Genomic DNA, 59,616 nt, shown 5'->3' with positions numbered 1-59,616 from the left:
TGAACCCCCCACCTCAAATCCTGTATTCAGTTTTGGGTCCCTCACTACAGGAAAGACATTGAGGTACTGGAGAGAGTTCAGAGAAGGGCAACAAAGCTGGTGAGGTGCCTGGAGCACAAGTCTGATGAGGAGCGGCTGAGGGAACTGGGGCTGTTCAGCCTGGAGAAAAGGAGGCTGAGGGGAGACCTGATCGCTCTCTGCAACTACCTGACAGGAGGCTGTAGCATGGAGGGGGTTGGTCTCTTCTACCATGTAGCAAGTGATGAGACAAAAGGAAATGGCCTCTAAGTTATGCCAGGGGAGGTTGAGATTGGATATTAGGAAAAATTTATTGACAGAAAAGGTTGTCAGGCATTGGAACAGGCTGCCCAGGGAAGCGGTAGAGTCACCATCCCTGGAGGTGTCTAAAAGGCGTGTGGATGAGGTTCTTGGGAACATGGTTTAGTGCTAGAGTTAGGTTATGATTGGACTCAATAATTCTGAGGGTGTCTTCCAACCAAAATGATTCTATGACTTGTGGTGAAGGGATGGTTCAGACTGCCTGACTCTTGAAACCTCTGCTGGCTGGGTATGGGCTGGCCACAGACTCCCCACGTGGATTCACAGCACCCTAACACTGCTGTGAAGTGCATTCTGTCATCTCTTCCTTCTCCCTGGCATGGGGAGAGAAGCCTACACTCATTATTTAGGCACAGTAAGAACACCAAGAAAATAATGTGATCCCCTCTTTATGAGTTTTCTCAGGTCGTCCCCTCCCCCAAATTGTAGTAATTTATTTTAGAATATGAAGAATAGCACTCTATTAGTCCTGGAAATTATTATCAAAAATAATTTTTATGCAAAAGGTAAAGCAGCTTAAGAATAAGAAGGCAGCTAGTTTACCAGGAGCGATATTGTCGAAAGTCAGATGAGGTAGGCTCCCTCTTATCTTTAAATTTCTTTGTGATAATTTTTGTTGTTCCTTCTTAAAGAAAATTCCTGTACTTCTCTATCACAGTCTCTTTACATAACCGATAGAACTAGTTATAGCAGGAACAAGTATTTTTCAGACTACTAAGGATATTTAACCATCGCATAACACAATTGCGTGATGCATCTCAGCGAGTTGTTTGTAAAATCAGCAGACAGCCCTTCTTGTTCATTGGCACATGGGATTGTCAGGAGCCATTTGAGGTGAAATAAGAAGATCTCAGGTTTGTGCATTTTCTTTTTAAAGCTTTATTGTAATTTTTCTGCTGTATTTCACAGGCAGCAGCTGATGTTTGCAAGGTAATGGGGTATCAGAAATGCAATGAACAAATGGTACAAGATGAGCTTTAGTACTCAAACCACAAGATAACAGACAATAACAATATTTTATTATGGATTTGGTTATGAAAATTCCATCTTTAGCTATGAAGAATTGTATCCCAAACATACTTAAGTGACTGATGAATGAAGAATGCTAATGGGCCTCTTTCTCCATTGCATTATGATTTGCACAGTCACTTATCCACTTCCTAACTTGAAAAAAAAAAAGAAAAAAAAAAGGGGCAGGGGGAGTTGAACAAAGTTCCATATTTAATAATACTGTTTTATTTGGAGTGAAACTTACCTTGTTCTTTTGCTTTTCATACTTAATGTGGGTCATTTTTCAATTTGTGTCAGAGGTGCTAGTTTGGCAGCTATGAGGTCCGAAGTCGCTTTCAGGCAATAAACAGAATGTTAAGGACAGATGCCATTGCACAGCTCTTTGTGCTTTCCCACTGACCTGCCTTTAACTGCAGAAGGGGCATTACTACATTCACATCTGGGGTAAACCAGTACTTGAATTGCAGTGTGTGCTCTCTCATCAGCTGTGTCACATTATGACAGCATCCAAAATCTAGTCAGTGCTTACCAAATAAAGATCCAATATTCTAAGATAGGAGACATGTAGAAAAAACCCCAAACATAATGCAAAAAAACTTCAGTGTAATCCAACTACATAGAGTTTCACTTCTGGTGTTACTGCAGTTAAACACCCAACTGTTCCTTCCATAATTAAAATTCTTGACTTCTCACTGTAACCATCAGTAGCTCTAGTTCCACATTTTTCAATCACTCTCTTCCAAGTAATGACAAATATTCTTCTGTTCACAAGTTGTTGATCCTTCCAATAGAGATGTCAGCTAATGTGTGGCGTGGCCATCATCTTCTAAAGCTCAGACATATGCTATTAATAGCAGTGAGAAAACAAACACCCCTTTGATGCTCTTAAGTGCCCATCACAACAAAGTCCAACTCCTTTCAAAATTCAAATGCATCTTGGATTTCAGTCAAACTGAATACATTTTGGAAATTAATTGAAGTTAAAAGGTTAAAGGTATTGTATCTGTTGCCAGTCTGTTTAGGTATTTAGCACATCAAATCTTTTTACCTTAAAAATTATTTTCACAGCAATCCTTAGTCTCCTAGCAAGATGATGTATCTTTACCTCCTTTGCCTATAAATGTGTTGACATTGGTATCTTCATACATATATATATATATATGTAAAAAAAATAGATATATAGATATAATATAGTGTCTTATTTACTGGAATCACAGTTTCTCGGTCTACCAAATAATTTCCAATTAAAGGCACACATTCCTTCTTTTACTGTGCTGCCTTTTTAATAATTAACAGTGACATGCTGAGCTCACTTTGTTACTTATAACTGACTTTTAAGATTACCATTTTTGAAGGGGTTTAATTTCTATTTCACTTTCTACCAGGGCATGTGATGCAGCTCTCCCGTGAATGAGAAGAACGTATTATATGCTTACTATATATACACGTACCACTACATGATTATTACAGCCTATTACTGAAAGTGTTTTAGTGTCTTCCTTCTTGTTGTTAAAAAATAGCATGTCAATGTTTCTAGTAGTACCCACACACACTTGTAAGAGTGAGAGGAATTACAGTGAGGTCCATGGGATGTAACCACTCACACAGAGACCAGCTAGAGAATGCAGCACATACCACTACCAGCTGTGCAACATCCTGCCTTACGCAAGTCATTGAAAAATAGGCAAAGATTTGTGTAGTTGAGTAGTGAAGCCTATACTTAGGTCCTTACTCAACTCTTGGCTTAAGCTCTGACTTGCTTCACCATTAAGTCCCTGGGCCAGGGCTTGAAGCCTTACAGGGTTCTAGGGACCAAAAGTGCAGCAGACCCTTCTGCTCTGTTGTGCAGCTTGAACAAGAAGTGAGACAGAGCCAAGCAGCACATGAAGAATCATCCAGATTTTTTCTTCACTGACACTCCCACTGTCATTCGATGTAATAGAACAGCATAAGGGGAAACCTTTATTACTCTGTTTCTAGAAGGCAGAAATTTGGCTTCATGGCTTTATTTGTTCAGGCTAGGGTAACACCCTTTTTGAGAGGAAAAGCTCGTATTTGGCTTTTAAATAGTTTTTTCTTTTCTAGATCTTCATTTCCATACAATTAATCAATCACCTCTTCCTTTTACTCTTACTGTCCCACTACAGTGTCCATACAGCCAATATGTTGCTCTTCCCAAGCTCAACAGAAGCTAGAAAAAATGAAGAGGGCATTTTTTTATCCAGAGAGAATGAGAGGCACAGTGAAGAGGCAAATGAGAGGCAAAACTAGAAGCAAGATGCCTTTTTCAGGACATAATCCTGTGTTGCTGTGGAAAGTACTCATTAGTCAGGAGACACTACTGCAGTTCCTTGCTCTTTGGTACCACAGCATTTGTTCAGGCTGGTTTTGCACATTTCCATTCCTTTGCTTCACATTCATCAAAAACCATCACGTCTGGTACCTTCAACTGCTGCTTCCATTCCGAGAGTACTTTTCAAAAGAGTAACACCCAACCTTATACACATTTAATCCTGAAATGCATTTAGGAAACCCTAAGACATGTTTCAGGGTTCTTTCACAATCACTAATTAAAATTGACATCTAGATAGCTTCCCCCAGTGATCACTGGCACATTTATATCTTTACCATATGTTATCACCTGCTACTTCTTATAAGGTGAAGTCATTATGTTTTTGCCCTGTGGAGGTGGGCTACAGCTGGCACAGTTCCAGTTTCTATTGTAGGATGAAAGGAGCACAGGGTAGTGGTGCACTGAATGACACTGTCTGTACTTTTAACTGTTTATCTCTAATAGATCATTTGAAATTACCTCTTCAGTCTCACAAATCAGTACAATATGGTGCTGGTGCATGTGAAAACCAATGCTTTTGCTTGCTTTAACAGTTTTATGGATGAGAAAAACGTCGCATTCCTAAAGTGTGGTTGAATGGATTCTTACTCCTGTATGTGTGTAACACTGCATGGTATTATACAGGTAGAGAAATGGGATGTAACATCTCTGAACATCGAGGGATGGCAATTTCACTAACTGAAAAGCCTGAGAATCAGTCTATTGTTACAGAAGAATGGGAATATGAAGTAGCTAAATTGTATGCCTGGTCCCAGACATTGGCTTTGAAGGATACCAGACAATTTCCATCTCCAGCAGATGCATAAAACTTCAAAAGTTAAGGTACTGGAAAAATGCGAACCTTCCAGTCACTTTATTGTGTTCTGTCCTGCTTTGAATAAGTCTACAAATCCGAAAGCATGGCTTCCTACGCTGGTTTAACAAGTTTAGCAAAACATACATTCTTGTAATTATTTTTTACCATGGGGAAAAAAAAAATCTCTGCACTGCAAAGCTAGGACAAAACTAATATTGAGCAACTGTGATAATTTTGTAAGGTTCATAACTTCTGCGAAGTACAGCTTGTTGATTGCTTGGATGTTAACAATTTTGTACTGTGATTTCTTTGGCTGAAGTGTTTAGTTTATTTAACTTACACAGAGGTCAGCCTCACTCCCCTTGTTTTCAACAAATAGTACTGAGCCAAAACACAGCTCCTTCAGAAATCAGCAAAAATATTTCCAATAAGGTTGTTAGTTGGATCAGCTCACAACTTCAAGACCATGAAGAGTTATTAAAAGACACAGTTCAGTTAATTACCATTGCCTATTTTTTTTCTGACCATTTCAGTGTTTTGGGTAATCTGTCAGGAGAAACAGTGAAGGAAGAACTATTACCTGACAGTAACTCTTCCTGATTGCAATAAATGAACTGAGAAGGAGGAGAAGAAATACTTATATAAAAGGTTTGGCACTCTGAAATATCTTCTTCCAAAACTTTGAGATGTTTTGGCTTTCATTATAAGTTAAAATAGGTTATTGGTATCAAGTTGCCACCTGTGCTAGATTAAAAAAATCCTTCAGAACTACCTGTAAGAACCAGAGTAAGAAGTGAGAGCATGTGTGACACGAGACAAATCCCATGAAACCGACCAACGATACCCAAGCGACTTGGAAATAAATTAGCCAACAGGGATTTCCAAAAGTTGCAAGATGACAGCAGAGCAATTTCTTCCTTTCCAGGTGTGAAAACGAAGGCCATCACTACACCAGCAGAGGGGAAAGTGCTCAGGCCGTGCCTTGCACTGACACCAGTGTCACCACCACAATCACAATCCCACACGCTTTGTAGAGCTTTAGCAATCTGGGAAGGTAAACACAAGAGGAATACTCTGACCCCCTCAGAACTTCTCCCCAAGACTATGGAAGTTAAACATGGGGGTAAAACTTGGTTTCAGTTAGCACTATACAATTCTTCCAACAAAGCAGGGATGGTAAAGTGAGGAAGTCTTGTCAGTAATGTTCAAATACATATAAAAAGACCCAAAACATGCACAATTCACTACAGGAGATCAAGATTCTCATATAGAAGAAGAAATAAATGGTTGGTATAACTCAAACTCATGAGATGAACTACATGACAAAAAAACCCAAGCAAACTAATGCTTAGAACATGCCCAAGGAAATACTGAAATAGGTGTGGGAAAGGAGGCTGCCAGTTTTGGCCAAAGATGTATCTGTCTGATAAAAATAAATAGTGCAATAAAATTGTTAACCATTAAAGCCATCTATCTCACTAGAAAACAAATGGTTTTCGGCACTACTTATTGAGCAACATTTATCCATAATACAGAAGCGCTACCAAGGGCAGAATCACCAGGAGACACATTGAGAGACATCAGACACATGCCAAAAAGAACATTTTTCTAGTTTGTCAGGGACTATACAGCATCAGTCTAGAAAGCCTGTGACTTACCATGTGATGCTTAATGCTGGCATTTGTTCCAATGGAGAGGTGACTGAAGAGTCACTGGGTACTTAAACACAGATCATGATGAGGTTTATTTTTATCAGTAAACACCATGTAAAGCACCTGGCAGAGCAACTAAAGCATCAAATGTTAAAGTGGAAAGTGTTAATGAAAACAAGAAATGAAAGCTGTCTTTACACATATTCCCTACCCTCTCCCTTGAAAGAACAAAAATTTTTCCAATTAAAAGGTGACATTGAAACATCAGTAAGATTTGACAGGCTGAAGGCTGGGTGGGGGAAGTCACATGTCCATGAGCATGTTATGAACTCAAAAGGTAAAGAACTAATACAGAACCTGTCCAACTCCCAAAGCAACAGTTTTCCTGTCCATATTATGAAGCAAATGAAATTAGAAAAACACCAAGAAACAAACACACAACAACCACCACCAAACAAAACCACAAAAGAAGCAAAACAAAAAAAACCCAACAACAAACAACACAAAACCACAGAACCAAAACCTCAGTCTGTAACGAAGAGGGAACACCTGTTGAAATTAAGAATTTCAAGTCAACAATGACGGATAACGTAATACCAAAGAATCTGGAAGGAATTAACTGAAAAAAATCCTTTGCCAAACTAACATTAATTTCATATCATACAGGTGAACACAGGTAAAAAAAAGTGAAGAATATAAGCAACTATCAATCAGTTAAAATGCGAGAGCCATCCTTAGTGAAATAATGAAATAATTATTTAAGATTCCTAATCAACTACAGAGGTGCTAATAAGTAAGTCAGGCTGGCCAGCATAGCATCAAGGAGGAAAAGTATTTGCCAAAAACACAACCTGGCTCACAGAGAAGAGAAATTAAAAAGGTGAACAAAAATAATTGTAAATAACACATTTACAGTGTGGAAAGATTGCTGTCATCTTCTCTTCCACTGTATCAGTCTAGCACATTTGGTCTCCTTTTGAACCAAAAAATGGGGACACATCACAATAAAAAAGGCACCTCCTGCTGTGACACATTCCACTGGGACCAACACAAATTCATCTGCACTATTCTCTCTCATACTAAACAGTACTACTTAGTGTAGAATGAAGTCAAGTTACCAAACAGGGAAGGGGGGAAAAAAATGTTACTTTGTGCAAATTAAGTTTTAAGTAATTCTAAGCAATAAAATAAAAATGCTATTCTAGAACTCAAAAAAACCATGAGACTACAGTTATTTTCAAATATTCTTGATAGCAGATTTTTCAACCAGGGGCTTTGATCTGACAGCAAGAGAGCTGTTGAAAAACAGTGGCAAAGGAAAAATGTGGCAAGGGACTGACAAGGAAAGCTTTCAACAGACTGGTCAAGAAAGTAAGATCATAACCTTACCCACTCCCTCCCCTCTTGGTATTGAATGTTGTTCTAATCTGACACATTAATCCTGAAATGAAGTTTCCCCTTCCTGCTATACAGTAGCGTGACTTGGACTCCTGACAAACATGTGATGAATGCACATGGTCTCAGAGCCCCCAGTTCCATGTGTATGACAGCAGGGAACAGTTGCCTTTCCTCCGGGCATCTACCATCACAGGTTTGCTCAGTTTTCAGTCTTAGAGGTTAAATTTATGCCTTGAGTTACTGCTGTAGCAATGACATTGACTCAGAACATGATTTCAAGTTGAAATGCAGAGCAGACACGTGAATGTACTGCAGCAATTAAAACTGGCAAGATTATAAAATACAGCTAGAGATACAAGCTTGATGCTATATAAGGACAACTCGTCAGGATAAATTTAGCTATCATTAATGTAACATATGAATTATAGCAACACTTAATATTTTTTAAGATTTACTTAACTGAGTAAACCCTGAAGTCCCATAGAAAGTAATCCAGGTCAACTACAATTCAAGTATTACAAAGTTTACACAAGAGTGTTTAAAGATTAAAAATATTTTTATTTACACTTCTCTTTATACACATTTTATATATTTTTTTAAGTTTAAAATCCGAACAGAGCGCATATGCAAGTCCGAGCACACTGTTTCCATAGCTAGGGAAAATTACCTTCTGCCAAAAAAGGACAAGAAAAAAAGACTATGAAACAGTTAAAACCAAGCCATTCTTAAATTATTCAGAGAAGTTTATAGCAGCCCTGGGGTAGTCATTAGACAGTTAATCCAAATGTACATATGAGGTCATATATATAGATAATTTTAATTTCATATAGGAAAAGATTTTCCAATTGCTAGTACTAAAACAGCACAGTTTGAAAATAACTTTCCCCATTAACTTATCAAATACTTACCAAATACATTCTTTTCAATACAAACAATCTGATATTGTACACTGGAATCAAGTGGGATACTACAGTGGAATTGCATTCTCCATCATATAATAATTTATTTTAAAAATATCTACAAAAATAACAATATATAGGGAAAAATATTTTAAATAAAAGCATAGCTCACTCTTCACTTCGCCTGTTCCCAGAACTGAAATAAATGTTAGGTGGGTCCCACTGAGGTAATGAAAGCTCCATAAGTACAGCTAACATTACAGTCTTACATAATTTGCCAGACTTACACCAAGGTTTTCTACCAGACCCATAAATAAAAACTAACGTCTGTAAATAAAAGTGGTTTTCCCCTAGCTACCATCTTAATATTAATCAAAAGATATTTTAACTTGATCTTTGAAAGTTATTTTCAAAAGACTACATAAACATCGACATTTGGCAACTGAAATAAAACCCCCACATATTAGTAGAGGGAAATCGGGGAAAGCAGTGCTCACGAGAAGCCAGTTTTTCTGCCCCCTGCCATATACAACCATGCTTTATGAAGTTTATCCACACAATTGGAAATGATAAAGTTATTCACCAGCTTTCAAAAATAGAATACAGATGCAAAAGTAGTCATTAATACTTGTTTTAAGCAGCTTCAGATTGTTTTACGATCATTAAAATCTCAAAATGTTTGCTATAGGACACCAGCAAGCTTTGTTTTAAATAGATTACACATCCTTTCCAGTTATTTTCTTTCCCACTCTCCTTCAGTGAGTGCTGCCACATGTGATGGACCACACTTATTCAAGTAACTTCACCAGGTACATTTTTATTAACAGAAGGAAAGCAGGATGGATGTTTTATTTGATGCCCCCAACCCTATAAACACTTAAGCACAGGTTTAATAACATCTGTGCTTTTCTGTTTTAAGTACCTTACTGTTTTCTTTATACTGGACTATTTATATACGTGAAGTACACACTTAAGTGTTAAAAGAATCAGAGGCCCAATTCACTTTTTTTTTTGGTAAGGGAAAATATATTAAAAAGGCATAGTACCTCTGCAAATGTAACTATTTCTAAAAGACTTTGTCATAGAAATGCTGACACAAATTCAAAATTTATTTAAAGAGCTTTAAGGTTCTCCCCATAATGCTTACCCTCCTTTTGCAAAAGAATTGACATAATGAGTTAAGCAACATTTTCATTTTTAAGCCAATTTGAATTTGTACACGCTGAGTTTTATCCTTTGGTTCCTGAGTGTCAAGTTTCACCCCTGATGCAAGCAGTTATCACATGATCAGCATGAAAAAATGCAGCACTCCAGTTTGCAAGGCAGGAGGACCTCAAGAAAAAACATCATTGCAACTCTCAGAAATCAGAGAAATATGAAAGTCACAAATCCTTAGAGCTAGTTCTAACAGGATCGCTATCACACTTCGGCAAGTGGGGCATCCACACTTTGCACAAAAGCAGGTTGCCAGGTAGCTCATGTGTTGCCACCAGTCACTGTTGCTAACAAGTGTTTTTGGAACAGCAGAGCCTTTGTAAAACCAAGTACTGCCTCCCTCCAGCTGAATCAATGGGGAACAAAACTTTCAAAAGCGTTTTTTTCTGCCACCTGATACTTCCCACTAAGAAACTAGTAGCAATGCTTCGTGGGGGAAAATGAGCTTTTAGAAATTTTTTTTCTTATGCAGTCTTAAAAAAAAAATAAATAAATCTGTCTCCTAAAAACAGATATAGCAGCACGCGGAAAGGGAACTGGCAGTGTCCAACCCCTTCACAGCACTTTGCCTTTTGTCCATCCTGGCTCATTTGAAAACAAAATTTTCTCCTGAAGCTAGCTGCTAAATTAAGACATGAAACTGACACACACACACACACACATATATATATATATATATATAAAAATGTGAAAAAAACCCTAGACTGTAAGTCACTATTCCCACCTTTTTAAGAAAAGGCAAGTAGATGCTGTTTAAAAGCAGGTCATGTTTAAATTTTAAATATGTGGGTGAGATCAGGTTTGTTGATATTCCATTATGGGTGGAGTGAGAAGGACATCCCACCCTCCCCCCCCCCCCCCCGCCCCCAACTTACTAATTACAGGTAATAACTTACCTTTTCTTAACAAATGAGAGGAATTCAAATGTTTTAAAACCTCTTATTAATCTGATCATAATGCTAAAAATTTGATAGTCATAGACAATTCTTATTAGCCAGTTTAATTTTGTATTTATTTAAACAATAAATTATCTGGAGATAATTGAAAGATTCTATGTTTACTTACAGTACTTAAAAAAAAAGTAAAAAAGGAAAATATCCCTTCAATTAAAAAAGTAACAAAAATAGTTCAAGAAGTTCAAAAAACTCAAAGGTTCCACTATAATGGAAAAAGAACGTAAGCTAATTTTGTATTTCATGTTTGAAGCAATAAAAGCATAGCAGAAATGTAAATTAACAAAGTATTCTTGCATAGCCCCACATGTTCTAAACTCAAGCAAATTCCAATCATTCCTAATACTCCAAGGGTTACAGCCAGCTTCCCAATGGAGACACAACTTCAGGGAAGCGGAAACCAACAGTTCAAATTAGAATTGGACAGAATAATTATTGTTACAAACCTGAACAAGATCTTTCAGAACTGGTTGCCTGAACATAAATATGAACTTGAAAGCAGAGCACCTAAAAATTATCTGGTTCTTTACATTTCGAGTCAGTACTCACCAATGACTTCAGTGACAGCTACGTAGCACACAGAGCTTCAGAAGGCTCAAATGCAGACTCAAAAACATAACCTGAGCACACCCATCCTTACCATTATTTTTAATGAAATCTTGGGAATGTCTCTTTACTACACATGAATCAGTGAAGACCAGATGCCCAGAACCACGGCCATTCCCCAGGCTGGCCCTAGATAGAACAGAAGTACCCCACGCTATACCTAAGATGCCCATGAAAGCCTTCTCAAGCAGGATTAGTTCTTGCTGTCCCATAAACTTACTGAGAAATGAGCTGCTGAAAAAAAGAATAAAACTTTTTTTTTTTAAATCCTTGGTTTTTTTCTTGTGCCCTGATATTCCATGAACTAGATACAGTAGAATCTTTTTACTTGCACACAGTCAGCATCTACTAGAGTCAGTTTATCTCTGCACTCATGCAGGGTAATGCACACGTAAGTCTCACAGTGAAACTGAGGTTTTAATGTAAGCCAAGCTGGTTTTACGTTACGCTATTAAGGAAGTAAATTAGATTTCTAATTCAGTAAACTGAATTTTGGTTAAAAAAAGAATGACATTTTACTGCAAACTAGTGTGCATCACAAAGCTGAATCAATATTTGGTCCAGTCACTAGTGGTGTAAGTAACTTACCACTACAGCTATGATACCATACATTCTCTCTTTCTGTTAAAACATACGGAAAGAAAATAGTCTATCAATAAATCATTTTAAATTAAAAAAAATCTGCTGACTTTCTACAAATCCTCACATTTCAATCCAGAACATAATTACTAGAAAAATATCAAAATACAAGTTTGAGGAGTTTTACATGTCGTTTTAGCTTCCATCAATTATTTCAAACTTATTTTAGGCAAGTACGTGTTATTTTTAACATACGAAATTTAAGGTGATTTTGGTCCCTTTGTAAGTGCATTCTTTTGAACTCCCTGAGTACTGTACATTCCTTTTCTACAGTGATTTCTGACTGGAAGATGCTGAATAAAGTAGTTTTGCATCGCTGCATATAAAGTCAAGTCTTGCTTAAAGTGAAACCCATCAACATTAAGATTTTACAAAATATTCAGGTGCACGTTTCAGCATTTTGCCCCTACACGTCTGAACTAAGTGTGAGCCTGCAACTTCTCCAAATCTCCCCTTTAGACTCTAGAAGTGACTGATTTCACACAGTTAAATATAATCAGAATATAATTACTGTTATTATTTATGTTTTGGCTGATAATTCTTACCAATCTACTGTCAGTAATATCTGCAAGTGAACACAATGGAGTTATTCAAAGCCCTCGTGAACCACATATCTCAATTCAGGCACTCTGAAGTCAGTAGCTGTAGTTGTGTAGGGGTTTTTTTGTAAAAGAAACATAAATGGGGTACTAACCATCCAACCACATAACTCCACGTTTTCAAAACACAGTAGTTCACAGCAGTCAATAATTCAAATAATAATCAAGATTATACCACTTCAATGAGTACAAACAAAATACTCATATTGAAGAAGCAATACAAGCAAAGTACTGAGAATAAACTGTAGTTTATCCAGTTCTGAAAATATCTGTGGGTCGAAGCAGTACTGAGCATTTGCTTATTTTCCATTTTCATAAAAAAGACGACTGGGTAGCACATTCAAACATAAAGGAAACTCAGATGTGTTTACTTCTTAAAAATAATTTATAAAATAACAAATTATCAACAGTTGATTTTGTAGCATTGATATAAAAAAGTTACTGAATCAATCAGTATATACTAAAGATACTTCGATACCAAATGAGGCCTCCAGTTACTTAATAACTTCAAATAATTTAGCTCATTAAAGGACAGTACTATACCTTAAATTCAACAGATATAGCTGAACCTGTGCACTAAGTAAAATATAATATCGTAACTGCACGTAAAAAGATGTATTTATAGATGGTTTCCATAGTGTATGCATGTGTGTATACATTTTTTACTCACCAGCAAACGCAATGCAGACAATAGAAGGCAGCATAGAAATAGTGTTTTGAATGTAAAAATGTTTCATTTTCAATGTAGTAGAAAACATGTGATTTGCGTTTTGGCAGACTTACTGGTACTACTGTACAAAACCAGGAAAAAGGTCATGCAAAGGGGTTAAGATTATTCTTCAACATATATAAGGGAAAACAAAAACACCTAGATTTGAGAATATCTTGCAATTAATGGGAGAAGTATCAAAAAGACAACATAAAATACCGAAATGGTTTTGTTTTGTTCTTTTAAACCTCCTGGTAACCTAGTACAAATGATGAGCTTTATTTTGATCCTCAATAAGAAAAATGAAAAGAAAGCCTTCCTTACACAAATCTTTTGTTAAACTCCACTGACTTCAGAAGCATAGTGGTATAATGGCCATTAAAAAAAAAAGTAACAACACTCAAAAATATATTTTTCTTTCCCCTACTTACAATCATGTTTGTTAAAAAAGAAAACAAACACAAAGCTTTTACAATATCAGACCAACTATTGGCTTTTCTAACGAACTTGGTAAGTACTCTCCCTGTATATCCTGTTTCTCTTAAGCATTTAGCAGTTGTTCTTATATCACAAGGTAGTCTCTCAAGGAATCCAGCTGGTTTGTATTTTTTGACAAATTATGTATAGCTTTTTGTACTTTATTAAGTTGTTCATTCTGGTTTAGCTGCAACGTCTAACATGCTCCAAAACATACTCAGGGAAGTGCAAGCTGCAGACTTGTAAGCCATCCAGCTTGCATGGCATTCTTGGATATTCATCTTCTTTCCATTTGTTTTCCTCTGGATCAAAGGTGAGAATTGAATCACTGTAATGACCATTGTAACAAAGGCCTCCAAGAACCATTATCTGTTTGTCCAGAACAGCTACACCATGACCACTCCTACCAATTGGCATAGAAGCCAATATAGTCCACTGATCTGTATCTGGGTCATAAACCTCTGTAGAAGGACATCCTTGAGATTCAAAGGAGGCCCGTAGGATCACACAGACACCACCAAAGACATAAAGCTTACCATTATAAGAAATCATTTTGTGAAAACATCTTGCATAATTCATTTTGCATTTGTTCTCCCAACAGTTAGTGACCACTTGAGTTCTCCTTGTGCGCTGCTCTACTGCCCCTTCTTTACTGGGATCAAACACACACACTTGCTTAGAAGTTGAAGAAGACGTAATTCCACCAGTGATATACAACTTGTTACCAAGCACAGTCCCTTCATGTCCGTATTTATTGACTGGATAGGGATCCACAAATTCCCATTTATCTTCAGTAATATCATATCGTTCAGTTGAGTAAAATGTTTCATCCCTGGTTCTCCCAGCCACTGCATAAACATACCTCCCAATAACTCCAACAGCAAACTCAGAACGTGGAACAGACATGTCTGCCATTCGTAACCAAGTGTTCTGTCTTGGGTCATATCTAAACACTTTGGACGAAGCATGAAACTCACCATCTGGCCCCAGTTCTTCCCCACCTAACAGGAACACAAAGTTATTCACAATGGCAAGGCAGTCTGGTCGTAAGGGTACTTGAGGACCCTCTAGTTCCCACCAGATCCTTGGTTTGTGCAAGAGAAGAATTTTACTGTTTACCATACTGTGTCCTATCATTCCTCTAAACACTGCAGTCTGAGGTTTGGCAGAACGAATTTTGTTCGATTTCATTTCCATCAAAGGCTGTTGGTGAACGCTATGAAAGTAATTCATGGCTTGATCAACCTCATGTCGCAGCTGCCGGGAGTATCGATAAAACTCTGATGTTTTTACCTATGAATACATTTAAAAGACATTAAAATTCTGACAAAGAGAAACAGAAAACCTAAATGACTATGTGTCATTACACTATTTTTCTTAGTTTCATTCAGGCAATCTTGACAGCAACTGCATTTGTGTATAGAGGGTTTAATAATGCACTGTTATCCAAAATCCCGAAGGCAATTTAGTGATTAACAGCAGTGACTAACATTTTCAGCAGAATACTCATATGCAGAATTTAAGATGGAATTAGGCACCACTGAAATCTCCAAGTCTAAAAATCATTATTCCTTCTCCCCCAGAAAAGCCTCTGTTCATTTTCTGCTTAAAGTGTCTAAATTAAAAATGCACTACTTTCCTGGTATTGAAAAATATTCTACACACCCATTCTGTGTTTGCCAAGGCCTGGTCTAGCTTAATTTCTGCTAAATTCTCATAACCAAGCCCAAGCACGTATCCCCAAACGCTAGGCTCCGCTCGATGGGCTATTTAATTGGGGTGAGGTGGGAAGGGAAGGTACCCAAACCTTTCCTTCAGAACACATGATTGCACTAACCACTTGTCATGATGGTTACCTTATGGTTTCCCCTCTGTGAGTCTCCACATGTCAATGAACACCATTAACACAACATCTCATCCTATTTGGTTGCACATTTATTTGGTGAAATGTGGAGGCAGGTCTGAAAGTCCACTTCCCAGGTAAGAGTTCCAACCTTTGAATTACCACATAGTAGCAAGTGTTCCTTCTCAGTGCTGTCTCAATTTGAAAAGAGCTATCCCTGTTCAGTTTTATAGGTGTTGGTGGGAGGCAAAGATTGTGAAAATTCACCTTTCAAGGACCCTTTCTATTATCTAAGCCAATTTAAGTTCCTGAGACAACACCAAAACACATCATCATCTTGAACACTTTGATAAATCTGGCTCCAGGCAGCCCTCAGGTCACTGTGTGATTCTTGTCAAGGAGGCTTCACTCCTCTATCCTCTGGTCTAACACAGCATTCTGAATTACACTTCTAAAACAAACACCTGCTTGAGATTGCCAAATCCACAAATCCGCTATCACACTTGATCCTAAATCCCAGTTTCTTTCAGATAAAACTGGATTGCTTTCAAACACTCCAAATGCTTTTAGTTCCCACCAGCTCCAAAAAGAGAGGCAATACTTTGAAAAAAAGTCAAGCCACTTTGAAATTTCTAAGTGACCACAAGGTAACTATCTTTCAATATCTGTTCCCCTACCTCCTCCTGTTCCCTGTCCCAAGGGACAAAAGTCTGGACCACCACTTACCTAAGGGGTGGCAGTGGGAGTTTTCATGTGTATGAAAAGTAACTCAGAACTGAATGTTCTTTATACCTTGTGAATAAAGTAGTTGCTCATTCCATATACACACACTCATCAAATTTTGTTAGCTTTCTGTTAATAATTTCTCTTCCTTGTACAGTAATTAAGACATTCTGCTGTCAGATAAACATTTTTTAAAAAATCTTTTGAACTGTTATAATTGGATATGATTCACACAGATTTTGAGATTGTTTTTACACACCAGATTTCAAAAAAACCCATGAATACTAATCTACCATTGTAAAGTACTGCATAGCTCAAGAGTTACAGTGATTTTATGTTTTTATTTAAACTTTTTCTTTTCCCCACTTTATCTTGACAAATTCAACTTATCTTTGCTTAGAAAAAGATGGTCACATGCAGATTGCATATATTATTCTTGTGGCAATATCTAACTTCTTTCTACTGTTTTTACCAGGGGTGATGATGAAGCAAAGAGGTTTACCTAGGTATAGTGCTTATAAAACACCCACAGTAAAGCCCAACTCTCCTGGGTAGTAACAGATCTAATTTCTTATTGAGAATAAAGAATAAATCATACAAACATCGGAAATCTGCTCATATGGCATTTGCTAGAATAAACCACACCTTGCCTGACTGAAAAAATTGAACATAAATTCCAGAAAATATGCTGGGGAAGGAGTGGCAAAAAGAAAAATGGTAAAAACACAGAAAACGTTAAAGGTTAAAAAAAGAAAAAAAGAGGTAGTTAAAATAACAAAGAATCGTGGATCGATGACTTTATCCTAAAAGTAACTTTGAAATTCCATAACAGCACAACTACTTCACACATTCCCAATCTGGAGCCATTACTTTAGGAATTTAACAATTCCTGTTCCACCCATATGCATTTCAAATTTTCTTGGGTAATTAAGGAAGACAACAGGATCAAAATACTTAAAGTGTGAAGCATGCCAGTAAATCCTGGCAGAAACGGAAAATGTTTTTTCTTTCCCCCACAACATTTACGATTCTGTCTTTAGATCTAGAAATTGAAATGCCAGCCAGAAACTGGAATTAAAATAAGCCTCACATAACATATCCTCACTCTACTCCTTCACATAGTCTAAATCTCACCCCATGAGAGCATGCAAAAGGAAACAATAAGCATCTCTAATTCCAGAGACAGAATCAATCTATTAGTAGTTTACTACTACTTATCTTGACCAAGACACTAACAACAAAACAAAGCCCCAATCCTTAACCACATATCTTCTTCCTTAAACCATAAAGACAACAAGAAGCAAACACAACTACTAGTTATAAACAACTCTTTCAGACTAAAGTTTGTGGGGAAGCTATCTGCAAGCACTATCTTGAAGAGATGAGCATGAAAATATATAATCATTAAGAATTTTTAAAACATTCAGAAAAAAAAGCAGCTCTAGAACGAATGTGCACCTAATTACCAACATACTCAACCCGACAGAACCCACACAGGTTTCTACAAAACACACAAAACAGATGGAAATGTACACTAACCATAATGAAACTTGAAGTAAAACCAAAGGTGCGTTCTGAATTGATAAAAAAATACAAATGCTTCATAGCATTTTCAAACATTATAGAAAGACTATTCTGTTACCCTGATGAAGGGTCTCAAAGTTTAAGTTGTACTTCCTTACCAACCCCAGTCTTATTGTAAAAAAGGAATATAACTCAAGTGCTAAATCTTTGCTCATGTGATTTCTACATGCTTTCTCTTCAGTTTTCTGGACATAACCTTCTTAGAGAGGTTCTGCTGGGACATAGCTCTAATGTAAGAGCTCCCTGAAGAACTCTAATGATATCTCATTGCATCATCTACCAGTTCCAGTGGTTCACAGCTGGACTTTTAGCTATGCAGACAAGGAACAACATAAACACAATCAAATGCATTATTCTAAAGAAGATGAACAAAATAATTAAAAACACCCACTCCTCTATTCACCCTTTAGGTAGTCAATATCAAAACCACTAAGAGTTCACCAAAATCACCACCATCCCTCCAGCCATAGTAAATTTGAACTTGAATGTATTTTCTTCATTTTGAATCAGTCAAACACTCAGTAAAAACTGCTGGCTTTCCAAATGGATACAGCTATTAATCATAGCCTATTTTTCTGCTGTATTGCAATGCACGCTTTTCTAGTCGCAGCAACTACGCAAGTTTCAGAATTTTCCATCTACATTCTATGAAAAAGTAAAGCAAAAAATGCAAACCATTAGTTTCTAATTTGAAAAGTGATCCCTACAGAAGATCAGATGTACTCCATGTTACATTCATCATCTTACCTCCCCTAAAAACTATTAAGCAAATTAATAAGCTGCAGGAAGAGTAACAATATACAAGGTAAACATTCTGTAACGCAAGTTTGACTTTGGTATGTAGCTTTTTTTTCCCCATACACCTATTAACAGCTATTGCTCTATTTGCATTTTTGTTACTTGAGCTCTTAGGAAAAAGCTTTCAAAACCATAAAGAAAGGCTCCTTTTGAAGTGCCCAAACAAAACATCTATTATTTGTACACCTGGAAACTAAATCTTAACATGTTATTATATGCAGTAGATATTAGCTTGGTTCCTGCTGCAGAACAGGTAAAAAACACTGAAAAATCTGGAGGGCTCATAATGTAACTCTATTATCTCTAGTTATACAAGCAGAGAACTATTTCAGAGGTTATAAAATTGTGCTTAGTAAAGTTCTCTAAAACTGCCAATTCTGAATGTGTACATGATGCAACTCAAACTCAACTACGAGGAATACAGAAGCTGTGCTACACATCTTTCAAATTAATAATGATGGTGTCCGTGTCAGACTTGTAGAGAGTAAATTCTTTCTTTCACTTGAAAAAAAAATTACTAGACATTAAGTTGAATCAAAACTAAAGATCCATCAGCCCTACTAACAAGGATCCTTATCTCTGGCCATATTCTAAACACAACTGTAAGTCTATCAACAAACATTATCAAAATGTTAACACACTTAATCCAAATCAAAATTCAGTCACACTTATATCTCTAAAACAGCAGCAATCAAAATTACTTTGCAACCAAACACTGGTATACATAGCACTGGACAAGATGCTGTACTTCCCCTTTTTCTAGCATGGGTCATTACTTACATTCCATGGCCAGTACAAAAACTGGTCAGTACCAGTATAGGGCTTTCAAGGGCTACTCTGCAAGTGTTCCAAATCAGTTACTGTTTTTCAACACAACCGGATAAAGACAAAATGACATAGTCTCTCTGCAGCAAGGATGAAGCCCTCAAATTGAGTATTTTGCTGTTCCTTTTTAGAAACTAGTAAGATAAATTCTCAGAACCAAGCTGGAATCTAACTTAAGTCTCTCAAATCAGAGCAGAGCCAAGAATCTATACTCCAGAATGGAGATGTTCAGCACATTATAAACACTGCTAGCAAATCTGAGTCAGCGATAACCTTTAAACATAAAAATATCAAGTGTAGCACCTATTTAAGATAAGAGGGGCCCACTAGCCTCATTCACTAGACACTTCTTACTCTAAGCTTCAGCATTTCAAGTTGTAGGAGTAAATACATATGAATTACTAAACATGGAGGTAAATGAGAAAAAAAAAGTAATTCAACACATTTATCAAAGACAAAGTCACAACAACATAAAATTACACTGACATCTTCTAAAAATTTTCTATTTTCTAGGCACATACTCAAAGATAACATGCTATTCATTCTACCTCTAAAGCAGAAACACCCAGTAATTCGTAAGTTTCTGATTTAAGCTGTGAATTTATAAATCAGAGTATAAATCATGGGCTAGTCATAAGAAATCTACAGAATGGACACCAAAAAACACCCTTTCTATTTTAAGGACAGGGGTTTTGAAACAACACTTCAACTTAAGCAGTACACAGAAACTAAATGCAGCTTAAGCTCCATTTATGAAGGCAAGTCATGACATGGCGGTCTACAATAATACAGAGATTAAATCAACAGTCTAGGAGAAATGCCCTCTAACTTTTGTCTCCAATCTTCCTCAAGACTTACAGAGTCATGGATATGTTTCATATAAAGGAAAATGTAACACACATAGCGGAACTTGTGCTTCTCCCCATACATTCTGCCTTTATTTTCTAACTATTTGGCAAATCCTTACTTAATTTATCTTTCCATCTTCCCTCATACATCTATATTTATTTTAAGGGCTTCATACTTCAGAAGCAGAACAGTTTAGAGTAAGCAAACAGCCTCCACCTTCACTCCAAATGCACATCAGCCTCAAGGTATAAATCTGGAATCGCTCATCAATTTCTTTTTAAACAGACAAAAAATCCCACTCAGACTGTAAATCTCTTTAAAGAAACATGTAAGAAATAGAATGGCTTAAGCAGCCAAAGGCATCCTTACTGTGACTTACAAAGTTAAGTTATATAAGTTATTTATATACTACAGTGACAGGCATCTTAAAAATGCGTATTAGAAAGATTACATAAGAATACAGATGACAAGCCAGCCAGTGTATAGCAAATACAGAGTTCACTGAACTGTAAAAGTCAACCTCAGATTGTATTTGGTACATTCATACAGGCATTTAGTATGTGCTGGCTTCAGGCAAAGGGTGAATTCTGTTTGTGGATCTCCAAAAAAGGGCAGTTTTACCAATATTTTCCCCCTTCTACACACAGAGGAAAGTTCTCCTCAGGTTACCTCCAGAATAATTAATAGACATGCTCCTTTATTTAAAAAAAAAAAAAAAGTGTGATCTATATTGTGATGTTAGCTCCAACTGCATTGTCCTTTGTCACACTGGATTACTCAATGCTCCCTAGCCAGCGCAAAACACAAATACGTTCCTCGCTTCAGCAACAAATGACATACTTATTTAGCTGGGCTTCCCTCTGCCGACTTGTCCCACTTCAGAATCTGCACTGGCTTCTCTCTTCTCCCATTACAATTACTGGAAAGTGCACTCACAGATAAAGCTTTTTTTACATGTCAGTACCTAAACCAGGACACTAAAAACTACTTCTGTCCTTAAGATCTACCTATCTGGCTATTTAGTAGCTGTCAAGAGAAAATATGAGCAGCACTGTATGCAGGACTGATACCACTGATAGCAAAACCAGCCCCAGAAGTTATACCTAAATGTAATGCTGAAGACCAACATATACTTTTCACTTGCGGTTACAGAAATTTAACCAAAGACAGCTTGATGCGTGAACTTGTATCCCAAAAACTCAAAGACCTGAAGCAGGCTCTTTCATTTGAGTCTTACCCTATTAAACTGACCTCAGGAATACTCTCTGAATCCTATCAGTTTTCCAACTGAAGGGTTTAAATGATATAAGGTAAAAACGTTATTAAAAACAAGACACTACACAGTATCTTGCAGAGTTCAGCTCTTACTAGTTGCAAATATTTTAACCCAATAAATATCACATTACCCTTCTAAAACATGTTCAGGCATTTATTTTGTTTATGCCTATAAGCTAACAGAGGATCATAAATATATTTTATTTATTATTATGTCCTTCACTTAATTCACACATGAAAAAATCCAAAATATAAAAACTCACTAGTCTCTGAGGTAATTAATAGCTTTTATAATTAGAAATACAAATAAGTGTAAGTATTACTGTTTAAATGATCAAGTAGCTCTTAAAATCACCAAGAACAATACAACCGTACCTGTATATTCACTAGATACTGAAGTAAAAATATATGGAAAAACAATTTTTAAAAGCCTGACAAAAACACAGTTTTAAATCCTATTAATTCACTGAGAGGTGAAAAATACACAAGTTAAAGTTGTATCTTATCACACAAAATGAGCCTTGTTAAAACAAAACAGCACAGCTTAATTCCTAACCTGAATACTCTTACCATTACTAGCCTGCAAAAGAGCTGCTTACAAAGTTTTGTGATCCTCTATTGTTGACAAATACTCAACAGAACAGTAGAAAAAAGCAAGTTCTCTTTTAACCTAAAAACATAAAATGATCAGTTGAATTTTACATCACCTATTACAAAGATTCCTCCCATATTCAAAGTAAATCATCACATTTCACACTGTCAATAACTTTTGATTGTACTACGTGCCTTATGTAGAACCAAATGTCTGCAACTTTGCAGGATCAAGGCTTACTTCCAGCTGCTGTGTAACAGCACAAGCACTGAAGAAACAACAACAAAAACACTCTGCAGATTTAACAGCAGATGCTAGTTTTCATTTGTAAATAAAAACATCTGTACTTAAAACATATAAAATCTAAAGTAACTACATTTTGATTATATTGATAACAATTCTAATGACATATGCCCTACATACTGTATGCAGCTGTAAAACCTCTGGAGAGCAAGAAGCAACTTGTGGAAAACAGTAAGAACGACTGAAATAAAACAAGTGATCTTATTTTAAAATGTCCTTTCCAAATGAAGTCACTTAAAAACATGTTTTATAAACCTACCTGTTCTCCAGCCACTGTACATGCTATTGTCTAATAATCAGATGACAATACATTTAGATGTTTGTCTTCTATGGGTTTATTAGAAAAATAAATGCTATCTTTTTGTTCCTCCTGACAGGTTTGGGAATCTTACCTATTTAATGGCATGCTGCCCTAGCTAAATGATGAATCCTGTCTATTGGTTTTCAAATGCACCAACCTTCTCAAAAACATTGGATGGTGTCATCAAACAAAACCTGATGTTCTGAATGATGGTGTCCGTATGCCTCCAGCGTCTTCTATCATGGCGCAGCCAGGCCTGAACAGCTTCATACAGCTCTATCTCTGGAAACCTGCTCAGATGATCATTATCCAAGTAAGACATGAGCTTCTCAAAGCTCAGATATGAAAGGAAGTCAGGTCTGGACATCAGTGGCACAAAATTCTCTAGCAGAAAGGAGTCCAATTTTTCCCTGACTCCTTCGATGTTTACACCAAAATCATCCAGAAGTCTCATAATTTCTGCACAGTTTTCTAAGCAGATTTTAGCTAAGAGAAAAGAGCAGCAAAATTTCACCACCTCTATAAGCTGGACATACATTGCAGCCTGAAGGATTTCATGAACAGTGTTCATACTCAGTTCAATAGTTCCATAGTACATGAATTGGAGGACATGACTGAAGCCTGTAGCTGTCAGACCTTTCAAATGGATTTTGTCCTGATCTCGTTCTCGCATATCAGCTGTGAACATAATCCTGAAGTAATCACTCTGGGTGGCAAGCAGTGCTTTATGGGCCTGAAATTGGTGGTCTTCAATGACAAGCGTGACATCAAGAAGCAATCCCTCCTCATACAGTGCTCTGAATCCAGCAGAGACACTGGTGTCATGGACAGAGGAGCTAAACCCTTCCACGTCCCCTGCCATGAATCACCTGGGGGGAAGAAAAAAATAAATAAATAAAAATAAATTGTTATTTCTAATAACATATCACAAGCCCTTTCTGACCAGATAAATCCTAACTGAGACAACATTTATAAAGACCTTAAAGTCTTCACCATTCTTTTTTGGTTTCTCTTCAGCTGAAAAATCAACTTAAACAACTTAAAACATTAAAGAACAACTTAAACAACTTTAAATATTTCTCCCCCACAAATACACTAATTTTAAAGAAAAAGTAACAAACAAGAGTAACTATGCAGTACTGCCAAAGTGATTCCTCACTCCAAGCTACTTAGTGGTCAGATAAAGAATATGCAACACTAAAAATGTTGTCAGGGTTTTCTTCCTATCCCACCCTCAATCTTTCTAAAGAATTTATCTCAGGAGAGCAATGAGACACCCACTCTTGAATATCAAAGGTTTCAGAAAGGAAGCCAAATTTCCGTAACTTCAGAAACAAGGTCCAGTAGATTTGTACAATGTACAACCTAAAAAAAAAAATATTCTCTTTAAAAATATATGTCAATTTACTCAAGGTTATTTCTAAGAAACTGAACATTTTCAGACATACTAAAGTTTATGTGTCTCATTTCTGTAACAACACACTCCCTTCTCCCCACCCCCTTGTTTCTTACAATAAGAATTAATTAAGTGATGAGGTTTATAAAGTGCAATATACTAAGGAAATAGAAAACACAAGATTAGGTCACAATAAATAATATTCTGTATACTAGGTTTAGTGAAGCTTAATTGCTTATTAAGCATTTGAACATGCAGATGCATAGTGTTACTTATGTGCAAGCTACAGTCAAACTGTAAATAAACCAAAAAGAAATTAAAGACTAGCAGGATCCTACCATGTTGAAGTTAAGTAAAATAAATATTCAACAAAAATCTATATCAAAACCGATTCAAAACCCAGGAATTTCTCATAATCTTGCTCAACTTCCCTGGGTTTAGGTAGGGTGAAGTTGCACAAGGCAGCTTTAACCAATTTAACCATTTATCGCTAGTCAAAGGGCAATGGCGAGCTCCACTCTTCCTCTCTTTGTCATTCTGAGGTCTGAACTTGCTACCTACTTTGAGCCATTTCTGGGGCTCATGAGACTGCCCTAGAAAGCTAATTCAACTCATAAACCTACCAGAAAACTAAGCCAAGGCAGAGGCACAGGACACACACAGTAACACATGACACCACCACCCCCCAGCACACACAAAACCTCAAAAACAGTGAGCTTTCTGCTTATCAGTGAGCTGACTTCTGACTTGACGCTGCAGGGAGTATGGCACATGAACCACCTTGATGCAGAGGGCAGGACATCACAAACGAGAAGGAGTAGGGATGAAGACTAATATCTTCCCCTTTTGGCATTGATCAGCTACTAGAATTACTTCAACCACTTTTGTTTCACTTTATTCCATCTTAAATGATACTGCAATACTCAAGTTGTACATTTAAGTCCAAATTTCCTATAAAAACTACAGTTAATAATGTTTTGGTACTGGTAACCTACATGAAAAGCTAAGTAACACCAGCATCGACAGATTTAAGAAAATGCTAATTGTCAAGGTTATAGAACTTTCCAACAGTGTAATGGACCCAAAACTGACTCCAGATAGGCCCAAGTTTCACAATGTCAGAAAGCAGTTATGTTATTCCCAATTCCTCAAGCACCACCTCCTAACTGCTGCCATTTTAACTGAAATGTATTTGATTAGACTCCATCAACAGATAATCATCTCCTCTCCTTAGTTCATCAGCACACATCCTGGGAAACAAAACTGGAAATACACTTTACCTATGCAAAACTAAAAGGTGAGTGGGTGTTTGTAGCCACACCCCACGGAACCAGCAGCACTCCCACACTGTTGAAGCCTGCTGACAGGTTCTGAGCACAGTACAGTTAATTCTGGGAGTGTTCATGAAAATTAAGCTCTCACAACAAAATTCAAATTCCTGAAAGTAAGAGCAGTAGCAAAAGAACAAAGCTGACAATCCAATCACTCTCTTGCCCATATCCATGATAGCACACTCCTCTCAATGTCACTGAAGACAGAGAGAAAATGCAAACCGCTCTGGAGATCCATATTGTGAGTCCCTTATTCCTGAGCACAGCACAAGCCTACCAGAAAGAAAAATTACCATTAAATCTTTGTCTTAGTTGTTGATAATTCTTACAGAAAAGCAGACAAAGAAAAAATTACTAAATCTTACCACCTCAGAAAGAAACAACAAACTGACTAGAGCACTTGTAACTCCTCCCACCCCCAGCTTTCTGATGATAATAGTTCAGCGCATACTTTAATCCTGTTTAAGAGATTTACCAGTCACTTTCCTTTAAATGGGCCACCTGCTTTCATAAACTACACAGCAACTTGAAACAACTATCTCCCAATTTTGTTCGAAATTGGCCAAGAGGTTACAAGGTTACAGTTGGCCTCTGACAGGCCAACTGTTAAGTTACATTTCCTCAGTAGACCAACTAAGATGTGAGGCATCATTCCCCGGATGGCTGAAGCAACATTTATTAATCTGAAAATAATGGAATCTCCCATCACACAGGCTCATGCAGGCAGCAATGTCACAAAGGGATTTCTTCATTCAAAACAGTACATACACTACTGCGTATGTAAACAACATAGGAGAACCATACCAGTAAGCTCCAAACACATACTAAGGCCTTTCCCATAACTTAAGATAATTACATTACAGGTATTCTGCAAATAAGAGGAGACAAATTAACTTTTACCTAGCACAGCTTTAAAAGGCCTTTTTCACCACCCTCAAAGCAGCAAAAAGGAAAAGTTGGTAAGTGAAGATAACTGAGACACATAGTAGAGGGTAAATGCACCAAATCCAGAGGATTTACACAAAAACCAAAAACTAGTATCAGAGAGTCCTGGGCAACCAGCTCTAGATAGCCCTGCTGAGGAAGGGAGTTGAACTAGAGGTCCTGTCCAACCTCAGCTAGTCTGTGATTCTGTGATCCCATTGCTTTTACATAGAGGCCACACTGAACACATTTTTTGCAACCATACTCTTAATTCTGATTAAATAGCAATAAGACACAAGCTACTACCCTTCAAAATGTAAATCTACCAAAAACTAAAGTGTTAGGAATCACTGAAATACATAGAAAAATGCATTTAGGGAACATCTTCTAGGGGTCTAATTTTCACATCTCCCTAAAACTCGCTCCTCTGTAAAAAATATATTAACTCTACAATGATAATGAAGTCATCATGAATATGAAATTATTATTTCAAAATGTTTTTAAAATCTGGGAGTTTAGGAAACCTAATCCTTCTTTTCACATACCTGCTTATATTATTTTAAGTAAATATACATTTCTCAATCTCAAAATACTGTTCCTCCCAAACACCAGACAGCATTTAATGAAGCAGAGACAAAACCAGTAAGACTTCTCCATACCATCACCCAGGAATCTTCAGAATTCTGAGTGAAAAGCAAGACTACTTGTCTTTCTGCAAATACCCTTTTCTGGCATGAAGCCATATACATTATCAGCAGATATACAGTGTGTTTCAAAAAGATGGAGCCAATTCCAAAGCAGTGTATTTCAAAATAGCAACATGTTACAATTACACAAAAAGTGGCATCTAGCAGTAATCACTTGAAACTCTATGCCCTGCCCTTTCAAGTGGTAAGAGTTTCATTCATGGGCAGATCCTGGTTGCAGAGACGTAGTGATTTCAAACTGGGTCCATCTTTTTGAAACACACTGTGTCTCTGCAACCACTATTGTCTCAATTTTCTGTACAGCAGGTGTAAGGAACATAGAGCATTTATTAAAAGGTTACTAAGACTAGATAACTCATTAAACTGTAAATTTTCATGTAATTGTAACATGTTGCGATCATGAAATATACTGCTTTGAAATTGGCTCAATCTTTTTGAAACACCCTGTATCTTCCTTTACAACACAAAAATGTATTGGACAGTGCGAATACACGAGGGGGTTAAAACAGCATAGAGACTGAGAAAATAGATAGATACATGCATATTATGATAAACTGGTGAAAAATCTTCATTTCTATAGCTAATACCCTCAGTCAAAAGCAAATAGCAATGTGGTAGTTCAAATATTAAAAAAGCAATACAAAATACTTTCAAATGAAGTCATTTTTCTAAAGCATAGCTATGCCATTCCTCCCACACACAGACTTGCAATTTTAGATGTAATTCTAAGCACTATTCAAATGCTGCAGCTTATTTCCCAGAGGACAATAACTTTTTTTTTCATGTTTTCAATAAAAATGCAAAATCCAGAGTTAGACTTTCTTCACCCATGCAATCACAACAGCACACTTAATCATAAGGAAGTCACCTAGCCTATGGTGGTCTGTAAGAAAACTGGAACAAAAAAAAAAAATCCAACATATACACAATAAAGGAATAAAAAAAAAAGTTTAAAAAAGCCCCACACAAATAAACTGAAATTTAAAAAAAACCCAAAAAACAAAAACCACCAAAAACTTAAGTTGACATTCTGCATTGTTCTGTGCATTCTAGAGCTGCAGAGTATAATGCAGCACAGAAAGTAAAATTTTCTGCTGAAAAGCCAAGAGAGAAATACATTTAACCTTATTAGTTGTTCCTGATATTTCTTCCTCCTTTAGTCCATTATGTATTACTGATTCTACTCTGCTGTGACTGTAAAAGCACTTACTTGGAACACTGATTTCTCATCTTTATTTCGCAGCTGTAATAAGAGTCTGAAAACGCTGTTCCAGACTGCTTTTTCTTGCTAAACAAGAACAACCTTTTTTCCTCAGGGTGTCTGAGGCTCTTAGTCACAAGCAGAAGAAATGGAGTCTAAATGCAGAGGTTACTGAGAATGAAGTTATGGAATAGCCATTTCTGGCTCATGCCCTGCTTGATTTAAAAATCTATTCAAAAGCAGTACTTCCTGAAAAAGTGCCTGTATGTAATATGTAAACTTATATTCACTTTATAGGGATAGAAACACATCGTTCTAGGAAAGTATTGCAAATACCAACTCAGCACACCAGTTGAAAGGTAGATTTCTGCCTTCCTCTACTGCTGTTCCTTACTAACTCATCATTTGACATGCTGAGACAGAACTAGCAAGTCCCTGTGTTTGCAGATTATTAAGTACTTTTTCACTCTATCCACCTCATAGAAATTCTGAAAAAGCTCCTATGTGAACACAGCTGAGCAACAAATTATCACATAATGAAGCACTGTATCTACAAGTTACAGAGCTACACTTTGGTTACACAAAGTACTAAAATATTCTTAAAACCCAATAATCTGTTCCATATATCCCATTCTTTTCATGCATCAAATTTAAATGCATTTGCATTTAAATGCAAATTTTAAAGCCATGACATACGCTTCACTTAGTGAGGTACATAGCAAAGAACGCTTTGAGCAGAATTGACTCTAATTTTGTTAAAACACACACTTTTCTGCACAAATGTTTCTCCATAGTCAAATGTTATACACATATATGAAAACACAATACACACAGGCATTTGCACATACAAGCAAAACATTCACAACTGCACGTACTCATAATTAAAAACTGGGCCTTTGAATGCAGCGTACTGCAGTAAGTGAGAATGCAATGAGTGTATAAATATATGTTTATACACTATAATTTATCCCCCAAATTAAACCTTCATTTACATGGGTTGACACTAAAGCATTAAACGTTGTCTGAACCACCATTTTTTATTATAATCCCCCACTAACAGCAACAGAAGGAATGACGTAAAACTGAGACAGATCAATAATCAGTGGATATCAAAACCCTCCATTGCTGCAACAATTGCAAATGTAGGAAACAAAGAAACACATCAGGTTTCTATGTGTTTTATCTAAAATCCTTTATAAAAAATTGTTTCCCAAACAGCATATTAATTTTAAAACACAACAGTAGGTTCATGCTGAAGACTTCACCCAATCCATGCTGAGAATTCTGAAAACATTAGATTACTTGAGCTTACCAATAGCAGCCAGTCAGAGAAACCAGACTGCCAGAACTCTAGAAATTAAAACTCGGGTACTTCTGAAAACTGTCCATGACGCAGGAAGAATTTCTTCGGGGCATGCATCTGATCACGACAGCTCCTCTTACAATCTCTACCCATGTTGCTATCTCTGAGCGATCTGCATTAGTTCACAACAATGGGCAATATTTATAACACATCAGCTGTCTCTAAGGTCATTGTGGTTATGCTAGAAGCATTATCAGAACTAGTTATAACAAAACATACTAAAACTCAGAATGGATTGTGTCTCAGCTCAGTATGGTTTTACGTCATTCTGTAAGTATGCTAGAACCCTGCAGAGTAGTCTGTAGCTATCTTCACAGAGTACAATACTAGAAGAGAGTGTTTTGTTTCATTTTCTTTTTGAGAAACCTCTAACTCAAGCAGATGTGTTAGTGCTCTCATATGCATGTACTCACAATGGGTAGGTTTCTCAGCTCCTATTACTCTGTTCCTAAAAACTTAAGAGTATAACCCAATTCAGTCTTCCTGCACGGAAGGATCCAAAAACGTTACAAAAGCACACACAAAAAAAGACCAGAAGCATTTTGTTTTAAAATACTGTTGCAAAGTACAGTTTTCACATGTGCCGAATTCAGATTAACACTAATCAATTACACGTCAGAAACTTCCTATTTTATAACATAAGCCACCAGAGAATAAAATATGCTCCCCAGCTTAGCCCTTAAATCAAGCTTTAAGACGCTTATCAAAAGGTTTCTGATGAAAGTATAAGCTTGACAAACATTTAAGAGTGCCAGATATATGGATCAGCTGTAGTTACCAGACCAGTTCAACTTTACGTGACTGAATCTGAACTCAGCTTCTGCCTCATGAATTAACATAAATGAGATATACATTCATTTCTCATCATATTAGTCCATTATGCAGATGATGTAACTATACTTCACAGACATTAAGATAGTTTAAACCATTTGGCTAAAAGATCATTGCATCACTACACCTGTACAGAAAAACCTGCTCCCAAATGCAGAGCAAGCTCAGCTCAGCTTAATGCTCTTCCAACTACATTTACTGGTACCAGAACAGATGTTTAGTATAAAATGTTCTTAATATATCCATAAGAATAAGAATTGTCTTTAACTAGAAAATCTTGTATCACTAATATCTAACAGTTAAATGACAGTAGTGTTGAAAACTACAGATTTGCCACTGCTTTCAAAGTGAACAGGACTGCTTTATCCCGTGTGCCAACATTCCTTATATATGTATATATTTGTGGCTAACATAATGACTGATTTTTCCAAATGTAAGAATTATTTTCTCACTGTGAAGATATTTTTCAAGAAAATAATGGTGTATTTTATACAGGAAAGTAGCCAGTTAAGTATTTCTTAGCAGCAAAAATCTAACTCTACTTTTTTATAGGAAAGTGCTTGGACTCTCATCACAATTTTTTAGCATAATAAAAAGTCAATAAGCTACAAGTAGTATTTAAACTCCAACAGTAAAAATAATTTTAATCTAAATCAAGACAGTTGAACTGCCCCTTACCATTGTTTTTTGTTATTACCTGTATATTTTTTGCTAACTTAGTTAATATTTTAGCATCTTCTGAGAAAATGACATTAATGAGATCATGCCTTTTGTTCAAGACACAAGTTTTTGACCTCATTGCTAAATGTCAGCCTCACTTGTCAGGAAGACTGAAATCTCAAACATAATTAATTTATACAACTTTCCCCCAAGTTAACAGCTAGATACACAAAAAAGATCTGGTGTCTCCAGTGTGAGCTCAACAGTTATCTGTTCTGCTTTCCTTGCTGAAAGGCAAATCAACACATGTGTAGATCCAAACCAGCCACAGGGTATAATTAAGGAAAGTGAAAAGAGATGAGTGACAGTGGAAAAGTTTATAGGACATGTGGTAGAAATTAAACACGTTGGCTAGGTGTTGGAAGGAAAAAGACAAAGTATGTTGGCGCATGGTGGTATGATAAAGGCATCCGAGTGTGAACTGGGGCAACGGTGGTGAAAGAGCTGGGTTATTATTTTAGGAACAAGTAAGTATACAAAACAACTAAGTTAACAGGGAGCCTGACTTTCAGTAGTTCTGCCCTTTTATCCAGTAAAAGCTTCATGGTTCCCCTATTCTCCTTCCAAAGGAGAATATAAAAAAAAACAATTAAAAAATAATTAACCCACAACACTTCATTTTTTAAGCAATATTTAAGTATTTATCAAATAGGTCAAAGCTTCAGTACCAATCTTGAGCAGTAGATTTACTCGTTCTGCTCACACCTTTTTCTCTCCCAATATCGCTGACCGCGAAATAGTGATTTTCGGAGTAGGAATCCAGGTGACCTACTTCAGCCTGTCCGTTTGACATGTTTAGCACAACACGGCTGTGAGCGAAACCCTGGGGGTCGTGCTCCCCGACGAATGGGGCAGGTGGGCTCCATGTCAGAGACGCGCTGCCATAGTACCCATCGGGGCTGGGGCCGCGGCCGCCCCTCAGAGTCCGCCCTGCGATCCTCTGCCCCGCGGGGGCGCGAAGCTTTCACGGCTCCCGCCTGCCCGGTACGGCTGTGCCGCCGCCGCTGCCCCCACCCCCAGCGCCCACGGGCACCCGGCTCGCCACCCCCGCCCGCCTCGGCCGGCGGAGCCGGGAAAGTAGTGACCCTGAGGGCCAAGAGGCGGCTCGGGCCGCCCTCAGTGGGGCAGGCAGAGGCGGCGGGAGGGCCCGGGGGATCCCAGCGGCAGCTTCACCTACCTCTCGGCAGCGGCAGCGCTGAAAACGCGGCTCCTCCCGCTGGACCGGCGGAGAAGGGGGCCTCCGTGTAACATAAAGCCGAGGGTGGCGGCGGAGGGTGGTGCCGGGGGGCTGAAGAGAGGGGCAATGGCTGAGGCAAAGCCGGGAGGAAGAGGAGGCGGCGGAGGAGGAAGAGGGGGATCCTGAGCTCCCTCCTCCCCGCGGTCCGTGCTCAGAAGGAGGTGGGGAGCCGCCCCCCACCGCACCGCCCGAACACCGGCGCTCCCAGCCCTGCTTGGCCTCGCCCCCGGGGTCCCTGTCGCTCCCGCCCGCCCCCCGCCGCTCACACTTGTTTACCTTCTGCGCTGCCTAGCACTGCCACAGGCGCCATCTTCCCCCGCGACAGGGACCCCACGCTGGCCGTCACTTCCGCCGCCACCTGCGGGCCCGGAGGTGGACGGGAGGGGCGCCCCCGGGACGGCAAACCGCCCCCGGCTCGGGGCAGCCCGCCCTGTCCCACCAGAATCTCCCCGCCCCTTGCAGCGCGAGCCAGACCCAAGCCGGCCCCGCACCAGCAGCCACGAGGGGACCGGGCACGCCCCTGAGCAAGGATCCCCGTACCGGAGCCTAGTGGAGGCCTTATATGGCCTGGGCAAGCAGCATCAACAAGAATCATCTGTGCCTGGCTCTGAGGATGCTCAACCGCAAGCATCCACTTTTGGTGGCGCAAAGGCATGCGCTGTTCTCCTCCACCCCTCAGTCTCTAGGCCAGATCCCACTGCAGACCACAGCCCCTTTCCTCAACACTCCTGCAGCCCTCACTTCTGTTGGGAAGCAGCAGCCCTGTCAGGGTGCTGAGCTGCAACCCACTCCAGCCATGGCAACCTGTTAGGAGCTTGCTGAACTCCTCCTGGCACCTGGCTTGCTGCAGGTGCAGCAGCCTGATCCATGCTCCCTTCTGCCAGGGTTGGCCTTGCCAGCTGGTGTGAGAAACAGCTCACCAGAGCCTGAGAGTTCAGGGCTGCCTGCCACGGGCATGCAGTGTGGCTGCCCTCGAGGAACCAACTGCAGACAGCTCACGGCAACCGCAGCCCAACGTGGGATGAATGGGGCTTTGCCTCAGCACAAACATCACCTCCTTGCTTTATCTATCTTGCCTTTGCCTGGCAAACTGCAACTTTATTGTAAGAGGCGAGCTGAACTACGTGGGCCTTCAGTTTGCCGCTGCCACCCCCAAACCATTCGCTACCTGCTACGTACCTCCCCGTCACTCCCTATGTCACTCACTGCTTTAAATAGCAGGCCATGCGCTGCCATCCTCTCCCTGTTTATTGCCATTCCCATCCCCTTCGTTGTCTATTTTCAGTCTCTCATTACCACCCCCACCCCATTCTTGATCTATAAAACAAGAGTGTACCTCCTCTATAGCTGCCACCCCCAAACTGAATGTCTTTCCCACCTTTCACAGCTTCACACAATGAGCCAGCTATCGCATGCACTGCTTCACAAAAGACTTCCCACTGCTACTCCCACTTTGCCCTCCTGCTGCTCCCTCACAGCCTACTTACTCCACGCTACAATCAACCTGCTGCCATTCACTCCTTCATCCCAATGACCTGACCTCTCTCAGTAAACTTCATACTACTCCACCTCATCCATTTAACTCATGCAGGAAATTTGCCCCACCTCCCCAGCCACTGTTTGAAAACCTGTTACTTGTGCTCTTACAGTTAAACAATCAACCTCTACGTGCTCACTGTGCCAAGACAGCAACTGTTCTGCCACTGAAGTCTCAAAGGAAAGACATTCTCTCCCTTACCCACAGGACATGTTTTCTGCTGCACCAACCATGTACCCCCTCATATTTCATGCTTCCGCAAAGAAAAACTGGAGTAGAAAGTATGTTTTTCATACACAGAAGTGATACCACCAAAACTTCATGCATCCTGCCCTCGTCAGACTTTTCACCTTCAGAGGTCAGTGAGGGTGGAAAAAGTTAAGCAGGGCTGTTTTGGTTTTACCTGACTGTCATTTTGCTGTTTGCAGTTTGTGGCAAGCTGAGGCATAAGATGATCTTCAGGTCTCTCCTACACACTGGCACAGAAGATGACCTCAAACCTAGCCAAAAAAAAAAAAAAAAAAAAAAGACAAGCAGCTTTGACGTATTCTCAACGTTTAAATGGTTTAAATGCACAAAAAAAAGAACAAAAAACCAACCAAAAAATCCAATCTCCTCCCTCACACTACCAAATAATCAAAATATGTTAATTAACACCTCAATTCTCATCTCCTAAATAAAAATGTGAGACTGTTAAATTTGGGTCCTTGACAATGACCAGTGTTATCAACATTACTTTAGTTAATATAAGTTTACATAGAGATTTGCACTGACCCCCCGATCTAGGCATCTTCATGAAGTCAGTTTCTAAGTAGTTCCAACTGGCTTAAATAAGACTATTGCGATGAATAAAATTCTGGACACACATTTTTGAGTTATATTCATACACTATTTACCACTGAATTTGAGTAATTTAAAATATTATTTAATTTATACATATATGCCTAATGTAATTGACAACTCCTATAAATGTTTTTACCTACTTTAATTAGACATTTTCAGTCTTTAGACTTTTTTGGTTTTTCTTCATACTACATATATTCCCAAACAGATCAATCAAAGTAACAAGAGTATCTCAGAATATGTAAAATGTTAGAACATTGTTAGAACAGGAGCAACAGTTTGTGCATTTTTTTTCAGATTCCTGGCAGGGTTCTTGGCACAGATTAAACCCTTTCTAAAGGCTGCTGCAAACGTGACAAAAACTGTTTCTATAATTTTACACTGCACTGCATTATTGCATAACTTAAACAGCTAAGTAAGTACAGAGTCTAGTATTTTCAGTTCATTTTCATAAAAGAGTGATTATACATGCCTGGACATCGAAGCAACTATAACCAAGTATTGCATCATGTTCCCACTACACTTTGTGTATGTCAGTCAAACACCTATTATTTTTTCCATTAAGTGATACATTTTATATAGAATTGAAAATATCATGTGTCCTGATGAAAGACTGGACATTAAATTTTATTTTCCAGACCAATATGCAAAATTATTGGGTTGCAAGACAAAATATATTTCATCATTGGCAATGCCATTACACATACTGTAAGTTTTCTCGTGACATTTTCATATTCATTTATTCAAAACAAAAATGCTGGCAATGTATTTGTTCTAGGTATATCCAGCAGAACTCAGTTCTAACTTCTGTATCAGACAAGAATGGAAATAGTAGTATTTGCATAAGTGGGAGGTTACAAGTATTGTTAAACCAGACATACCAGTTTCACACAGATATCTGTCATCGCATTTCAACCATTGTCTCCTCCAAACTTGTTTCTTTGACCCAAGCAGATAGCCAGGCAAAATCTAAGAACCATCACATCTTTCAGCAGGCAAAGCCACTGTTATTGAATGTGCATGTATCTGACATAATTGATTACTTACATTGAAACTTGTTTCTCCAATCATAGAAGCAATCCTATTAGTAGCAATATCCTCTATGCATTTAACAAGTTTTCATGAAGGAGAAGACATAGGGGACAGTTGTGAATTTGGCCTTTAGTCTCTGTTGAACTTCTAAGATGTCTCTCATCACTGGATCAGGGATTTTAGTTCAATTTTTTTAAAGCATTTATGTCATACTGAACACTGAAAACACCACACATTTGGTGGGGTTTTTAGCTGCTTGATGCAGAAGACTGAAGCTGTCTGTATCACGGGGCAGGGTCTTATTTCCATATGGTCTCCCTAACACGAAACATCCAACCTACAAAAGACAGTAACAAGAGGAAGGTTGAAATTCAAAATCTTATCAGGCTCATGGCCAGCAGAGATTACTAACATACGCAGAGCGACATTGTACTGTTCAAGCAGATAAGATGATCAGACATCAAATTAGATATGCTCATTTCCAGTACATACAAGCATATCGTGCTCCAGTGTTACCCCAACCTCCTCTGTGCATCACACCCACTCACTGCCCCAAATAAACCTACATCGCCATGCTGTTACACAGGCATAAACACAGATTGAAACTCCTTTTTCTGGTGCATCTATTAGCCAGACTAGGTCCCCATCCAGATCGCTCTACCAAAGTAATGGCAGTATTTTACATATACAGCACACACCACTAGCAGAGAGTAACCGCGGGCCCAGACGGCCTGTAGTACAGACAAAAGACAATCCCTTTTCCACAGCAACACTTAGAAGCGCGGATTCCCCGGACGGTCGTTTCAGCAACAGTTACCGAAAGCTGCATGTGACACCACACGTCCGCCCTAGCGCTGCGTTTTGACCAGCCCGCCCCTCCCCACACCAACGTCTCCCCTCCGCCGCCCCTCACCGCCCTCAGCCACGACCGTTACTCGGCGGCAAGCGCACGGCGCACGCGCGAGGTGCTCTCCCGCCGCCCCGCCCCGCGCATGCGCACGCCTCTCTGGCGACACCAGCGCACGCGGAGCACCGCTGCGACAGGCCCGGTTGCATCACCCGACGCGAGGGCGACGGGGGTCCTTCTCGGGGCTGGCCTGCGGCGCGCCTGAACCGCTTCCGCCCCGCTGTGGGGCTGGCAGCGGCCCCACACCGCCCAGCGCGGCGGGTCCGTGAGCAGGACGCCTGTCCTCTGGTCGTCTGGTGCCGGTCTGCACGCCGCCGCTGGCAGCACCGAGAGGAGCCGGGGGTCAGGCGGCCGTGCGAGCCTCCTCACTTCCTCTTCGGGCCAAGATGGCGGGGGATGAGGCGGGAGTGACTCTGGGGCAGCCGCACCTCAGCCGGCAGGACCTCGCTACCTTGGTGAGATCCGCCTCGCGGGCGCACAGGGAATGGGGGCAGGTGGCCGCGGGCGTGGACACTGAGGAGCAGCGGATGCGGGTTGCGGGGCCGGGTCGGGGCGGGGGGGCCGCTGAGGATTGGGGGTGGGCGGGCGGGCGGCGGCGCTGGGAGGCTGAGGGGATTCGTGCTTCCTTCTAGGCCCCGCTGTGGCCGTTGGAGCTGGGGAGGTCTGAGGGGGGCGCGGAAGGCGGCGGTGCTGTGGGGACCGAGTTGCAGCTCTCTGAGTCCGAGGGATGGGATGGCTGAAAGCAGGCGAGAGCAGAGTGGCGGCGCTGGGAGCAGGTTAGGCAGGTCGCTGCGGGTTTGGCTTAGCTGGATGAGGCGCTTCGCTTGCTGGTGAGATGAATCTAAAACTCAGCGAGTTGGCGTCCCGGCTTTGCGAGCGAAGTCTTTGTGTGACAGTGGTGGAGACGTGCAGTTTCTTCCTCATAAGGGCTGTTCTGTTTTAGTGGTGTTAAAGGCTCTTCCCAAAGTACAGTTATAAGTTGGTGTTCGATTCCCCAGCAGGCTCGATGGATTGGCTGCCAGCCCTGCCTTGGTTGGCCTACCTAGAAAATTTTCTTGCCTACCGAGAAAATCAGTTGCAGTGGTCTCTTGCTGTGGTAGTCTTGCCTATTAAATGTGTTGCCTGAACTGTCTCGTTTATTACACATGTATGCAGACAAAAGCAGTCGAAGGTCATATTGCTGCCTCTGGTGTTAAGTAAACTAGAAGAGCCATTTGTCTTTACAATAATAATTTTTTATATTAGTGGGCTTTGAGTACAATAATTCTTTTTGTGTTATAGCTAAGTATCTTGATATTTGTTAGGGAAGAATATTAGTAATTTTTAAAAGTTTCTTCACTAACTGTCGTTGTCGACCAGTGTTTGCCAGGGAGAAAGAACATATATAGGCGTATTTGGTAGGTCAGCAGGAATTACCTTTAAGGCCTATACTATACTTTTCAGTTGGCTCTTGAATGCTTACAGCTGGCTGGAGCTTAGAGCTGAACTTAGCCTTATGCTAGTCTTGAGGAAAAAATTGCATGTGTGCATAATTGTGTGCACCAGGAGAATTTCTCGTGATGGCAGGATTTGCATCATGCTTGCATGCTTGTCACCCTAGTAGATGATGCCATCTGCAGGTCATTTTCCATCTTTGACTTTGTTGTGTGTAGTAATTTAAAGTTAAATATACAAGAAATATAAATTTAATTGCCTGTGTTAGGTGAACAAAACTTGTTTTGTGTTGAACATGAGCATTTTGTTCATTTAATACTAGAGAATAGAATGAGTGAGCTTACATTTTTACACAAATTGTGTCAATTAAGATTGTTATGCACAGAACCCGCATGTAACACTGTAAATAATACATGATTTAAGGTAAATTAATGTGTGTGTGTGTTATTTGTACCTTAGCAAAATACTTATATCCTATACTGCACTGAGGACTCTTTTGGCATCTTGAATCTTTGTTTGAACTAAGCAGCTCATCCATGCAAATTTGTGCAGAATGGAAAATAACTGTAAATAGTTTCAAAAATAGTACAGAGGAACATTACAGTGGATTTCAACATTTGTGCAACATGTGTCCAAAAAATTTTGAAAAAAAAATGAAATGACTCTTTCAGAGTCATCTTTTTAGCTATATGGAATGTATTTGTAAATGTTGTGATTTGCCACGTGTTACCAGTATGTTCATGCAACAGTCTGTTTAGGACAGCAGAATTTTTTCTGGTACCTAAAGGAACAATAATAGTATTTGAGGAGAAAGTAGCCATTAAAAAAAAAAAATCCATTGCACTAATTAATTCTCTGGACCCACTGATTCCGAAGTGTTAGTTGTAATTGTATATCAACTGTAATGGGACCTTATACCAGGTAAACAACTGTTTATTGTTGAACTTTTGTTTTTAAAACATACGTGCAGCTCACCGTGTAGCCCACGGAAAGTTAATTTGAATTTGTCTGTTATGTGTAATTTAAGTGTGGGGGTAGGTGTGGGGTTTTTGTGTGTATTGGAGCTTCTTCTGAGGTTTTTTGTTTTGTTTACTTCCATCGTTAATACCTTGCAGCCAATACCAATTTATGATCAGTGATTTGATTTGCAACTTATACCGATTTACAATTAGGATTTTGTTTGCTTTTTGTCCTGTTTCACATACTTAAAAGACTAGAACGCATATCTAGAATTATTTTAATGAGCTTGGTTGGATTTTACTGAATAGAACTACTGGATAATTTTTAAGAAAATGCATATAGCACTCTAAACATTTAGATACAAGATGAATAAATTCTAAAATCTCCCTCATACAGGATGTTACCAAGTTGACGCCTCTTTCACCAGAAGTCATCAGCAGACAAGCAACAATTAATATAGGTAAAATCCAACTTCTAAAAAAGAGGGGTGCATTAACGTGATTCTTTCTGCTGCTTATTCAGTAGCATATGGTACCTATGTGAGAACATTTTTAGGAAATTCTTACTGAAACAGACTCACCAAGGCGCAGGAAGAGACTTGTCAAACCCTTTTAACTTGAAAAGAACACTGTTGAATGACATGGGGAATAGTTGCTAAAGCAAAGTTTATTTTATCTTAAAGTTAAGCACTGAAATTAGTTTCATAAAAATGCAAAATCTGTCCATTGGGACCTCAATTTAGAATCTTGCTTGTTTGAACAAAAATGATGATGAAACCCATACATGCTTCTGATGGGAACTCTGGACTTAGTGGTTACAGAGAGTTTGGGGGAATTATCTGTTGATCATAATGAAACATTGCAAAGAATTAAAATACTGGTTTATTGACAAACATTTGCTCTTAAAACATAGGTACAATTGGTCATGTAGCCCATGGAAAGTCGACAGTAGTCAAAGCTATCTCTGGAGTTCATACTGTCAGATTTAAAAATGAACTGGAAAGAAATATCACAATCAAGTTGGGTTATGCTAATGCAAAGGTGAGTCATTACCAGAAATCTACCAAATATGTTGTTAATATATTTCAGGGTGGATGTTAGCTTATAGGTAACTAACCTTTGATGAATTAAACTTTTTCTCAATTTTTAAAAACAACTTACAGATTTACAAGCTGGATGACCCAAGCTGTTCCCGGCCAGAGTGTTACCGATCCTGTGGAAGTAGCACTCCAGATGAGTTCCCTACAGATATTCCTGGCACCAAAGGGAACTTTAAACTAGTCAGGTAACTGCTGTAAAATGAATGGTGTAAATTGTGTTTACTTCCTTTGACATAACAGAAAATAGTCAGGATTGAGCTGTAAAATGGATGAGTTGTTATGGCAGACCACAGGTGCTGGGCACCTCTAAACTAAGGTATCACCTAAACTGCCTTGTTTTTATTAGTTGTGATACACAGTCAATGGTAGAGCACAGCTGTGTCTTCTGTCCTCGGGTATTCACAGAACTCTGAACTGATTTTTTTCTGCTATTAGTGTAAGTACATTTTACATCCACTAGAATGAGAACTAATGTGGACCTCTCAAATGCATCTTTAAAATCCCTTTCTGGAGGGTGAACTTTGAACTTTTCTTTCCTAGAGGCGGAAAACTTTTCCAAGTTATTAAAATGAATATATGGAAGTCTGGTGCTTAATGTGAAATGAGGCCTGTGACTGGAAGCCAAGTGTTCTTTATTTCTTCATTTCTAATAAAGCACAGCATGGTGATTGTGCAAGCACAGTAACCACAGCAGTTCTTACACGGGTCTTTAGAATGATTGCTCAGATGAGAGTAGTCACAGAGACTGTTGGATGACAAGATTCCTAGTCCATGCTTATGTATAGAATACATATAGTGATGTAGTCACGTGTTTCCTTCCTCTCCTCAGATTCCCAGTAGAGCACTTTTTCTCACAATAACTTCTGTGTGACAGTCATGCAGCCACTGTTAAACTATTGGTTAAGCTTTCTTTATCTTACTGTTTGTTTGCTTATAGTAGATTTTTAACATTGCCAGTGAAGCAGCAAATTAGTCTCTTGGTTTTTGGTGGCATGCTAACAGGAAACAAAGATACTTCACTGAATAGGTTCAAACAGGAATGTAGTGAATTGACTATTATGATCTGCACAAGAAAATCGTAAGGTTGGAACTAAGGGCTGCAACACTATCTCTGTAGATAAATCTTTGAAGTGCAATTATAACTCTGTAATTAAAGACATAACATTTTCTAAAATTGGAGAATGGGAAACGTCTTTTAAAAGATATAAGAGAAGTCCTGTGTGGTGTTTGTTTGGTGTTTTTTGTTGTTTTGTTTTTATTCTGGTACCTTTAAATCTAGCGTAATTTACAAATAAATTTGTGAAATATTAAAGCAGTGCCTAATAGGGATATATGGTATCGAATCTTAAAACTCAGAAAAACTATTCAGTGGTTTTTGTGTTCTTTTAGAATATTTTTGAAAATACTTTTAAGGTATTCTCAGCATCTATCTTGAAATGTTTGTGTATCTAGATATTTTAAGAATGCTTTTAAATTTGTGTCTGCTTAGCCACTCACGTGAATCAGTCAGAGAAATTGTTGATAATTGGCTTTTGGATTTCTTTTTAACCTTCCTCTACAACAGGCATGTCTCCTTTGTGGATTGTCCTGGCCATGATATTTTGATGGCTACTATGCTGAACGGTGCAGCAGTAATGGATGCAGCTTTACTGTTGATAGGTAATGATTGCTACACAAAAGCAGAACTCTATTTTTTAATATTGTGCAGCAACTTTATACGGGTTTTTTAATTTAGTGGGATGGGATGAGAGATTAAAACAAATGGATGCTTTTGATATATGTTTAAGAAAATAAAGTAATATTACAATGAAAATGTACCCTAACAAGCTGGTTTTCTTAACCATTGCTATACATTAGTCTGGTAGCTGCCCAAATCAATAGAAGGTTAGGTAAGATGAAACCTTGTAGTTGTATAGTACTGTAAAGTTTATTTTATTTTATGGGAATAGATTAGCCTTTGCCATACAGGAGAGTCCAGAAACATCAATACAACAGTAAACTGAGAAGAAAATGCCCAAAATCAATATACAGGAGATTTATGTTGATTCAGACAATTTTTGTTCTGATTTGCAACCAATAGGAAGTGAGTAAAACTGATTTTTATATGTTTATAGAGCCATTTAGTGCTCTGCAGTGATAAATAGTAATTATCTTACCTAGATAGAGCATGTCAACAAACAAGAAAAATAGCTTCAGATATTGTAGTTTAAATAGTCTGAGATAGCTGATGAGCTATCACTCCTTCTGCCTCTTTAGATCTAGAAAGTGTGATAGACCAAACATCAAGTGAGATAACCACCATAATGGCACATCAGGCCAAAGTTGGCTTCTTGGATGGCTGAAATCCAAACCATGCAGATAACTGCTTTGTTCACATACTTGATATATTCAGTGTGTGTACTGTAGAGTTTGAGGATCTTGGCATTTTTATGGATTTAGTGATAAGAAAATGCCATAGAATTTTAATGTATTTTTTGAAAGGTCAGTTGTCCATTATGCTACAGTCTGTAGTGAGATGTCTGAAGACCTAAAAGATGGAATAAGTCAAGTAGATGCAAGTTAGCTCTCAGTATCTTTGCGAATTTTAGATGTGTGTTTCTGGGAGCAAGTAGAATGCAGGGCCACTCTGGCAACCTCTCATCTGTCATATATAGCATGGATGCTATAGACAGCAGTTCTGGGGAAGAGTGGTGCTTATTAACTTGGATGTTTCACATGTAGCTTACTGAGAGGTAATTGTCTTTTTTTTTATTAAGATAAAATGGAAAGTAGATGTCCTAACCATATGAGTTTTGTCTGTCTTTATAGTTTCTATATTGCAGTCATTTTTCTTTTTTCAGCTGGTAATGAGTCATGCCCTCAGCCCCAGACCTCAGAACATCTAGCTGCTATAGAAATTATGAAACTGAAACATATTTTGATTCTACAGAATAAGATTGATTTGGTGAAGGAGAGTCAGGCTAAAGAACAGTATGAACAGATTCTTGCATTTGTACAAGGTAAGTTTTCAACAGCAGAAATCCAGTTAGTGATGGAATTTCTTCAGTGTTAGGGCATGGACAGAGTGGTTTTCTATACATTTACAGAAAAGCTTCTCTTAATTAGGTGCTGCTGTACATAGTCTGTTAATGTAGAAAAATAGACTTTTGGAGTTGATTCTTATCTGTTTCAGGCTGCTTACATACAATAATATTATGGCTGTTGGTCAGAGCTCTTGATGTAAAACTAATAGCAACAGCTCTTGTCTAGTAGCTTTCACTGAATTTGTGGTTCCTTCTTTGTATTGTCTCTTCTTGGATTATTTCTTTGCTAGGGGTTATACTGTGATTTTACTGTAGTGGAGGAGAGAATGAAGCAGTACTTGTTGGGACACCTTGTAGGTGTAAATGCGTCAGTTACGTTAATCACAAAAGATGGTTTATTGGCTCTCTCTGTCTGTAAGTCCAGTTCAGACAGTATTATCTTGCTTTCTCCATTAAGTTCTGCTTAACTTTAGTGCATTGCTTTGAGTTTCATCGTTCCTAGGAGCTTCCACTGTTTTCCCTGCTTATCTCCTTCAGCTGTGGTTTGTGAAAAGCTGCAGAGCTAGATTGTCACCAATAAGAGTAGCCCATAGGTCTCTTTCTTTTTTCTTCTCTTTTTTTTTTTTGAGTTGGAAATTGTTGCCTTACATAAGCTGTTCATAACAGCTATGTCAGGGTGGCTTGGTAAGTAAATTTGGAGTTCTTTGTGATAACATAGGTACAATTAAAACTAATAATATTTAACAAGCTTTGATAACTAAATTAATCCTTCCATAATTAGAATATTTCTAAATTGTGTATTTGTATTGCAAAACTTAGAAAACCTGGATCATTAAATTGATAGGAATTTTAGTTTGTCAGAATGAGATTTAACTGTAAAATGAATACCAATGTATCCAACACTGAGGTATCTGATCTCTCCAAAATTATCTTAATATTTCTGATCACGATGTAAGAAGTGAATTCTTCCTTAGAGCAGAAGGTTATCTTGCACAATGTTCAGAGAGAAACTGTAAAACTCTTCAGTACACACCAACTGCCTTGAAAAGTAGGTCTGGCTGGTTTGAGCTAAAATACTGAAGGGAAGGCTAAATTCTCTGATAATGCTTTGGGAAATATATATAAAATGTGCCTTGAAATTCGTTAGTAATTTTAACAATGACAGAACACTTGGTAATGTTGTTGTAAGTACTATATTAAGTCTTTGTTGAACTTGATGTTGGTTTAGGCACAGTTGCAGAAGGAGCTCCAATAATTCCAATCTCAGCCCAGCTGAAATACAACATTGAGGTAGTTTGCGAGTATATAGTGAAGAAAATCCCAGTCCCCTTGCGAGACTTCACATCTGAGCCAAGGCTTATTGGTATGTAAGCGCTTAGGTCTGGGCTTTTTTGGCTAACCATTTACTACATGTTTCTACACTTGGAGTAGCATTTTGCTGAATGCGCTAAAGAGATGAGTTTAAAAGGAGCGTTTGATATGCTTTTAAAACTTGGATATTTTCTGAGAGCTGTATTGTTAGTTCATAGCTAATTGCTATAGTTAAATCTATTTGAGGTGATTGCTGTTTTTTGTGCATATTGTATGTGTATGACAGCGCTAAAATGCAATAAAGATGAGAAACTTATCTATATCTTAAAACATTCCTTTAGTCACTATGAATTTAAATTTGATTTAACAAAGTACTAACAAACTGGTGAATTTGAAAATTAAAGTATGTCCAAGGAAATTATACAGTTAGCCTGATTAGATTTTCTGTCTTAGAGTCATCTCCTAAAGGTCTCCGTTTTTGTCTAGTGTATTTTGAAATTCAGTTCTGCTAGAATGAATCCATTTATTTGCTTTTTTTCCTGCACAGAACATGGGAGACCTAGAAAACACATGTTCAGAATGCATAAAATTTGACTACATTAAACCAATGTTACAATAGTCACAGCTGACATTGTGAATACTGAAGATTTTTTAAATCTAGTTGATCATTACTTTCTTTTTCAGATACTGGTATTTAACTTAATTTTTGCCCTGCAAAAGCAATTTTTAAAGCCATTTATGTATATGAGCAGCTTAAATGGTTTTGAGAACAAAATCAACTATATACTTAAAATTTCAGACTAAAATATTAATAATATTATAGTGTTATCCCTGAATTATGTTTTTATATATGTATAAATATGTGTATACCTTAATAAGGATAGGGAAGCAAAGTTGCTAAAGAAAGGCACTAATCGTTTAAAAACATGATCTTAAATATAGACTTGGTAATGGTCTCTTCCTTTCAGTAATTAGATCTTTTGATGTCAACAAGCCTGGCTGTGAAGTTGATGACCTTAAGGGTGGTGTAGCTGGTGGCAGTATTCTAAAGGGTGTTTTAAAGGTAACCTTTTCCCTCTTTTTTCCTGAAGATTTGTAATGATAATAGTGAGTAGAGTTTTTGTCTGCATGGTACAGAATGAATCTGTGTAATTGAATGTCTTTTTAAACCAGAATATGGTCAGATGGCACCTATCCTTTCTGTCTCTGCCTCATTTTTACTTTATTACTTTAAAATACCAGAAGAAGCAGCACTGGGGTTTTTTTAATAATGTATTTTTGATACCATAGTTTTAACTTTTGCTAAGAATGATACTGATCTTATTGCTTACAAAAATTAAGGGAGATCATTTTTTTTTCAGTCCTACCACTTTTACTTGCTGAAGTACTGGGGGGGAAAGAGAGGAGCAAAAGCACTTTAAAGATATCTCTGAAGTGTGGTGGGGGCTTCCCACAGGTCCCACTTCTCCATTTAAGTATTCTGTATGTTTTGATGTTTTTATTTTCCTTGTGGGTTACTGTAAATAGATGGAAACTTTAAAAGTTGCTCTGTTAGATTAGAAAGGAAACTTCATCTTCAAACATTTATACAACTTGAATTTTCTTTGTCTTGCTCTTTATTGTTGCTGATCAGTTACACTGATTGAATTAATTCAATTTTTCTCAGTGCTGTAACATTTCTAAATAAAATTTCATTTAAAAATAATCAAAAATTTAAATACTAGAATTAATGTCAATAAATATTCTTTGGTAAAGCAGTTTTGGAAATTGTATTGGAGAGAAAATCAATTGTTACGTTGGCTACAAGATACAGAGCAACAGAAGTCCTAGAACTTCTACAGTAGCTCAGAACCAAAGACTTGTATAAACAGTAGATACTGGGATAAGTAGGTCTTATCTGTGACTAGTTGTTAGCTTTATGTTCCTGTGAAACAATCAGTTAATCACTTTTTCACTTTTGTAATTAGGTGGGTCAGGAAATTGAGGTTCGGCCTGGTATTGTGTCCAAGGACAGTGAAGGAAAACTCATGTGCAAGCCAATCTTTTCCAAAATTGTGTCACTCTTTGCCGAACATAATGATCTACAATATGCTGCTCCTGGCGGTCTTATAGGTAAGAATTTTCTCTTATGAAAAGATTGATTTATTCATGCTTATTGAAAACGCTTGGTTTCATTCAACAATTCATTTCAGTGTAGTAAAAAAAAAAAAACCTTTGAGTAATTTCAAATAATTCATATATATAGGGAGAGGCAACACAGGTGTGAAAATTATGTATTTAATAAATAAAAAAAATTCCTGAATGTCACTGGTCAATGCAGATCAACTTGCACTGATAATTGTACCAGCTTTAACAGTAGAATATTTCTTCATCTGTTCAGACAGAGCTCACAGTCTTGCCAACGTTCTGCGAGTGCTGTTCAGGTAATAGGGAATTCCCAGTACATTCTCAGCTTGTTGGTTTTAGATCTCCTTCAAATACTTTAATGTGCAAATGTGACAGCTATCTTTCAGTTACTCCTTGTGACTTTCCTTGTTGTGTTGTAGGTGTTGGAACTAAGATTGATCCAACTTTGTGTCGAGCTGACCGAATGGTAGGCCAGGTTCTTGGTGCAGTTGGAGCACTGCCAGAAATATTTACAGAGCTAGAAATTTCCTATTTCTTGCTGAGACGACTATTAGGTGTGCGCACTGAAGGAGACAAGAAAGCTGCAAAGGTATGTTCCCCTTGTTTGTTTGTTTGTTCGTGTTTTTTTCACAGTTTCTCTTGTGCTAAGTTTTAGTAATATGTACTTTTTAAATTTCTGTAGTAATTTTGTCTCCCTGTTCATGTGTTCTTGTCAGAAAACTTATCTGCATATTTAATATTATAGAAGAATGCTTTTCAAGGGAGTAATTCATACTAGAGTAGTTTGAAGTAACATAAAGTACTTTTGTGGCCTGAAGGTATGTATTCTTCTGAACATATTGGTAGTTGATTTCCTTTGCTATCAGCCTATTCATTTGTGAAAAAAATAGTTTTATACACATACTGATCTACTTCCTGCTTACATGCTTTTTGTAGGTTCTTTCTCTGAAGAACTTTTAAAGCTAAGTATTTTTTTGAAACACTAGTTGAAAAGAAACTAAATTTGATGCATGCCACAGTCTCATGTTCAATGGTCCATTTTACACAAATCAAACTAAAAGATCCGTTTTCCTTGTTAGCATTAAAATCTATAAACTGCTTCATGCAACAGTAAGTTAAGTGCTTCAGCACTCTCTGTCCTCTGAAATGAATTATTTTTGAGATATCATTTTGATGTATGTAGGCATAAGGGAAATGAGAATATCCAGATTATTTAAAAGAATGGCATAACATTCCAGTTTGTAGCACTGAGACTGTGCCTTTAATACAGTATATGCAATCTGCAGTATGTTTTGTAGAAAATGTAGAGAAATCCCAAGAAAGTATATCATACTGAGAACCTGCAGTACTACAAGCACAACATATATTTGTCCTTTCATGTATGAACTTTATAAACAGACACTGTTGTTCGTGGCTTACGTGGGGGGATATTTATAATTCTTGCATTTCTCAGTTATATGTTTTTTGGTGGCAGCTGGGTGACAGGAGATAATATTGTCTGTGCAATGTGTTTTTTTTTAAATACTAAAGCTTATGTTTCATAGTTGTGTGTGTCTGTCTTCAGGTGCAAAAATTATCGAAGAATGAAGTTTTAATGGTAAACATAGGATCCTTATCAACTGGAGGTAGAGTCAGTGCAGTAAAGGCTGATTTGGGGAAAATTGTGCTAACTAACCCAGTGTGCACAGAAGTGGGAGAAAAAATTGCCCTGAGTCGAAGAGTTGAGAAACATTGGCGGTAAGTTGGTGCTAAATTGGTAGAGTACTTTCTTGTTATATTATTAACAAAAAAATACATGGATCTCAGTTTACAAAATTCCTTTAGATTCTCCTAACACCTTGATGCCATTATTGTGGGATGCTTCATTTTGTTTCTAGCCTCTTGTAAAACAAGCATTATAGTGGGTAGGTATCTATTACTTAACAGACAAGGAAACATCTGAGGTTCATGGATTGTTGCCATGCTGTGATTGAGCTTAACAGTAGGCTGTTACAGCAGCATGGTTTGAAAGTTCTAGTAATACTGAGCCAAAGCCTGTCTTTAAACACACTTAAGTTGGTGATGTTCAGCCTCTGGAGCTGTGTGTGACTTCTAGTGCAACCCTGAAGTAATAGCAGGGGAACGGAGGGAAGGACATTCTGCAGTTTGAGTCTTTTCTGTACTGTGAGTAGATAGGAAACAAAAACGTATCAACTGGATTGACGCATTCAAATTACCAGTATAAAATATCCAAGTGCAAATCTGGAGGCTGAAAACAATGAGCAGAATTGGGTGGTTTTTACGTTTGGTGCCAGACTTCTCTTTGTAAGATTATGCATACTGTACCTATTATGTGTTCTATTAAGACTACATGAATATCATAAGAACATAACAGTATTTAGATTCATTGACCCTGCACAGCTCTTGTAGGATGAGGGGAAAGTATAAGGAAACATAGCCATTTATACAATAATTCCCTGTTGTATGAAAATGAACTAAGCTTTAAGTGTCCGTGGCTGTGTGTTTCTTTTTCAGATCAACAGGAAAGCATAGATGAGAACTCAGTGCTTGCTGTTTCAGAGTTAGCTGACAAATTAGGGAAGAGATTATTCCCTGAAAAAACTCAAGGAAAATATAACATCGTTGAACAGAGTGGGGGGGAAAGAAAAAAAAGACACAAATTAAGTCAGGGGAAGCAGAAGGAAGAGGAGAAACTATTTATATTGGAAATGATGCTTTTTTTTGAGCTATAGACTGACAGCCTGTAAATTTTAATGTGACTTTTGTTGCTTCTGTAGATTACTTCCCACATGAAATACATGACCAGATTTTGCCAAAAATCCTACTTGTCTCTGGTTTGTTTGGTGGGCAAGTAGCAGCACCCTGCTGTAAACATCTTGTTATTAAAATGTTGCCTGCTATGCTGTATTAAAAGGACAAAAGAACAACATTAAGGAGACTGAAAGCTGACAAAAGGGATAGGGGGGAAACTGGGAAGAGCAGCATAATAAAATCCAATTGGAGTAAAGATAATATGCAGTTGATACTGTGAAAAGGAACTTGTAGCCTGCGGCAATGGAGTACTGAAGGATGGAAGAAAGTGCAAAAGCAGGAAATAAACAGGAAGTAAAAATTAGAAAGTAAATATATGGAAGCACAGCGGTTAAACAGCAAATAGCCAAGTAAACAGGATACACTAGTGATTCCAAGGAACTGTGAATTCAAAGGTGGACTAATTATAACCTGTGGATATGGTCCTAAAAGTGGGAAGTTCTTTTTCTGGTGGCCAGAGACAGGTTCTACTGCTTAATAAATTAAACTGAGAAGCACAAGTGGTTTCAGTGTATCTCCGTGCCAGAAACTGGAAACGTTTTAAAGACAGTTGTGTTAATAATATGGACTGCTTGCTGATTGTGGAAATGGACATAATCTTAATTTATTTTTACAAGCATGTTTTTCAGAGGCAACAGTGGCCTATAAAAGGGGCCTTAATGTTGCTGACTGGAAATAGTAGAACTTACCTGAGAGTTGAGTTGCCTTTTATAGGTTATGTGTTCATTGAGAGTTACAGCTCTGTTTATGATCTTACTGTCATCTTGTCTGACTTTTCACATTTTAATTTATATCTGAAAGTAATGCAGCGCTGCAGGCATACCTAAAGAGATCAAGCTGTGAATAGATTTACTGGCCACCAATACATAAGTTATAAAATTTTCAGATTTTTAGTTTAGTGTTCAAACATACATCCTTAATTGTTTACAAACATACTAATGTTCTCTGTCCTTCATCTTCCTTCATTCTTGTTTCCACTAGGCAGTAGTAGATCTTGTAGGATATTTTGGGTGGGAGAGAGGTGGAGAAAATTCAAAATGTGAGAACTGAAGGCATAAGAAGGACAGAATCATGTTGATTTATTCTGGACGTTTCTGACTATTAAAATTAATATAAACTGGTTTTCTTTTTGCAGTTTAATTGGTTGGGGTCAAATCAGAAGAGGAGTAACAATCAAGCCAACTGTTGATGATGACTGAAGAACAAAAGAGAGTGCTTCATTTTTAAAGATGAAGTGCCTGTTTCTATTTTGGAGGGGATATATTTTCACAGTGGAATTGGAAGCTGTGCAAACATTATCTTTGAGTTGTATGGCTGTCCTTGTACATTTTATTGAATTTTACCCTCTTACTAAAATACTAGTCACTATCACCATTAAAAGTGTAAAAGAATTGGCGTAGAAGTGGGTTTTATTATCCACATATTGGTAGAAATCATTTGTACATGTCCCATGGCATGTCTAATTTATATTATTTTGTGTTTCAGACATATCTGTTTAATATCAGGCAAGCCAGCCCCAGTGTAACAGACAAACCATAAATCTGGTATTGAAATAAAATATTGCTTATTTTCAGTTCATACATTTTTTTTTCTGAGTAACAAAAGACTGCAGTGATTGTTCAACTAGTGCAAGAATTAAAAGCAAACAACCAAACTCTTCTTGAAGATGCATCTTTCTGCACTTCTTGATTTGTTCAGACAGCTGTTTACAACCAAAACTTTCTTCCTTAGTATGGTTCTGACTTTAGGATTCAAGCTGCATTACGCTTTGTAAGAAGGATGTCAGCATTGACTGACTTAAGTTTATTACTTCCAGTATTACAAGTAATTTTGTTTAAACCCCCAAAGAAAAATTACAAGTAAACCAGACCTGAGCTGGCAGTACTGGTTTTGACTTTATTTTAGAATGGATTTATGAAAAGAATGTGATTGATTTTGAAATGGAGCTATTTGTCATTGTGGAACTCTGTGTTGGTGACCTGGGAGCTCTTTATACAGTAGGAGTAAACTGCTTATTTCAAAGTTTTGTTGAGCAAATTTAGTTATGATCTTGAACTATGAAATATCTAGAAGAAGCTATGAAGGGAATGGTTTGGAGGGGAGCATTCAGCATGAGATGAGGAAAAAGATGTAAAACCACTTTTGTTTAGCTAGCCTGAATCACGCTCCTTAGGAGAAAACATAATGTAATAAACTTACTGTAGGGTGCTAATGCTTCCATCCATTTAGGTTTAACTTCTTAATTTGTACTAATGAACATAGTTCTAAGTATTCTATATACTAGATTCTTTAGCAAGTCATGCTACTTTCCATGTTTTTATACAAAGTACTGTGTTCATTTTCAAAACACGGTTTCTGTTGTGTTTAATATCTTCAAGGGCATTTTAAAGGTAAATACTGTTTCACTAGTCAAACTGGAATTTGCTGAATCAACTTGAGTTTTGTTCCTGATTTGGCATTGTGTTTTATGTTCCTTTATTTCATCTACTGGATGGAGTTCCTGTACTCAGTTTCTCTGTTTGTAAAGTACTTCTACCTCACGTGGTGCTGCAACTAAATACATTAATTTTTGTATAGTGCTTCTCCATTTTAAAAGAGAGAGTCAGCTACAGTTCTTCCTGATTTTCCCAGTACCTGACCAGTCTACAATCTTAAATGTGTCTGTTTCAAAGTCTGCATCTTTCATGCTTTGGAAGCTCATTTCTGTAACTCTGAGTTCTAGGAACATGGATAAACTTACACCTTACCTAGTTGGGGGGCATGAGGGTGAGCATAAAAAAGAAAGTAAGCTTCTGCAAAGTGCCAGGCTGATACCACCACTGGGGTGAAATTTAGCCCAGAGAGTGATTTCTAAATGCACAGAATGTGTGGGTCTAATGATACAGACATTCTGAAATGCTTCTGACAAATTGGTTAAACACCTGTTGGCATTTTTAGGTATCTCGATACTTTGGAGATTGGTTCTTAATCTCTTGATCAGGAATTTAAAAAATAAAAGTGCCATAATTTTTCCAAAAGAATGTACTTCTTCACTTGTGTAGGTAATAAACGCAAAGTACTCATACCATCCTAGTGCTAGGATTAGTAGCCAGCCTTGCATCCTTACAGCTAAATAGCTGTAGGTCATTACTAAATTTAGGTCTAAAACATGATTTGATACTGCTGTAGTTGATAGCAGATTTATTAGGTAGGGATATGTTATCAGTAACATTAAGAAGTGCTTCACAAAAGTGTCTTGTTCTTTCTGAAATACTAAGTAATATTTTGTTTTTCTGATGGCATACACGGGAACTGGTGGGAACCAGAGAGTGAACAGAGGCAACCAGATGCCAGGGGAGTGAATTTTGCATCTGACCCATTCTGGCATCAGCTTGCTTTCACAGTGCTTCTTCTAGGCTGTGCTAGGGTGCTTTGTTTTTTTTCTGGCAGCTGCAGCCCTCTCCCGCAACAGTTTCTTACATTCTGAACTGTTCTCCACATCCTTCTGCCAATCCGCTTGTGTTCATTATTTGTGCATGTATGCTGTGTCATGCAAAAAGAGTTGCCTAAGAGCGAGACGGTTGTTACAGAGTCGTGTGTCTGGCCCCTAAGCCTGTTCCTGATCCTTCCCAAGACAAGAAGGGAGGTGAGGAGCATGTAAAAGTAGTCTGATGTGTCAGCTGTGATTTACATATGACATAAACAGTGCGCTTTATATCTTATCACATTCGGGCAGTGGAGGGGAAGATGTAAACTGCCAAGTTCTTGCTACCGAAATGTTACACTTCTTCTGACTGGAGAGAGCTTCGACTCTGTAGGCACAAGTAAATGTGCATGTGAAGCACGTGACCCTGCAGCATCAGAGAGCCAAGTGTAAGTGTGAATATATTCTGTGCTGATGTGTCTATCCACCTGCTCTGCATTCGCTGAGTTGTGATGCTGAGGTTCAGATGAATTACCAGAGAGAAAGAGATACCATGTAAAACTAAGGAAGTTGAAAAGTACTTGGATTTTCTTTGCCAGGATGAAAATAGTAACAGATGACTTGCGAGCAAGCTCGCTTTACTGAGGATTTGTTTCAGAGACAAAGCAATGGTGATTTTTTTATTATTTTTTTATCCTCATTATAGATGTGCAGTTGCCTTTCAAATGGGTTGGCTAGCCAGGGCACAAGTGTGGCATTGGCAGCTATTGCACTTGCCACCTTCTGGACCAGTAGCTGGATGTAACATGGCATCTGAGGTGGCACCAGTACATACACATGGGTAACTGAATCTCTTCCAATAATCTGTCCGAATTTAGTAACTGGTTTCAGGGATTGCTAGTGTAGTGGCACTGCTTCACTAGAGCAAGGAAAGTATTTCACCTCCACAAATATTTTGCAAAAAATTTCTGGTACCCAAGAACCCTACCATGCCAGGGCAAGTGAACTGAATTACTACCTGTTTTGGGTTGGTTTTTTTATCAACCTGTAATCAGTTCTGTATTAAAATTAGCAGGAGACACTGGCTGCCTGTCATTCCAAGGAGTTTTTGCTGGTTAGCTCAAATTAAGCCACTTGAGAAACTGAGTATTCCATTATCTTCATCCATATCATGAATACTGTACTGCCGTGCAAACCACCCACAGTTAACGTTCAGTTTGGTTACCTAGTTTAAGAAATAAGATTTTAGGGAAGCAAAGGCGCACAAGACTTCAAAGTAGTTCTTCACCGTAACTTTTTTGTAAATGCCAAAGTGATTATTGCTGCCTCACTTGATGAGGTTATTCTCATTAAAAGTGGATATTAATACTAGTTTGCTACTGTTTTTGATGCAACTGAAGTCAAGCTCAAAACTGAATAGAAAGCTGGAACACAAGAGGTTCCACTTAAATTTGAGAAAGAACTTCTTCTCAGTGAGGGTAACAGAGCACTGGAACAGGCTGCCCAGGGAGGTTGTGGAGTCTCCTTCCCTGGAGACGTTCAGAGCCTGCCTGGACACATTCCTGTGCGACCTCACCTGATCTTTTGAGGCCCCTTCCAATCCCAAACATACTGTGATACTGTGAAACTGTCGGGAGGAAAGCGTGGTTGCCCTCTAGGTGCTCCATGCAACCCCTGACCTAGAGCAGTTCCCCAGCACTATGCTCTGTGTCTCAGCCTTTGGGGCTAGAGTTGTCCAAAAGCAGTTTTTCCACTGAAGATAGTCCTCTTGGTGTTTTGGGGTTTGTGTTTGGTTTGGGGTTTTTTGGAGGGGGGAGGGAGGGGCTGGGTAGGTTTTTTTCTTTGTTGTTGTTTTTTTTTTTTTAAATGTTTCTGCTTCCAATCCCGATTAGTGTGAAAACTTACTAAAGGAGGAAAATATCTTTTAAAAGAGAGCAGGAACACCCTATCCCAGATGTCAAGGGTCACATCTCTCCTTCACAGCGAGGACTTGCACATTTTACACATATCCACACACAATACTGAAGTCCTTGTCACACAGGCTATGGCGGGTGGATTTCAATCATCTATATGTACACTCGCCATGGCACAGGACTTGAAACAACTGCTGGGATGCCACAGGGATTTGGAGGACCAGTGTTGATTTACTCCAAAGTGGAATAAGTACCTGCAGGAGGGCTTGTTCAGTTTATTCTTAATTCTTTTCTCCCTTTCCTTTCTCCCACCAGTTTTATCCATGAAAGTGAAAGGTATAAGTTATCCCTTTACTGCCCAGCCCTGTTTCTACAGAACGTCTCACTGTTGTACAGAGAAGCATCTAGCTAGTGACACAATATGTAGAAGTGTCTTCCCAGTGCCCTGCTCCAAGTTCTCTTCAGATCCTGCTGTGTAAGAGGACAGAGACTCACCCCCTACCTTAAACTTGCCATAAAGAAAAATGTAGGAAAAAATGCATTTACGGAAATCTTTAAAATTAAGGTCAGGCACCTCAGTAACATCTGTAGAAACACAAACCTGCTAAAATAGGGAAATGTCAGATTAACAACAACTGTGGTCATACAGCTGCTTTCAAGGAGCAGAAGTCAGGGTTGCTGTTGAAGCTTGGACCTGTCCTGCTGCTAGATGCTTGTTCCCCATACATGTGGTATCAGCTCCAGTGCTGGTACAGGTGTGCAGTGAATCAGATGAGGGAACAGGTTTGAAAACTTCTATTTTTTATTTTATTTTATTTTTTAGAAATTAAAGGAGAGATGCAGATGAAAGACACTCCTTTCTGTTGGCAGCTTGGATTTAAAGTTAAGTTTCTGTCATAAAGTTCCAGATGACAGGGAATATGTGAAATTCTATTTTGCTTTCCCCAGGTAGACAATAATCTTTATGTTTCCTCAGATGCCTAGTGTAACTTATGACTTTATATGTATGACTTTGCACTATATCTCCATTAAACTAACACTACGTCCCAGCCTGTGTGCAGGTATCAATTCTATAGAGCTAGTAAGTCACACTGATAATGCAGTTCAAGCCAGGATATTATACCTGTAATATTGTAATTCCAAGTAATAAAAATGCAAGTAAATGATGGACAATATAAACCTGAATTCTGGCAGTTTCCCTTGCGTGCTTATTTTCAGTAATTATTCTGTTGAGCTGGTAAAATAAATGAGGCATACCTGAAAGTATCTGTGGAATATCTGCATGTTGGTTATATAAGAAGGAGGGTTACACAAGAAGAGCATTTCCCAGAGCTGTGGTGGTGCTGCTGCTGGTAACACCTTAAGTTGGCTTTGGAAGCCCCAGTTTCACGAAAATGTGGGGAGAAATAGTAATTAGCTTAACTTCATATTGAAATTTTCTCTAAGGCGTTAGTACATATATACTAACGTTACTCATAGTATTGCATGTAAGTAACACTAGCTCACTAGGAAAAGATCCGTGAATGGCTGCACAGAATCTATATAGAGTAATTCTGTGATGCAGAAAAGAGAAAGCTGAGAGTTTATACTTCTGCATGATGCTTATGGATGTTCATTATTTGAGGAAACAGCTATAAAACACTGAGAAAGATATAAAGTCTTAAAAGGATAGGTGGGCTGAAACGCAACAAAAATGTAGGATGATGTTTTATTTTGTTGCATTGTTTACCTTAAAACGAAGAAGTTTTAGGAAGAGTCGATTTGTAATCATACCTATAAAAGCAAAAAGACAGGGCTGCTTTAATCACCTTGGCTCTAACATGCAGGAGTGGTTCCTAAAAGTAAAACTTTAAGCTCTATGTAATCATCAGAACCCTGTGGTTATACACTGATATATCAAGTTTGGTTTTGTAGGAGATAAATATACCTAATGGTGGAGCAGGTGAGAGGAGAGTTTCACAGTTCATTTTTCAAACAAGGGTGCTCTCAGAGTGTCTTATGGGGACACTAGCCAAAATAAAATGTGGTTGGTAAAAATGAGGGTGATGAGCAGCTCTGCTAGTTTGGCAGGCGCTACATGGGTTTCTGTCTTACCCTGTTTTGCTGGTTGAGGCACTGAGTGGTTTTGGAGGGTGTGACAGAACAGGAGGTTTGGCCTCTCATACAGTATTTTTTATTGGCCCCAGCTGAAATAAGGCATTGTTCAAGGGTACAATGCTGGCTGGAGACACTGCTGTGCCAGGCTGCATTACTTCGATTGTTAAGAAGGCAGCACAATGTAATACAGCATGCTTCTTTAATACAAAAAAGTAGATATCTTGTGCAATGGTACAAAGTTAAGGTACAGCCTCAGTAATTATTTCTGAAACTTCAGTATGTATTTAGGAAATGCCATTTCCAGCCAAACCTCAGATTTTGTTCTGAAAGGGTGAAGCATGAATTTTCAGTTAACATCTTTGCTGATTTTGTTCTACTATATACAAAATCCGAAAGCATTTTACAATTATGTTTTTGTTGTATGAGTTCTGTAGCACTTTCGAAAGTTCCTTCTAGCTCACTGCCGGAAATGGAGTTTCTGCTGTTTTTCCATGCTGAGTCATCTCGACGAAAGCCTCGGCGTTGCCTACGTGAAAAACTTAAACTTCTGCCCCCGTTGTGTTCGCGTGCTGGTTTCCCATCAGTGCTTCCACCAGTGTAATGCCCTGGGTCTGCTTGCCCCTGCTCTTCTGGGTCATTCCTTCCTGCAAGGCCAGGACTAAACATTTACAAAGCCTCCAACAGCTGCCCTTCCTCCATAATGATAATAACAACAGCATTGCACCAACTGCTGGTTTCTAGACACTGTCACCTCCTGACCATACGATGGCGTCTGTGCACGCACCATTAGATTCAGTCGCCTTTTTACTGCAATCCCCTGACTCAGTGTACGCCGCTTGAACATCAGTTCTTCCTTTGCCACAATTATTTTGGCAGAGCTGGCTCAATAGCTGATGTTCACTTACCATGGTGGTAAAATTATGAATGTCCTCTGGTGTCGTGTTGCTGCTCTTGTTTTCTGTAAAGCTATGTCTATATGTGCACATCTAATTTTTCTTATACATCTCCAGTCCGTCTTACTGGCATAGTAAAAGTGCTTGCTGCACATACCAGGTAGAATAAACATTTTTAACAGAGGTTTTGGTATGCAGTGAGTAATAGTTCAACTGTGACAGTCAAAAGCTGCATGCAAGTGATACAAATGTGTAAATAAGTTCTCCTTTCTTGCCTTGAAAGCATTAAATCCCAAACACCCAAACAAACTCCTAACATGGGCAGTGTGCAGTGATGAAAGAATAGGCAAGAGAACTTTGGTGCCAAGGAACAGCCATCTTGTTGAAGGAATTTCCTGAAATATTTAAATAAATACATATTTTTCAATGTCTTTTATAAAGTACAAGGAACTAGAACACCATGCTCAAGCATAGATGAAAACTGTTGAAATATTTTAGTGGAAAAAGGTTAATATATATATGAGATTTACTTGTGTTGAGGAAGGCTTCATTAAGAAGTTGCAGGGTATGCAACTTATAAAACACCAACTTTTCAGTTCAAGCAGTTGCTTTATAAAGCCTAGTATACTTTAAAAAATATTTCAGTGCATTTGAAAAAAAAAAATCATAGATTGAGGCTCATGTTCCACAATTGTAAGGATTCAAATGAATTAGGGCACCAGTTCCTCCTTCTTGCCTCTCTGTGGACATTTGTACAGAAATCTAACCTACTAGACAGGATTCATTATGTGAAGCGTTACACAATTCTGTGTTTAGTTATTTCAGTTTATTTAGTTTATGATGAAGACTTAAAAAGCGATTTCTCCTGTAAATGTGTCTTAAGGTTCTCTGCTTCATTTTTCTTCCTGTTTTTGCTTAATCACCTATTTGACTATGTAATCTATTATGAATCTCAAAATATTTCATTTGAAATGTAGTCCTGACTACCACACATACAAAATTAAGTCACAGTTTTTGCAAGTTTCATCAATAAGCTTTTTTTACCTCAGTGACTAGCGTTGGGCATACAGAAGTAGCATATCTCTTGTACTTTTACCTGGCTGCAGCCAAAATGCTGTTGATAACATAAAGTTTAGCAAAAAAAAAGTATTTTTCTTTCTTTACATTGTTTCCCATTTATTCCTTTGGCAGTGATTGTGTACTACTTAATTCTTTATAAATCTAAAATGGAGCCACACTTTTCACAAAAAAAAAAAAAAAAAGGTATGAGGGCGTAATTAGTCCTCCACAGCAATCGCAAGCATTCACATATTCTCCGTATGGTTTTGGCTCCTTGCCTCTTGCCTGGCTGTCTGATAACAGGCGTGTTCAACATGCTGAACCAGCGAGCGCCAGAGCAGCCCTGCAAACCACGTACCCGCGCACTTTCGGCACACAAATCGTCCTGTGAGTGCCAGGGGGACCATTATGCACTTAAAGGTAAGCTTATGCTTGAAGGGTTTCGGAAACTGTGATCTTAAATGACTTCCATTTTCCCAACGGCCTCATTCTTCCTTTATGTTACTTGCTACTTCACGCTGTGGCTGTCCTGCCAATTTGTGCGTTCATGCTGGGAATTTATTTTTGTGGTTAAAACTTCACATTTGTCTTTGAAAGGATTTTGAACTTTATAGGATGGTGTTTGTTTTGACAGTTAATGTCATAGAAAAGTGGACTCTTGGTACTTACCGGTGCAACCTGGCAGCTTAGGGACTGCTGAAAAGCTGCTGCACGTATT

The 59,616-nt window shown here is 38.3% G+C and overlaps 2 protein-coding genes across 11 annotated transcripts; one reads left to right on the top strand and one right to left on the bottom strand.

Annotated features, from left to right (window-relative positions):
• Positions 1 to 8,086: 8,086 nt before the first annotated feature.
• KLHL15 (kelch like family member 15) lies at positions 8,087 to 36,895 on the bottom strand. 10 transcript variants are annotated; one of them, XM_071812288.1, is made up of 8 exons: positions 36,775 to 36,895; positions 35,877 to 36,198; positions 34,390 to 34,486; positions 32,726 to 32,807; positions 32,390 to 32,500; positions 24,021 to 24,104; positions 22,897 to 23,608; positions 8,087 to 14,939 (listed from the first exon to the last, which is right to left on the bottom strand). In XM_071812288.1, the coding sequence occupies exons 7-8, from the start codon at positions 23,599 to 23,601 to the stop codon at positions 13,830 to 13,832; spliced, it is 1,815 nt and encodes a 604-aa protein (XP_071668389.1). In that variant the 5' UTR covers positions 23,602 to 23,608; positions 24,021 to 24,104; positions 32,390 to 32,500; positions 32,726 to 32,807; positions 34,390 to 34,486; positions 35,877 to 36,198; positions 36,775 to 36,895; the 3' UTR covers positions 8,087 to 13,829. The 10 variants fall into 10 exon arrangements, with proteins under 10 accessions (XP_071668389.1, XP_071668371.1, XP_071668393.1 ...); XM_071812270.1 differs by lacking the exon at positions 24,021 to 24,104; XM_071812292.1 differs by lacking the exon at positions 32,390 to 32,500.
• A 176-nt stretch (positions 36,896 to 37,071) lies between these two features.
• On the top strand, positions 37,072 to 51,111 carry EIF2S3 (eukaryotic translation initiation factor 2 subunit gamma). Its single transcript, XM_065859280.2, has 12 exons — positions 37,072 to 37,223; positions 39,559 to 39,622; positions 40,075 to 40,202; positions 40,325 to 40,446; positions 41,826 to 41,920; positions 43,102 to 43,260; positions 44,513 to 44,647; positions 45,564 to 45,658; positions 46,563 to 46,707; positions 47,142 to 47,311; positions 48,287 to 48,459; positions 50,669 to 51,111. The coding sequence occupies exons 1-12, from the start codon at positions 37,155 to 37,157 to the stop codon at positions 50,730 to 50,732; spliced, it is 1,419 nt and encodes a 472-aa protein (XP_065715352.1). The 5' UTR covers positions 37,072 to 37,154; the 3' UTR covers positions 50,733 to 51,111.
• The last annotated feature ends 8,505 nt before the right edge of the window (positions 51,112 to 59,616 follow it).

The sequence above is a fragment of the Patagioenas fasciata genome, chromosome 1 (genome assembly GCF_037038585.1).
Source record: "Patagioenas fasciata isolate bPatFas1 chromosome 1, bPatFas1.hap1, whole genome shotgun sequence".
NCBI lineage: Eukaryota > Metazoa > Chordata > Aves > Columbiformes > Columbidae > Patagioenas > Patagioenas fasciata.
This window is presented reverse-complemented; position numbering and strand designations above follow the sequence as displayed.

Bases quoted from the DNA above. Each gene is read 5' to 3' on its own strand.
- KLHL15 (XM_071812288.1), bottom strand. From the start codon at position 23,601: ATGGCAGGGGACGTGGAAGGGTTTAGCTCCTCTGTCCATGACACCAGT. The intron at 14,940-22,896 runs GTTGGTGCATTT...ATGTATTCATAG, and splicing joins CATCCAATGTTTTTGAGAAG to GTAAAAACATCAGAGTTTTA.
- EIF2S3 (XM_065859280.2), top strand. From the start codon at position 37,155: ATGGCGGGGGATGAGGCGGGAGTGACTCTGGGGCAGCCGCACCTCAGC. The intron at 40,447-41,825 runs GTAACTGCTGTA...CCTCTACAACAG, and splicing joins GGGAACTTTAAACTAGTCAG to GCATGTCTCCTTTGTGGATT. The intron at 41,921-43,101 runs GTAATGATTGCT...TTCTTTTTTCAG, and splicing joins TGCAGCTTTACTGTTGATAG to CTGGTAATGAGTCATGCCCT.